The sequence below is a fragment of the Medicago sativa genome, chromosome 3 (assembly GCF_051527215.1).
Source record: "Medicago sativa cultivar Bolivia chromosome 3, Bolivia_mono, whole genome shotgun sequence".
Classification (NCBI taxonomy): domain Eukaryota; kingdom Viridiplantae; phylum Streptophyta; class Magnoliopsida; order Fabales; family Fabaceae; genus Medicago; species Medicago sativa.
In genome coordinates this window covers 93,373,191-93,424,429 of record NC_140751.1, presented here as the reverse complement: position 1 = coordinate 93,424,429, position 51,239 = coordinate 93,373,191, and the positions used below count along the sequence as shown (strand labels likewise).

Genomic DNA, 51,239 nt, shown 5'->3' with positions numbered 1-51,239 from the left:
ACACATTTTTATATAAATGAATCTGAACATAAATCATTTTACACAAGTTTTGTTTCAACGTTAATTAATTTTATATCAATGCATGAGATCTGGTTAACAATGAGACCTGTATCACTATCAGATTACTTGGCCTAAGGAACTTTATATCAAACATGATTGTCTAGGCCAAAAAGGTTCTGCTTTAGTGGAAAATTAGTTGGCACCTTGTATCTCTACTCTCTGTTACATGGAAATATCTATGTATTGACATATGCATTACTATGCATTTATGCATAATATACATCATACATGTTTAATTAATAAGCATAACAAACATTAAGATTCACCGTAAAAAAAAACATTAACATTAAACTTGACAGTTGGAATCAATCAAACATAGCAAATGATTTTTGGATCACAAACATGATTAATAAAACCCAATCTATTTTCGATTCATATGCTTCTTTACATAAAATCGATGCTATGATCAATGTCTGATGAACATGCTGCAGTCATGCATTATTGGCTGGCATATCAGAAATTTAATTTTACCACTTTAAGCAATTAATGGTTTGCACTTTGCAAAGTTATGGACGTGAGAGAAGGTGGGTCTTTCAACTATATGCATGAAATGAAATGATGATGTTGTGGGACCCATAAAGCCAGAAGGAAGAAGGTGCTTCATCATGTCATAAGAATCCCTTGGATTAAGGAGGATATAGAAGCAGCCTTCAAACTGTGGAATATGGAATGTGGATGTGGAATTAACCATTCCTCTTTTTTTTTTTTTGTTGGTTAGTAATCACTCTAATCACCTTTATTTTTTGTTTTTTATATCTTTAGACATTTATCGGCCACAGTATGAAAAGAAGAGAAGTAGAAGGGAGAAAAAGAATGTGATATGCATGTGATCCAACAGACTTTGTGTTCCCCGTTACCTATATAGAGCTATACCTTTCTTCTTCAATTTTCTCAAAAAAATAATAAAACATCCTTAGCTTCTTCAACTAATTCTACTTCACTAGCTATTTCAAAATCAAATTATATTGTTTCGGTTAACAGTCTCATATTTCATGAGATACGGATCTAAAATGCAGGGTTAAATATGTTTTTGCTGCATCTATATTGAAGGTGAGAAAAACACAAGAAGGGGGGTTGAATTGTGTTTTGAAAAATTCTTCGTTTCTCCTAAAAACTGAACACACTGATCAGAAGCTAAGTGAGACAGCTTCTGAAGTGATAATCAGAATCTAAATGCAGCGGAATAAAACAGAGAGAGAGAGAAGAAGAACGACACAAAGCAATTATACTGGTTCCTTCCACAATCCGGAAGTAGTCCAGTCCCCCTTGCACTTCCAAGGAGATTTCACTATGAGTAATATCTGATTACAAATGCTCAAGCACACAAGCAAGAGACTTCCAATGCTCAAGCACACAAGCAAGAGACTTCCTTTGCTCAAGAACACAATCAAGAGACTTCCTGCTCAAGCACAACTGCAAGAGACTTCCTAACTAAACAAAATTACACAGAAAATTGTTTAAGGTTGAACACTTGATATACAATCAGAGGTGCTCACAATACAAATCAGATACAGACTCAATGGACTTAAGAATTTCTAAGATATGACTTTGAGACACAGAAATTCTAAGTGAATGCAGAACAATTTCAGCAGAGGTTTGGTACTTGTGAAAATCTTGTGAGTCTTTCGTTTAGCGTTCTTGCATTACCAAAACTCTAGGTCTTCACTCCTTTATATAGAGGTGTGAAAGAGACGTTGTGAAATTGCCAGCACACCAAAGAGTCGTTAGTTGAAGCTTGATCTTTCACCAATGATCTTTTGCCTGATTTGGTTGTTGTCCTATGAAGAACCAATTTGAAATCCATTCCTTATCCAAAGGAACATATATGCAGGCGAGACCGTATTCTGGAGCTGTTTTCTTGTCTTGAAGCGTGGACACAAAACAGAGTAGTGGAGAACGTGGTTGTACAATTCGTACAAAGTACAATGTCAACGCTTTCGTCCAAAATGCAAGCACAAGCCTTCAAACACCTTTGAAATGACCGTTGCAAAATTCCACTAATCCTTTGTTTGTGTTTTCGAATCCAATGGACAGCTTTTGCATTGATAATTCTTCAATTCTTGAATCTTTTGCAAATCCAGTTGAGATTCAGCTTCTGGTGAAATAGTTTCTGATGAGGCAGCTTCTGATGATGCAGCTTCTGATGATATGACTTCTGCAGCTTCTGATGACGCAGCTTCTGATGATGTGGCTTCTGGACCTCTTGTCTTCAGAAGCACTATTCTTCAGAAGCAGCTTTACTTCAGGAGCGCTATTTCTTCAGGAGCAGCTTGACTTCAGGAGCGCTTTGCCTTCAGAATCATCTAAGCTTCATTTTCTTTTGCTCTTTATTTGCTCATTCAGAACCAATGATGATGTAACTTTATAATTATGGTCCTGTACACTTGAACAAATATTAGCTAGTCCAATTTACAATTTTTAATACCTTGTTATCATCAAAACTCTTTAAGGTTCATTGTTAAACACATTTTGTTCCAACAATCTCCCCCTTTTTGATGATGACAAACAAAAGTATTTAAAATTAATCAATTGTTGTTAATCTAATTAACAAGTTGACTTTGGGGTTCTGAGGTTTGTAAGCTCAGAGTCTGAGGTTTGTAAGCTCAAACTCCCCCTGAGTCTGATAGTATTTAAGGTGAGGTTTGTAAGCTCCCCCTAAGTTCTATCCAGGTTAATTAAATTCATTTTTCGCACAATAAAAAATATCAGAGCTTAAAAACAAAATTGAATCATTGAAAGAATTAACTTATAGATAAGAAGAATGGTTCAATTAATTTTACTTGAATTTTGATACTCCTTCGTTCGTTCATAGCTTATACCAATAAGGTAAAAAAAATGATAGAAGTTTTTCAAAAAATTTCAAATGCCATTAATGGGGCTCAGAGCCTTTAAATACTTGTCACATATACTCCCCCTTTTGTCATTATCAAAAAAAGATAAAAAAAAAAAACATAAAAGACAAAAAGATTTGAGAAAAAAACTCAAACAAAAGAGAGTATACAAGAAATTAATCAGATTAAAAATATATGAACATGAATATCTAAAATATCAGAAGCAGCTAAACAGTCAGAATCAGTAAGCATTCAGAAGCATAGAGAAATAAAACACGATGGTTTCAGAAGCAAGGACTAGGAATTTAAAACAAACAACAAACAAAAAGAAAAACACAAGGGTGTGCAACTAAGGGTTGGTTTGTTGTTGTTTCTTCATCTCCTCCATTTCTTCAATCTTCTTCTGCAACAGTTCTTCAAGCTGTTGTTGCCTCTGGAGAAGAGCCTGTTCCCTTTCCTTAGCTTCTTGCTGCTGCTGTGCCATCTGTTTCTTCAGAAGCTTACACAACCTTGCTTCTCTGGTCAAGTAATCCGTTTCTAAGAAGAAAGGCTGGTTTGCCAGGAGCAGTGTAGAACTTCTTACTCTAAGACTCTGATTCAGATTTTCCATTAGCCTTCTGACTGATGCTTGCTTGACTCTGATGCATTTAGCCTTGATCTCTTCAATAAGCTCAGCTGCCCGGTTCTGAAGAGATGTCCAGGAGTCTTCATATGCATTTGTGAGATCAATTGTCCTTCTTTGATCCACCAGATTATGCAATTTACTAAGGATTGTCAGAAGCTCAGAATTAATATATCCAGATTCCAGGATGTTTGAGGGTGGTTGTTCAAGGATTTCAAGATCAGAATCACTGATTTCCAAATCTTGAACAGGGTTAGGAATTGGAATAGTAAAGTGTGTTTGAGTGTTTGAAGATGAAGGCAGGTCAGAAACAATGTGTGTGGTGGAGGTTGATGTTTGAGTGTTGAGTTGGGGGTCAATGGTAGCTGTTGGTGATTGTGGGGGTGTTGTGGGTTTATGTGGTTCAGGTGTTTGTTGATGGGGGTTTTCTGAAACAACATTTTCAGAAGCAGCTGCTTCTAGAGTTGCTTCAGAGGCCTTTTCTGAAGTAAATTTGTCTATGGGTAACTCACCTGAATAATGGAGAGCAAGATTGTCTAAGACAGAAGTGTCTTCTATTGGTTCAGGTACAGATGGTGAAGAAGGTGAAATGGGGATAGAGGTGACTGGAATCTGAATTACCTGATCTGCAGGGCCAGCTTCAGAAGTGATCTTCTGTGGATCAGCAGCTAGAGGAACTACTTCTGAAGTTCCCTCTTCTTGAGCATTTTCAAAAATGAGCATCATATCATCTTCCTCATTGTCTTCAGTGGGCTTACCAGCAATGGCTCTTACTTCAGCCAATTTATCTTTGTAGAACCTATCACAGTCTTCCAATCCCAAAGCCTTGAGCTTTTCATCTCTTTGATGAGTGTATTGTGCTTTTAGATCCTTTTTGTCTGAAATAAGTTCAGAAGCACGTTCATCTGCCATCCTTTTCCTTATTGGAGTCATCTCAACCATAGGACTCACAAGTTGAAGGGGAGCCTTCTTCTTCTTCAGCTTGGGATCAGCCTCTTCTTTCTCCATTTCTTCAAGAGCTTCCTCCAGCTGCTCTTGAGTGATTACCAAGTCTGCCTTACCTTTTCTTCTCTTCTGAGGAATAGAAGCAGCACCAATCTTCTGCATCTTTCCTTTATCCTTGATAGAAACAGGTTTAGCTTCAGACTTAGCAACTTTAGCAATAGCAGCTTCTGACTCAGTACTGGTTCTGGCCTTCTTTCCTTTAGTAGGAGCAGCATCAGATTCAGAACTAGTTCTGGCCCTTTTCCCTTTAGGTGCATCAGAAACAGCAGCTTCTGACACAGCAACTGCTTTGGCCTTCTTGCCTTTCCCTTTAGCAAGAGCAGCTTCCTCCTGAGACCTCGCATCTTCCTCCAAGACGTACTCAGCTACTAATCTAGCTAAGTGTTCAGGATTACTTTCCTTAACTATGGAAGGAAAGTCCCTGATAATCTCATATTCTTCTGTGGTCAACTCCAACCATTTCTCATCTTTAGGAGCTGTCTTGAAAAAGTGCATTGAATGCAAAGTCTTGCTACTGATAGTCTTCTCTGCAGTAGAAACTTCGAAGCATTTATCAGAAGCATCCCTTGTTCTTCTCAACAAATCCAGCATTTTCCCTTGATAGAAGATCTCAGAGAGCAATCTTCCATAGGGCACTTGTTTCCTTCCTTTGACTGTGCTTTCATTAATAGCCCAGCAGAGATGATCCAATGCATATCTTGGAAAGTTTATCTTTTCCAGATTGGTCATGAAATAGATTGCTAGCTTCTGTTGGTTGTTGGGTTGATCAGACCCACCTGCTCTTTGAAAGAAGCAATCATTGCTGAATTTCACCAACATTCTATTGTGAATCTCCATTTCAGAAGGCTTAGCATCTTTGTTTCCACCCAGAAGAGTATTGTAGTAGTTTTGCAGCAGGACATCATCCTTCTTAACAATTTCTTGAAACCTTCCTTCTGCATCCATTCTACAAGCTTTAGCAACTATCTCCTCTGTGATGATTATGAGAATACCCATCACTTCAGACCTTATCTCAAGGCTACTGAAGGAAGTGGGATTCAACTCAATCTCCTTCTTTCCTTTCTTCGACCCAGCTGGTTTATCTGCTGCCTTCACAGGCTTTCTATTGACAATTTCAGCCCTTAACCAGAAATCTTTGACCAAGTTCACAAAAGTTGGCCCATTTAGCATGTTGAAGTAGCCAGACAGTTTCTGAGTTTCTACGTAGCCTTCCATGTCCACTTCGTACTTCTTGAGTGAAGTGAAGTCCACTGGTGATTCTACTTGGACGATTAAGGATTTCCATGGAATATCCATAGTCTTCTCTTTGTAGATGGACCCAGATACTGATACGCTTTGCTTGTTTGATGTAGATTCTGAAACTTTTGAGCTTGATGATGCCATTTGATGATTGAAGAAGATTTGAAGAAGATGAAGATTTTAGGGTTCTAAGTTTGAGAGAATGCGCTTACTTCGCAAGAGGTTTGAGAGCAAATGTGTTTGTTGTGAGTGAGTAGTGTGTGAATTGTCAAAGTGTTAAAAGTAAAACGATTGCAATTCAAAAGAGACAAACAAACATAACATTAATGACAAAATTGGGGGCGCGTGAAAAGTACTTTCAAAGCTATTAAATCATCATTGCCCTTTTTAGTTATACACCAACACATACAGGCCACGTAAGAAGTTCACAGAGTAACTACCAAATTAGTGGGCCAGAAGTTACTTTAAAAAGTAACTCCCAATGTTTCCACTAATTCAACTATTCAGAAGCAATAAATCCAGCTTCTGGACTTCAGATGCTGACGTCATCAGAAGCGAGTTTTCCTCAGAACCTCAATAAAGAGCTTCTGATGGACTACTGCTTCTGAACTAACTTCAGAACCTAAAATCCTATTCAGGAGCAAGCAAACATCTAATCAGACACGTAATGCATGTTCAAATTTTTCTTTATAAAATCAAATCTTTCAACAGTTAAAGGCTTAGTAAATATATCAGCCCATTGATTTTCAGTATCAATGAATTGTATATCTAAAATTCCTTTTTGAACATAATCTCTGATAAAATGGTGTTTGATTTCAATGTGCTTAGCTCTTGAATGCAAAATTGGATTTTTAGACAAACAAATAGCAGCAGTATTATCACAATAAATGGGAATACTGTTAGCAGTTATCTGATAATCTTCCAACTGATGTTTCACCCAAAGTAGTTGTGTACAACAACTTGCAGCTGAAATGTATTCTGCTTCTGCTGTAGACATAGCAATAGTTGTTTGTCTTTTGCTAGCCCAGGATATAAGATTATCACCCAGAAATTGACAATTGCCACTGGTTGACTTTCTTTCAATCCTATCACCAGCATAATCAGCATCACAGAATCCAATTAGCTTATAATCTAAGGATTTCCTATAAAGGAGTCCAAGATTGGTCGTTCCTTTCAAATACCTGAAGATCCTCTTGACAGCAGTCATATGAGATTCTCTAGGATCTGATTGGAATCTTGCACACAAGCATACACTGAATAAAATATCTGGCCTAGATGCAGTGAGGTATAACAAAGAACCAATCATACCTCTATACAGCTTCTGATCTACTTTAGCTCATTCATCTTCTTTGCTTAAGGTGCAAGTAGGGTGCATTGGAGTGTTCATCACTTTACAATCTTCAAGTTTGAACTTCTTTAGAAGCTCCTTTGTGTACTTTGATTGATGAACATAGACTCCATCTTTGCATTGATTGATTTGAATGCCCAGGAAGAACTTCAGCTCTCCCATCATGCTCATTTCAAATTCATCCTGCATTAACTCAGAAAATTCCTTGCAAAGAGATGCATTAGTAGAACCAAATATTATATCATCAACATATATTTGCACAACAAGAATATCTTTCTCAAGGGTCCTTCTGAAGAGTGTAGTATCAACCTGTCCTCTTTTAAAATCATTTTTGATTAAGAAATTACTTAGTCTATCATACCAAGCTCTGGGAGCTTGTTTCAAGCCATATAGTGATTTCTTCAGTTTAAAAACATGGTCAGGATATTTAATATCCTCAAATCCAGGAGGTTGCTTGACATACACTTCTTCTTCTATGACACCATTTAGAAATGCACTCTTGACATCCATTTGATATAATATTATGCCATGATTAACTGCATAGGAAAGAAGTAACCTGATTGCTTCCAATCTTGCAACTGGAGCAAACGTTTCAGTGTAATCAATGCCTTCTTGTTGACTATACCCTTGTGCAACAAGCCTGGCTTTGTTTCTTGTTACTTCACCTTGCTCATTCAGCTTGTTTCTGAATACCCATTTTGTTCCAATAATGTTCTTGTGCTGAGGTTTGGGTACCAGATCCCACACATCATTTCTTTGAAATTGATTCAACTCTTCTTGCATAGCTAGGATCCATCCATCATCTGAAAGTGCTTCATCAACTGTTGTAGGTTCAATCATTGAGATTAGTTCAATCATTGACTCCTCTTGTCTGAAATGTGATCTTGTTCTTCTTGGACTATCTTTGTTTCCAATGATTAGCTCCTCAGGATGTGAAGACTTGTGTTTGAATGTGTTTCTGGGAGGATCTGCTTGATGTGAGCCATCTTGTGCTTCACCAGAAGCAGCTTCATCTTGTGCTTCTGATGTGGGTTCAGCTTCTGGACTATCTTCAGATTCAGCTATCTGATCAGGTTCTGGAGTAGCTTCAGGAACCTGTATCTCTGCAGAACTTTCACCTTGTTTTGAAGTTTTATCTTCAAGCTCCTTGTCATCAAATTTAACGTGCATAGATTCTTCAACACAAAGTGTTTCTGAATTATACACTCTGTATGCCTTTGACCTTTCAGAGTAACCTAAAAAGATTCCCCTTTGGGCCTTGGCATCAAATTTATTTAGGTAGAGCTTGTTGTTCAGAATGTAACATGTACATCCAAATTGATGAAAGTAAGAGATATTGGGTTTTCTTCCTTTAAAGAGTTCATATGCTGTTTTCTCCAAAATAGGTCTAATATAGATCCTGTTTTGAACATAGCATGCTGTATTCACTGCTTCTGCCCAAAAATGTTTTGGTAAATTGTTTTCATGAATCATGGTTCTGGCCATTTCTTGTAAAGTTCTATTCTTTCTCTCTACAACCCCATTTTGTTGTGGTGTTCTAGGAGAAGAGAACTCATGGAAAATTCCATGTTTTTCACAAAAAGCTTCAAATGGCTCATTTTCAAATTCTCCACCATGATCACTTCTGACTTTCAAAATTTTTGATTCTTTTTCAGATTGAATTTGAGTGCAGAAGCTACTGAATACATCACACGCAACATCTTTACTCTTTATGAATTTCACCCAAGTCCATCTGCTGTAATCATCAACAATGACTAATCCATATCTACTTCCATATAGGGATGCAGTACTCACTGGTCCAAATAAATCAATATGGAGTAATTCTAAAGGTCTTGAGGTTGAAACAATGTCTTTGGTTTTAAAAGATGATTTCACAATTTTCCCTCTCTGACATGCACCACAGAGTGCATCTGAATGATAGTCAATGTCTGGTAGCCCTTTCACAAGTTGTAACTTACTAAGCTTAGAGATTAACCTCCAGTTAGCATGTCCCAACCTTCTGTGCCACATCCATTTCTTATCATTCACTGATAGTAGGCAAACCACCTTCTGATCAGCCAGTTCAGAAAAATTGATTTTATAGACATTGTCAACTCTCTTTCCCTTGAACACAATGGATTTGTCTTTCTTGTTGATTACTGTACAGTTGGGTTTTTCAAAAAGCACATCATAACCATTATCACAAAATTGACTAATGCTCAAAAGGTTATGTTCAAGACCATCTACCAACCATACATTATTAATTGAGGTAGAGGAGTTACCAATAGTTCCTGTACCTATGATCTTGCCTGACTGGTTGCCTCCAAATTTCACATTTCCTCCCTCTTTCATTGTTAGGCTGAGGAACATGGACTTGTCTCCTGTCATGTTTCTTGAGCAACCGCTGTCTAGGTACCATGATCTTTGCTTTGGCACTGCTCTTAGACATACCTGCATCATTGACATTTTTTGATTTAGGTACCCATTGTTCTATGGGTCCTGGAAGGTTAGTACTTAAGGCTTTACTCTTCACTTCTTGTACCTTGTGCTGTGAGTTGGGTTGCTTCTGATTAACCATCACCTTAGGTTTTGGTACTTCAGAAGCAGTAACTATCTTCTTCTGAAACTTAGACTTCAGAACCCCAGATTTTGGTTTCACCAGACTCTGAGGAATAGGTTCTGATCTTTTCAGGATCCTGACCTTTGAAGTCTTGGAACCAGATTTGATCATAGCCTTTGACTTAGAGTTCTTTGGCGTTGAAGTAATCTTAGCCTTAGGACTAGAAGCTTCAGGTTCTGATTGAACAACAGTTTCCAACTTAGCCCCTTCTGGTACAAAGAATGTTTTCAGACCTTCCTTGATGCATTCACAACAAGATTTTAGATTGGTTTTCTCAAGTTTCACTTCTGGAAAACCAATTCCTCTGCCATTGTTCTTGTAAATGCTATAAATCATAGAAGCTACTCTGCTTCTGTCAATGCCAGATATAATAAAATCTTCAAGAGCAATTTCATGGTTACTTAAAGGTTTTTCATTACACTTTTCTTGTAGCTTCTGACATAAGAACCTGAGCTGATCTTCATATGTTTTACACATGAAGTCAAAGCCCCTAAGTCCTTGTTCAGAAGCTTTCAGATCCAATAGAGTTGATTTTTGCTGTTGTACCAAATCAGCATATTTTTCTTTTAAATCCTTCAACTCATTGGTTCTTACTTCAAAATGTGTAAGAAGTTCTTTAAGTGACTCAACAAGTTCATCTCTGGGAATTTTGGAATATACCTCGTTTTCATCTTCTGAGTCTGAATCTGATCCAGCTTCTGAAGTTGCTGTTGCTACCAACCCAACAGCTACCTTTGCATCTTCATCAGCTTCCTCTTTATCAGATCCAGATTCACTACCCAAATCATCCCAGGTTGCCATTAAACTCTGCTTAATCTGCTTCTTGAGTTTGCTTGGTTTGAATGTAGACCTCTTTGACTTGTCCTTTGACTTTTCTCTTTGAAGATCAGGGCATTCAGCAATGAAGTGTCCAGGCTTCTTACAGTTGAAGCATCCCTTCTGATCTTCTTTCTTTGAGCTTCTGGAGTTACCCCTTTTGGAGAGAAACTTTCTGTTCTTCTTGGCCAGATATTGAAGTCTGTTTGAGAGCATGGCCATTTCAGCAGCATCTGGTTCAGAATCTGAACTTGACTGTTCTTCCTCTTCAGATTCAACCACTTTGAGAGCTTTTGATGACTTGCCTTTGGATGGAAGAGCTATTGATTTACTCTTCTTAGTAGACTCATGTTCATTAAGACTTAACTCATGAACTTTGAGAGAACTAACAAGATCTTCGACACTTAAAGTGTTTAAATCTTTAGCTTCCTCAATGGCAGTCACTTTTGGTCTCCATCTGGCAGGTAAGCTTCTGAGTATCTTGCTTACATGATCAGAAGCAACATAGCTCTTCTTTAGAATCTGTAGCCCAGAAACTAAGGTTTGAAACCTTGAGTACATCTCCTCAATAGTTTCATCATCCTTCATCTTGAATAACTCATACTGATGTACAAGCAGGAGAGCCTTTGCTTCTTTGACCTTCTTGCTTCCCTCATAATTTGAACAGAGAGAAGCAAACATAGCTTTAGCAGTGGATTTGTCACTCATCTTCATGTATTCTGCTTTGGGTATGGCAGTGACAAGAGCTCCTCTGATAATATGATGCTTCTTGTAAAGTTTCCTCAGTTCTGGAGTATGTTTCTTTCTATCCACAGCAGCTCCTTCTTCATCAAGGACTAAATCACCAACACCATCTTCCAGAATATCCCATAATTCTTCATCCAGGCTCATGATGTAACTGTAAAAGTTGGTCTTCCACCAAGAGAACTCTTCAGCATCTCCATTGAACTTTGGAACTTTTCCAACACTGGTTTTCTTACTATCACTATAATCATGTGAGACATGTTTATAGCTAGTATCACTAGGACCAGTAGGAGGAGGAGTAGACATGTTTTTCTCAGATCTTTGACTGTTGCACGGTTAAGTGATACACAACAGACCAAGGCTCTAGATACCAATTGAAGGTGAGAAAAACACAAGAAGGGGGGTTGAATTGTGTTTTGAAAAATTCTTCGTTTCTCCTAAAAACTGAACACACTGATCAGAAGCTAAGTGAGACAGCTTCTGAAGTGATAATCAGAATCTAAATGCAGCGGAATAAAACAGAGAGAGAGAAGAAGAACGACACAAAGCAATTATACTGGTTCCTTCCACAATCCGGAAGTAGTCCAGTCCCCCTTGCACTTCCAAGGAGATTTCACTATGAGTAATATCTGATTACAAATGCTCAAGCACATAAGCAAGAGACTTCCAATGCTCAAGCACACAAGCAAGAGACTTCCTTTGCTCAAGAACACCATCAAGAGACTTCCTGCTCAAGCACAACTGCAAGAGACTTCCCAACTAAACAAAATTACACAGAAAATTGTTTAAGGTTGAACACTTGATATACAATCAGAGGTGCTCACAATACAAATCAGATACAGACTCAATGGACTTAAGAATTTCTAAGATATGACTTTGAGACACAGAAATTCTAAGTGAATGCAGAACAATTTCAGCAGAGGTTTGGTACTTGTGAAAATCTTGTGAGTCTTTCGTTTAGCGTTCTTGCATTACCAAAACTCTAGGTCTTCACTCCTTTATATAGAGGTGTGAAAGAGACGTTGTGAAATTGCCAGCACACCAAAGAGTCGTTAGTTGAAGCTTGATCTTTCACCAATGATCTTTTGCCTGATTTGGTTGTTGTCCTATGAAGAACCAATTTGAAATCCATTCCTTATCCAAAGGAACATATATGCAGGCGAGACCGTATTCTGGAGCTGTTTTCTTGTCTTGAAGCGTGGACACAAAACAGAGTAGTGGAGAACGTGGTTGTACAATTCGTACAAAGTACAATGTCAACGCTTTCGTCCAAAATGCAAGCACAAGCCTTCAAACACCTTTGAAATGACCGTTGCAAAATTCCACTAATCCTTTGTTTGTGTTTTCGAATCCAATGGACAGCTTTTGCATTGATAATTCTTCAATTCTTGAATCTTTTGCAAATCCAGTTGAGATTCAGCTTCTGGTGAAATAGCTTCTGATGAGGCAGCTTCTGATGATGCAGCTTCTGATGATATGACTTCTGCAGCTTCTGATGACGCAGCTTCTGATGATGTGGCTTCTGGACCTCTTGTCTTCAGAAGCACTATTCTTCAGGAGCAGCTTTACTTCAGGAGCGCTATTTCTTCAGGAGCAGCTTGACTTCAGGAGCGCTTTGCCTTCAGAATCATCTAAGCTTCATTTTCTTTTGCTCTTTATTTGCTCATTCAGAACCAATGATGATGTAACTTTATAATTATGGTCCTGTACACTTGAACAAATATTAGCTAGTCCAATTTACAATTTTTAATACCTTGTTATCATCAAAACTCTTTAAGGTTCATTGTTAAACACATTTTGTTCCAACATATATAAATCAACTTTTAATTTTGTATCCTCTAAAAATTTCTTTAAATTTTGGTCTCATTAATTCTCTGTTGTCAATTTTAATTTATTTTTTAAAAAGTCTGCGTCACATGTTTATAGTAGTAACTCTTTTATAACATGTCATTATTAAGACCTTAAAATATTATTATTTAATAATTTAAATATTTAATCTTTATTAGTTTATTTATAAATTAAAATTAAAGATCAAATAAATAATTTAATTATTAAAGTGTTGATATTTTAAGGTCTTAACAATAACATGTCAACAAAAAAAAAGTTACTTGGAACATGAAATACAAACTTTTTAAAAAGAAAAAAAAAACATATACTAAAATTGATAACAGAAAATTTACAAAGACCAAAGTTCAAAGAAATTTTTTAAAAGGTCTAAAACTAAAAGATGGGGATCAAAAACATATTTAATCCAAAAATGTATTTATATAATAAGTAAACAGTGTTCACCTAATTCTAAACGTGAGGGGGTGTGTTACGTTTAATATTGAGGGTTTAAATCCGCCAGTAATGCGATTTTGAATTGGTCAGTGATTAAGGGAATTCTTGTAGTGTTAGACTTAATATAAAAACATGATATGATATCAGAGTGTAACAATTGGTTTGTCCACCATTTAAATATACAAAATAAGTACAGAAGTATTGAACACAAGGGTGTATTGAAAAAACTCATGTCTCGGGTAAAATAGAGATAAAGCTATAAATAGTGACACATGATCTCACATTTAAAGTTAGTTTTATAAAAATGAGTTAGGTCATTATAAACTTTCAAACTCGAGTTAATCTAACCTAATGCTTATACTTATGGTTGAATTTAGATTCTTTAAAGTGAGTAAATATGAAGTGATGTAATAAAGAATTGTGAATATAACAAACTAATACTGTTATTAATGTACTTCGGTCTCAAATAAAAGTAAAACAAAGTTTATATATCTAGTTAAAAATATGAACCAAATATTCAATTTTATTTGACGATTTATTCTTATATTCCAGATCGAAAGAAGTACCTGCAATATCTAACTTGCCGATCCCTTATCCCTCTATATTTCTTTATGAACATTCGGTGATTTAGACTTTTATGGTTAATATGTTTAGTTCAAGCATAGACATCTCAAAATTAGTTGTCCTGAAAACATAATTTGGGTCCCACAACTTGACATGCGAGGTCGGCCATGCATGCATGCGAATGCGTTCTTGACCATTCATAAAATTAAAAGCTTAAGTTCTTAGGCCCAGCATCATATCAAGTGAATTGTCTAATACTTCTCTTGCTTTTCTTTTTAATTAATTAATTAAATCACTAAAAGATATGTGATGTTTGGTGTGTGATGAATTGATCCGTTAGGTGGTAGAATATGAATATACTACTTCTATTCTTATTCTATGATACAAGGCAAATTAAAGTATCTCATCATATTCTTATTCTATGATACAAGGCAAATTAAAGTATCTCATCATTTCACATAAATAGAAAGATCTTTAATAATTTCCCATTCACGTCGTAGAAGCCGTATGTATGGAAATAACTTTAAGAAAGATAAAAATAAAGGGATAGGAAAAGGGGGAAAGGAGAAATAAAAAAGGTTGAGTGGTGGGAAAAGACCTCCGTTGTTGTTCAATTCTCTCCTTTTAATGTAACCATAAAGTATCTTAAAAAAAAATTAGAAATTTGTAATGCCATGCATTTGATCATAGAGTAGAGGTCATAATATTTTCTATGAAGAAGCTGCTTTACAATGTCTTTCCCATGACAACTTCACTTTTAACTTTTACATGCAACCCAATCTCCTCCATCTACATACCCTTTATTCTAAATATGTCTTTTATTGTATAACTTTTAATTTCAATTATGCATTCAACTTTTGCATATATTTCTTTTGCTAGTCATATATGTATATATGGTCAATTTCATATATCCTCCATAGTTGAGCCGGCCCATTGAATTAGAAATTGAAAATAAAAAAACTGAAGAGATAATAACATAAAATTAAGAATATATATATAACTTTATGAATAGAAAATGTTTGTTTTTATGGAAATTGAAGAGGGGGTAAAACAGACAAACGAAAGTCCAAAAAGAGACAGAAGAAGAACCTCAGTGGCTTTGTCGTATAGGGAAATACATATTTCTTTAGTCTTTGGCTCTTAGAAGGATTAATGTTTAAAAAAAGGGTGTATCTATGTTTATGATTAACATAATAAGATGTCGTGTAGCTAATCCAACATTTCGAAAAAATTACTATAATAATCGTTCATCCGTATTTGGTGTGTGTTTTGAAGTTGTCTCTCCTTGAAATTCCCATTGCAAGTTTTGTCCAATGATAACAAATATGATTTTATTCCCTCAAAAAAAAAAAAATATGATTTTATTGAAAGGTACCGGCGGTGGTCATGTGATAGGAGGTGGGGTTGTTTCACTTTCACTGTATTTTTAGTTTTAGAAATTAGAATAGAATCTTCTTGGCTCTTCAACGTGTAGAGAAAGTGTGAAGTTAGAGAAGTATGTGATGATGAGTGAGTTTATAATTTGTTTGTTTTTTTTTGGGTGAATTTTGATAGTCATGCATAGTGGTGGGCTCGGTAGGATTTGTCAACTTGTGAGGAAAATCAGCTTTTGTTTTCCATTATTTTCTTACTCGGTAGGGTAGGGGATCTCTAGCGAGGATCCCCTACCACTACTGCATTGTGTAGCGGTTGTAGGAATTGTTAGAGCATCCACAATGGAGACACCTATTTTTGGGTACTTAAATGGGTCTCACACGTACACATCACTCTTTTATCATTTTTTAATAGTAGTACCTAATAAGCACTCAATCCCTCCAACCCAGATCTCACACAAAGTTCTTAAATGGGACCCACTAATCAACTATCAATAACTTTATATCACTACATTTCAATTTTTTAATATTAAAAGCGTGCGGGTCCCGTTTAAAGTTGGGGGTCTTAAATAAGACCCCGGGTCTTAAGAGACCCCCAAAAAAAAATTCCCCAATGGGGGTACCTATTAGGTACGGTGTCTTAATTGGTAAAGACACCACCATTGGGGATGGTCTTAGATTTGAAGATATAATTTTCTCTATCTAGATCTAAAGAGTTTTCACAATTGTTATACATTGCAGCTGTGATAGAGGATCTATATTTGGAACTCTCCCTAATTTATCTCAAGCAAATATACTCATATTCGTTATCTCTTCTTGCAATGCTCATCGTAAACATCCAAATTATGAGAGTTATAAGGCTGTTAAGTGGTATTGATTGAAAGATTTAGCGATTAGATGGCAAGATGTTGATTATATGAAATGTTTCATTGGATGCTCTGCAGTGAAAATCTGAGCCTTTAATTAGCCTTTTAATAATTATAAATGCTTGCAATTAAAAAAATTGAATGGAGAGGATCTCACTGGACTCTCCAGTCACAGGAGAGAATCCCCTCCCCTAGCTCCCGAACACATATAGACATCCAATAGGTTGGAAACTTTAACAATGTTGGACTCCTATACAACTTCAATGGTTTTTATCCCTAACTATTCAAATTAGGAGATACTTTTTTTTTTTTTTTGTGTCCGAGGTTCGGACCCCGGACCTTGCATATACTATGCATTGTCCTTACCAACTGAGCTAAGCTCACGGGAACCAAATTAGGAGATACTAAGGTGTTGTGTTTCAATGCCAACAAAATATTAAACTCTATTGCAACTTTGGTGCTATTATTTTTAGCGTAAATATTTACTGTTTTCTACTTCTATTTTTTTATTTAAAAAATAATAAATATCATTGTGAATTTATTAAACAATTCTTTTTTTTTTTGGTTGGTTAAGGAAAAATCAATTCAAAATTGAAAATAAGTAAATATTTATTAAAAAACATGACATCAAATAATTGGGTATTGAGTATCATATAATATATATCCAACAAAACTCTATAGGATATCAGGTGTTCCCCTATTGAGATGGGATAAAGGCAGTAATAGTTTTTCGATCAAAATCTAAGTTTTGTTTACTCTATGAAAATATTTTATATTTTCATTTGATATTTTATATTTTCATTTTCTAAAATATGTTGTATTAATTTTTTCGTAATAAGAAGATGGAAGATTCTTGAAGGGAAGCGTTCTAACGGGAGAAAATAAAATACTAACTCGTCGGTTAGATTTTTGTATTTCGAACTTTATGTGCTTTGTTTAGGGTTGTGAAGTATCACATGTACTTCCGTCAATTCAATTTTGATTATATATAAAAGAAAAACAAATATTGCGGTGGACATCATTGTTTTTGTCCAAATAACATTTCTTTTGTCGTCGTGAGCTTAACTTAGTTGGTAGGATGCATAAAATATGCAAGGTCCGAGGTTCGAACCCCGGCCACCACAAAAAAAAATAACATTTCTTTTTCTAGAAATAATTAAAACGATTATTTTGACGTATTCATTGTTTCTAAAATACTAGTATTTAGACCCGTGCGATGCACGGGAAGTAAATTATGGCACTGATTAATAAATAAGATATTGTAAATGAAATATTAGTTGTTAATAAGCATGAAATTATGCTTCCAAAACAAAAACAATAAAAACCTAAAGTAATTTAGAATTCTTGATATCACAACAAATAGATAACTAAAAATAACCAAATGCAACTACTAATATATTTTTGCCTTAGGAAATAATATGCACATTTATAGATAATAAAGCTGTATCAACTCTCAACACTTGAATCGGTAAAATTCAGTTTAGTGTCCATGACTTTTGCTAGTTCCAATGAAAAAATTCATCATAAAGATGATGATCAACCTGCCATGAAATAGAATAAATTTGTATGATTAGATATGAATTTTTCTTTTAAATGATAAAAGTTATAAAGAGAAATACAAATTACATCTTCATATAATTTTCATAAAAAAGTATAAGGAAAATGCATAACATGTTGTTAATTTGTAAATCAAATTTAGTTGATAAGTTTTAATTTTTATGGCAACAACCAATTTTAAATAATTATATATATATATATATATATATATATATATATAGTACCAAAGAAATACATTGTTTTAATTAAAAAAAAACCTTTAAAAACAGCTAGATGCACACAACAAAAATGAAATAGAAAATATATACAAATATTGATGTGTAAATTACCTATCTTAAATTCTGAAAGACTTCTTTGTAGACAACATTATAAGTTTGTTGGAGACATGTCCTTCGTCTTTGCAAATCAGCATCTTCATCCCAACACGTGAAGTAACGCGTGAAGGAGCGACATTTAACTATCCATGTGAAAATATGGGTTTTGAAAGATATATTCCAACATTTTTAACAAATTGTCCTTGACTCTTATTGATAGTCATTGTAAATGAGACTACAATAGGAAACTGTTTAAGTTGAAAAGTGAAAGTAAGTTTTGAATTATATGGAGATGGAGTCAATGTCAATCTTTGGAAATAAACATTTTGTCCAATATTGTGTCTTGATTTATCTTTGCCTAAAGTACGAAATTCCCCATTTTGGGTAATTATAAGGCGTGTGCCATTGCATATAATCCTAATGGTTGATCAATATTTCTCAACAACATTATTGGAACTCCAACCTTGAGATTTAACTCATGGTTCGGCGACCCTGAAGATTTGACGGTGTTCATAAATTATGGAGTGAGAATCTCATCAGGACTATTAATATTTTCATCATGTGTAGACGGACTATCAGTACATAAGTATATTTTTTTCTCACCAGGAATCATTGATAAAATGTAATTGTTCAATGAATCAACAATATCATTGGTAGGTGCTAAAATTGCCCTATTTTGAAAAAAAAAAAAGAATGAAAGATCACCAATTAAAGCAACATGGTCACCTAAATTCTCGATCAACATACCATCTATTTCCATTTCAACTTCCTCATAATTGTTTTCTCCGATGTTTCCATCTCCAACATTTAAAATTCAATCTAAGAACTCTTTGACTTCATTGACATCAGAACAGGAAGATCCAGTTTGAAGCCTCATTTTTTCCGTCAATTTTAAGACTCGTCAATATTTCCAAAGGTATGATGAATTAATGCTAGCATGTACAACATCATATCTTGTTCCCTTTGGAATGACCGGAAGAATTTGCCTCAAATCACTTTTTTTTTTTAAAAAAAAGTGATTTTTGTTGGGGTAAAGAAACGAAAATTTAAATAGTATAAATTTTAAGTTAAAAAAAGAAGAACTCTTACCACTTGTGTGCTTATTCAAATGCCTACTCCGTAGAATTAACATCTTCGTAATTGTGTGCATCTCGGTAAGGTTTTTTGTGTGGCTTTTCGCATAAAATTTACTTTGTGCTTATAACAAACTATGAGTAATATGTGGATTTGAGAAAGTAAAATGTCTAAATGCAGATAATTTCAACTTTGTTGCCAAAGAGACACATTATCACCATGAACTCATAAATCATCATAAATATAAGAAATGGAAAATAAAATGGAAATCAAAGAAGAGAAGAGAAGAAATGATAAAAGCCAAAAATTTTAAAGAAGGATAAAAGCTAAGATTATTCATTCAATTTCATTCTGTCTCGTCCACTCCTACAAATTAAAAAAACTTAAAAACTCTATTTTCTCTATTATGAGTATTTTAGATGACATATTATTAGTTTCTACAAAACGTTTACAGCGACGGAAGTCATGAGGATGATGTGTTTCTCTTATTTATTAATACATGAACATGAATTAAAACGTTGATCAAGCTGATACCTATCACATTCTGTAAAAAAAAAAAAAAAAAGATACCAATCACACAAAAATGCAATAATTACTAAAAATCAATATGTGAAAAAATATTAGAGACCATCGAATAATCAAGATGTGATATAGTAGTGTGTCCTACCTGTAGTAGGACATTGTTAAATTTTAAGGCCAAGATCAAAATATTAATTGAGATTACACATGCAGATGGGTTTTTGCCACTTTATATGAAAGGGAATACTGATCATGTTATGAAAGACAATAAATAAAATAAGGTGATTTATTTTGGTCACCAACGCAAGTGATTTTGGTCATCGTCGCATCTCCCAATAGAGCAGTATTGATGTAGACAAAAAACGTAAACATGTTATTTTTCGATATATGACACACATCACCAAAGTATCAAATGTCATAAGAACCAAATTAGCAAATGTCAAAGGAATAAATTTCCAAAACAATTAAGAAAGTACTTATTGAGTAAAAAAAAATCGAAACAAAATAAATCTAAGTAGTCTAGACTAAGAAGTGCTAAAATATCAATCTTCGAGTTCTTGATTAATTTTGACAACTTTTTGCAACTTAGTGGTTGACGTCTGAGTTCTGTAATCAATGTCAATATGTGCTGCATCTCAGTCGCCATTTCTCTTTATCAAAGACTTGGATGGATAAGTATGTTTATGAATAGAATTAGCTTCATCATCAAGAAGCTACACGAATAAAAATTCATAGCAATAGCAATAGTTAATTAAATAAATTTTATGAGTACTATTAAAGTAGATATTAAGTGTATTTAACTACCTTCATGTTATCAACAGTTTGGGGAGTATTAGGACCATTGAAATCAACATCATCTTCCTCACCAGTTTGAGGAGTAACATGACACTTCATGTGATACTTTTTCTTAAACTCATTAATGATTTCACTGTCATCGGACAACTTTTTTGACGGCATATGTATAAAACTTCTGGTCAACATTTTTTATTGATTTTAAGTTTGAAAAGCATATCCTTGTCACGTAAGGTGTCAAGCTCAGTTGGATAATCATACGTGGCCTTTCCTTGTTTGTGATTTGTATTAGTAAACAATTAAGATCAAAGTTTATTGTTTTTATCTTACATAAAAAACGAAAACAAAAAATAATATATTTACGTTCATTACCAATTCCATTAGTTCTTTTGCAGTCTTTCCAAAGTATTGTGAAATAACTATATCAAACAACACAAAGGTAGTTGACCCACTATCATCCATAACATGAATGTGCACCATAAACTTGAAAATGAAAAGTGAATATACATGATAGATCCAATAACATTATTCAACCTACATAGAATTGAGAAAAAATAAATCATATAAAGTTAAACAAAGTTAGAAATATTAATAGAGATATACTTTAATCGTTGATATAAAAGCGAAGTTAGAAATAAAAATAAAAGAGATTCAAAGCAAAAAAAAGAATATGACGTAATTTAATTTGAAGCAAGATGATTTAATCGAAGGATGAAGGGGGTGAAATATGACTTATAAATGTTATTTGATGTTACTTATATAGAGAGAGTTGAGAGAGGATTAGTTTGGCATAAAGTGGCACACAGATGTAGACAGAGTTAGTTACAAAAAACAAACATTAGATGAGGGGTTTTTTTTTCTTTTTATTTTTCTTTTTTTTTGTGGCACAAATTTAATGAGAATTTTTTTTAGCAAAAGTTTGTTCAGGAAAATTTAGTTAACAAAAAAAATTATGGGGATCGTTGTTTATATTTCCAAATAAATAGAGAAAATAGTAGACAAACTATGATGTCCATCAAAAAAATAAAAGATAAGATTATGAAAGAAAAAAGCGAAAAAAACAAACTAAGATTATGGAAGAAAAAAAAATGTATTTAGTAGTTTATGGCACAAACTTAGCAAAAGTTTGTTCAATTGCTTAATATATATTAAATACTAATATGAAAGAAAAACAAAATAAGATTATGAAATTAAAAAAAACGGAAAAAAAACAAACTAAGATTATGAAAGAAAAAAAAAACATATTTAGTAGTTTATGACACAAATTTAGCAAAAGTTTGTTCAATTACTTAAATATATACTCCTATTAACTAATAATAATCATTAGATGTCAATATTACAATGACAAAATTAACCTCAAATTTTGGCTCCAAAAAGTAGTTTAAGACAACTTAAGAACTTTTATTAATAAGATAACGCACGCAATTGTTCATTTTATGAACAACTAACATTACCATATATCTAAAAAAACTAAAATTACCACACATTTTTTAAAATAAAAATATAAAATATTCTTACAAAGTAAACGGTACTCTAGTTTGAACAAAAAAAATTAAGGGTACCCTTGCTATTCATTGTTTTGGATCAAATTGTTCCTAGCTAGTTTCTAGACTGAATTGTTTTTTTTTTTCAAGACTAAGTTAAGCTGTTGATAACATGCGTTCTTATATCAAAATTTGTCTTACTAAATTATACTACCATTTTAGTGCAAAAATAAGGGTGGACCCATAGATGGACCCCGTCTAATTTCATCTTCCATTCTTATATATAATCACGTAATTAGGTCTATCAATTCTGTTCCGGTCAAGCAAATCAATCAGTAATTCTAAAAAAAGAAGTTTGAATTTGGATAGATAATATTGAATATTAAAACGTGACGACACAAAAAAGTTTCCATGTCCATGAAATAGTTTAATTAACCTGCTCCTGTTCTAAACATGAGATTCGATTTCGATTGGAAAAACAATAAGAATAGGATAAAAACAAAAAAATTGGGCAGGGTACTCTCTTCCTTCCTATCGTAACTGTGGTCACGTTTATTTTGATATTGGAACAAGAGAGAACAGAGAGGGGTTAGTTCGTCTTGTTGTTAAATTAAGTTAAAAAAAATAAAAAATCTCTACACCCATAAATATGCACGTAACATGAACAAGGGAATAAGGTAGTGGTAATAAATAAGTGTTTTAGAACAGAAAAAAACAAAAAAGGATTCACGAGACTAGTAATACTCACAGATGAATCAGAAAAATATAAAGGACTATAGGTACTGTCACCATGTCAGCCGCTGAAACATTGCAGTAGTAATATTAGAGAGTACTATTATACAGAAAGATAAAGAGTCAGGGGGGTGTGAACTGGGAATTTGAGAATTAAGAAAAGGTTTTAGAAGAACAGAAGAAGAAGAAGCAAAAAGAAATAGAAACAACAAGGGGCATGCATGATTGTTTACAACTTGCCAGATACTTGTCATTTTGGTCCTTTCCTTTCTTCTTCCCCTTCTTCACGTTTCTCATTTGATTATCGGGACTTGAAGCTGCCGGTATTTTTAGATTTATCATTTTTTCAATTCTCAATTTATTTATGGAGTTCATAGTGCACCTTTGAAAAAAAAAATCACAAATATTTACTTGCATGAATATATGAAAAAAAAATATACTTGAAAATTTGATATAATCGCTAGTAAATACTTTTTACTATTGATATATTAGGTTTTGAAGTATTTTACATCTATAAATAATCTAAATTGTCAACGGAAAATGGTCAACAACCGAATTAGGTTTAGTTGAAATCTAGGAAGTCAAATGATGGTTACTCGAACTAAAGGAAACAGAATATGAGCGAGGAACATCTTTCGCAAGTCCAAATTGTCTCATGAAGGTCGTAGGAGTGTTAGATCAATCAAAGACAAGATGAACTTGACAAATTAAGAATGTTATATGTTTTAGCTCCATAAACTAAAACGATCTTTTTTTTCGAACCACAACCAAAACTGGCAATGCCCGCATGGATAGGGAAAACAATAATGCAACGAGATATTGGGAGACCAAGTCAAAGATGGAGTGTCACATACACCTAATAACGGCTAAAAACACGCACAAGCAATGAGAATAGCCAAATAAGACAAGTCAGGGCTAGATTTGACATTTCATTATTTGACAGATACAATAAATCAAACTTATTATGTTTCTCCTAATTTATCATTTATCTTTCTGCTTAGCAATTTACTCATGTTTTCTTTAATTTATTAGCTCACAAAAGAACTCAACTTTATACTTAACACTTTTTGGAGTAGTTAAGGAATTCCCAGTTGAAAGAAAACGTTAATTCTTCAGTGTGATCATTTGAAGTAAAAATAGAATCATACTTAAAAGCTAATAGTTGAATTCTCGACTAACTTTTTAAGTGCGACAACAAAACTAATAGTGATTAAACATTCTCAACTATTTTAGGATGGAGCGAATAGTATATTGTTATAGGGGATGTATAAATGTTAACAACAAGGATCGAACCTTGAATCTCCTTATCAAAACCCCTTCAACTTTTCAACCATTTTACCATTGGGTTACACTTTCGGTGACCATAAACTTTATTATTTATAAATTAATATATACTTGATTGCTAAAACTTTTAATTAAAAAAAAACATTCAAGTTAATGACCACCTACCTAATTGTTATCGAAAATGAGTATTCTACTTACATTATTTATGCAATGTCCTCCGATGAAAAGCCATTTTGGAAAATGTTAACCAGTGTCCCAACCCCGAAACACTGGTTAAGGACTTTAAATGATAAAGAGTGCCTCCGACGAACTTGTTAACATTACCTTTTCTTTTTTAATCCTCTCCTTGTAACATTTTTTTTTTGACAAACTCTCCTTTTAACATGATATCCTTCAAGATACTCTTTTTCTGGCTCACCCTTCTAGTCCAAGATACTTCAATCTTTGCTTCCTTTGAATTGTTTACTAATATGGGGGTAAAATCAATACAAAAATTGAGCTTCTCTCGTAAGCTTAGTTAACTTGGATGTTGAGCAACTTTTAGATATATTATTAATGAGGAAAGCAAAGAAAATTGTAAAGTGAGAAATAATTACTATGTGGGTGGGGAACCAAGACAGTTTAGCTTTGTTTTTCCAATAATGAGAATCATAGGCATTATCAAAATATAATCAGTTGTGATATCTATCCGATATAATTAGTCATCATTCTCCCATTGTTTTGCTTTGGCCCCTCTATCTATCTATCTGCTTCTGCGTCCCTACTCTTTTACTTTCACTTATTATCACAGAATGAATGCACTTCACATTTTAATTATTTGAATCCTCACTGGCCAATTATTATCATCTATGGTTTTCAAGCAACTTTCTTTACCTCCTCTTTTCTTTCAAAATCGTATTATGAATTACCCGTATCTGATTAATGAGGCAATCCAATGAATAGTAAAAACTCATATATTGTCATGGGCGGATCCAGTGTGAAACATGGTGTGGCAGCTGCCACACCAGATTATTTCCTACTAAGTATATATATAGTATAAGTCATCTTTATATCAAAGATTCTTCGATAGCCTAGCGGTTATGTTTGATGGTGGCTTGCAGGTCCCCTGTTCAAATGATGGATTCGTAAAAACTCATATATTGTCATGGGCGGATCCAGTGTGAAACATGGTGTGGCAGCTGCCACACCAGATTATTTCCTACTAAGTATATATATAGTATAAGTCATCTTTATATCAAAGATTCTTCGATAGCCTAGCGGTTATGTTTGATGGTGGCTTGCAGGTCCCCTGTTCAACTCAACTCTTGGCGAGTTGCTGTTTTTGATTTATTTTTTAAGTTATTAATATTAAAAATGGTGTTGCAGGGAGTCGAACCTGTAACACTATGGTATAATGCCCTCGCCCAAACCACTTGGCTGCAGCTTTTAAGCTGTCAAAACTTTTCTCTGTTAATATATATAGTTTCTTTGCAAATTTTGCCACACCAATATCAACGGTCTAGATCCGCCCCTGTATATTGTCAATGTGAAATTGTGAGTAGAATGTATGATTTGTATACAAACATTAGATTTTTCTTAAAATGAATTGATCAGTGTTATATTTTTAAAATTAGGTCTTTAATGTCATGCATGTATTTTTGCTTCTAATATTGCATGCACCTTGAAATTTTGACACATGAGCAACTTATATCATACATAATAGGGCATATGGGTAGTGAATGGGACTGTGTGGTGGATAAAGAAAAAGGGGAAAAGTAAAGAAAATTTATGATTAATTGGGGTTATTTATAATATTTAATATAAAAAAGGAGGTGGAAAAGCTGTAAATATTTGCCCAGGTTCTTAATGGAAACTTTTTTAGGGTCAATAATTAAATCACCTGGACACATCAGCGGGACTAAGCCGAGCCGTAGAAGACCCAAAGTTGGAGGCTCAATGTAAATACTTAAAAGTAAGGAAAAGCTAAACAGGGGTAACTACTACTACTAACTAGAGGAAGCTATATATTGTGAGCTAGCTAGTGACCGAATGGTACTACTAGCGGCCAGAGACAGCATACGACTAAAATGTGGGTGTATATATTATAAGTCATATGAGTACATTGATTGATACTTAAAAATGGTTTATATCACATTTGTACATCATGGATTATAGGAATTATAGGATATATATATATATATATATATATATATATATATATATAGATTCAACATCTCAAAAATTTGGCCATGTGAAATTTCAATATTGTGAGGTTTAAGTCTCAATGATTAATCCCACATTGACATTGAAATGATTAATGTTAAATATATGAAAGATGTTATCCATATATTTAATTTCTTAAGATTTTTTTTTTATGAAGATGTGATGTTTCTTTCTCTTGAGATTTTGGAATAATGACTTGATGTTCCTCCCGACGCACTCCCAAATTTCCCAATAAATACAACTTTAATATTTTCCAATATATATTGTTGTATTGAAGATTGAAATGTGTGTGTTTTTTTTTCAATGGAAAGGAAGGAAGGAAGAAAAGAAAAAGGTGAAGCTATATAGAAATGAGAGAAGCAAGGGATGGAAGAAATGTCGTCACGAAAAACAGTCTTTAATTCATTCCCATCACGTAGTTCGATGCTATAAGCTAGAGTAGAGACGTGCATTAGAAAATGTATGATAGCTAGGGATTCGAAATTAGAGACTGTGTTTGGTTGGTGACAATAAACAACAAAAGGAAAGCTACAAAGTGAAAAAGAAGAAGACACTCGTTTCGTTTGACGTGAAGTGAAACCCACCTTCTTCTTCACATTTGACATTTCTTTTCTCATTTTTATTCCAATAATATTTCAATTCAATCGAGAACAAACAAATGTGATGTCAATATACTACTACTATAGTTCTACTACTAGTACTCCCTCCGGTCACTATTATAAGCAAATATCAACTTTTTAGGTTCACTCATTAAATGATGTATTTGGTTAATAATATAGACTAGATACATCATTTAATGAATGAATCTAAAAAGTTGATTTTTGCTTATAATAGTGACCGGAGGGAGTAGTGTATATATAACCTTTTTGTTTCTCAAAAAATGAGAATTATCTATATCCCGTTTCACGAGATCATTTCCTTTCCTTTACCATTGGAATTGGTAATACCGTGATGGAACAATTATTCCAACAATCTTATGACTAACCACTAATTAGCAAATTATTAGTATAAAACATACATAACCGTTGAGGAAGGGTTTGACCGATTACTAGTAATAGAAATAGAAATAGAAATGGAATGGAATAAAGAACAAGAAGGGTAGTACTATAGTAGAGTTAAGGAAGGGTTGAAGGGTCAATTTGCAATAGAAAGAAGAAGACAACATGGGTCTGCAAGCTTCTAGCTCTTATGCGTGATTTTAAGTGGGTGTGCGCGGGATTAATGTCAGAAATCAGAAACCCCTCTCTCTATCTCTATATGTATCAGAAAAACATACACACACACACATAGAATGAGAGAGAGAAAGAGGGAGTCACGGGTTTGTCTTGAAAGGCCCTTATTTCACAGTCCTAGATAGACAGACAGACACATATTCCCCAACTGGCTACTATATTTGATTCCGAGCTATCGCTTTAAAATAACAAGAACTTTCATCTCTTGGTAACATCAATCTTCATTATTGAAACATGTATTTTTCTTGTCATATTTCTATAAAATAAATGCAATGGTACTTTCATTATTTTATTTGAATTTACCTCCAACTTATTAATATTACATACATCACTTCTAAATTTGTTACTTACTATGTATTTTTGACAAAAGTTGAGACTCGGTAAATATATGTCAAAAATTATTACAACAATCTTGATTACTAAACTTGTTCAAAATTATATACTTGATTAGTAACATTTTTTTCTTAAAATATGTCCAAAAAAAACTTAAAATGACAATCAATATATGTTGGAAGAAATATGTAGTTGTGGAGAGTAATAGTGTGAAATGATAATGAGAAAAAAAAAACTCTTGTTGGATGATAAAAAATAGATATAACTTGTTCAAAAAGTAAATAGATATCTTGATGTTTTAGCAATTAATATAATAAGATAAGATAAAATAAAATAAAATAATATAATATAATGATAAAGTATAAATAGATGTATATATCAAAAATAAATTGTGGATACATGGTCACTAAATGTATACACCATAAAGTTAAAATGTAAAATTTATTATTTTATTAGCAACATCATATCAAATGAAATACTCCTCCATAATGGAATATAAACAAACAAAAAAAATCCTATATTTGAGTTTTGAACTAAATAATATCTTTTTAATATATATATATATATATATATATATATATAATTACTTAATTAAAAAGAGTAATATCTTTTTCTTATATATCGCAATGTATTTGTCTTTGAAGTGTAGCTTAGTTAAGAACTTATCATTGTAATCTTCAAAGACAAGTTTAAATTAAATCTCATTGAAACGGTTAGTGAAATGATAGTTAATTAGTTTAATTAATTAATAATAATTAATGCCCCACCAGACAATATCCTTCCAAGTTTCCACCCCATACATTAGTTAAAATTTAAATTTATCTAAAAACAAATAAAAGAAGAAATGCAAAAAAAACAAAAGGCATTAGTGCATTACACAGTAACAAAAGCTAGTACAAGTACTATTCATTCCACCCCCTCTCTTTTATCCCCGCCTCATTCTCATTCGTTCTCACGCTCTCACTCACACATACTCTCTCTCTCTCTCTCTCTCTCTCTCTGCCTCTCCCTCTCTAAACCAGTGTTGTGTGTGTTATTGAATCATCATCACTGAAAATGGCTCTTCTACTAGACAACTGTGAAGGCATTTTACTCTCACTAGACTCACACAAATCAGTCCCAGCTCCATTCCTCACCAAAACATACCAACTTGTTGATGATCCAACCACAGATCACATCGTCTCTTGGGGTGAAGATGACTCCACCTTCGTTGTTTGGCGTCCTCCAGAATTTGCTAGAGACCTCCTCCCTAACTACTTCAAACACAACAACTTCTCTAGCTTCGTTCGACAACTCAACACCTATGTAAGCAATCATCTCTTCATGATATATAGTCATTATGTTTGTAACTAACTATTATAACTTATCACCTCTTGTCGCTTCGATTCGTTAACTTTTATATCGAATATTCTTGTTATTATTTTCAGCTCTTCTAACTATCTTTATTTTTTCTTTGTTTTTTAGGGTTTTAGAAAGATTGTACCTGACAGATGGGAGTTTGCTAATGAATATTTCAAAAAAGGAGAAAAGCATTTGCTTTGTGAGATTCATAGAAGAAAAACATCACAGCCACAACAAACAGGAATCAACATGAATCATCACCAGCAGCATCACAATGTTCCACCAAGTTTCTTTCCATTTTCAAACACTAGAGTTAGCATTTCTCCATCCAATGAATACTCTGATGAACAAGTCAACAACTGGTGTGACTCTCCACCATTAACTTCATCATTTGTTAATGGAGGAACACCAACAACAGCAACAAACAACTATAACAGTTCTGTTACTGCTCTTTCTGAAGACAATGAAAGACTTAGAAGAAGTAACAACATGTTAATGTCTGAGCTAGCTCACATGAAGAAGCTTTACAATGATATTATCTACTTTGTTCAGAATCATGTTAAACCAGTAGCTCCAAGTAACTCTTACTCTTCATCTTTTCTACTTCCACAAGCTTCAAATCCAACTCCTATGAATGGTGGTGGTAATGTTTCAATGGTGCAAAAGCCAATGAACCAGCTTTCGGGCTATTACAATTCTAACCCTAAACATATGACTCGTCTTCAACCACAAAATCAATCCCATCATGGTATGAATGTGAACTCTCCAACAAACACATCAAGAAGCTCAATAACAATGGTTGAAGGGCTTAACAGTAATAACTGCAGCAAGACTAAGCTTTTTGGAGTATCACTTCAGTCCAAGAAAAGAGTGCACCCTGAATGTGGATCTAATAATCCAAATAGTTTGGAAACAAACAAGGCTCGTTTGGTTTTGGAAAAAGATCATGATTTTGATTTGGGTTTGAATCTCATGCCTCCTTCCACTTGTTAGTTAGTTTTTCTTAAAATGAGAATCCTAAGCTAGTTAGGTTTTTTTTATTTCATTTTAGTTTTTTTTACTTGTTTGTTTTATTTTTATCTTTCTTTTTTTTTTTTTTATTGTTGAAGAATGAAGTTGATTATCAAGTTTTGAGTCACGGAGGAGCTAGGAAGATCATGATGATATTGATGGAAACATGTGTTTTTGCGTGCGTGTGTGATTCTGTGTACATATAACTTAGTGCCAATATTATCTTTGTTCTCAATCTATTGATGTAGGTGGATTTTGGTAGTACTAAGATTAAAGATCAAATTAAATTACCAAACTTTAAATGCACAACTTCAATGTTTTGTTCAACTTCTCTTTTTGGTTGAGTTTTTCTCATTTTCACTGGTGCAATATTTATTACTCCCTAGCATTTTGTGTTGGTTTATTTTTCCTTCCATTTTGTTTGGTTCATTTCATCATCTCTTTTTGCCGATTTTGATATCTGCATGCTTCAGTTACATTAATTAATGCTGCCATATGAAAGCGAGAAAAAGAAAGAAGTTAATGATCATAGAGCTTTCCTTACAATTTTATCCATTGGGTAAAAAGCTGAAAACTTGAGAATGTATGTAACAGCCTGGCTTAATTAATGACACATTTCTAAGACTTTCTTGAATTATTTTCGTACCAAACGTAAAACACAAAGTAATTTGCATCTTAATTCATAACCCGATGAAAGAAGCTGACACAAATGACTGATTCATTCATAAAAAATCACATTGTTGGGAATACAATTTGTGGTTAATTAGCAATCCTAATTATGAACAAGTAATATTTTTTAGGTGTCAAGATAGTATATAGTACAATGATTTATGGAAAAAGAATGTTATCATTGCTTTTTTTCAAGCGAGAGAGTTATAAATCTATACTTTGCCGTATTTATGAATTGTCAGTAATGCAGATGCAGACAAGGAAATTAACCTGTATATCTTTGTAGTTGGAATAAAATATTCATAATAATAATGTTGAGAAAGTTTGATATGAAAAGGAACAAGTGAATTATTCCATGAAAGCGAAATGTAAGGGAAATGTTTCTTCCAAGGCTTCTTCTATATACTTCTAAGGACCAGAAACGTTTGTCTTTCCCTACTTTAAGTATTTAATATTTTCACTACACTCTTCGGATTCCACTTTCACTGGTCTTTGAATTTTTACTCTTGTGACAAGAACATACAAACACTGTGAAAAGAAAAATGAGACCATTGACCGGTTGGTGAACAAACATTGAACAATATATGCATTTTTTCCCCGGAAGTTTATGATTCTTTCTATTTTAATGTTAAGTCTCCTTTTTCTTGTCGCATTGCACTACTCATATATACCTATACGGGAAAAGTGTCTCATAAAGTTTGTCTTTTGCATTATCAGAAAGAGACTATATAGTATACTCCGTATAGTATTAAATTGCTTTCCTTGACTCTCACTACCAAAAAAAATTGCTTTCCTTGACTCTAGTGTTTTTTTAATTTATTTATATTGTGTATTTCTAGTATTTATAATTTCACATATATATATATATATATATATATATTCCTATTAACTGTGTAGTATTAATATCTCAAACAGAGAAACACTGAGACACATCAGAGAAAGCATGATAAGAAATTTCTATATTTGAGTCTATATTAATTTCGTTACATATGAAAGGTGAAAATTGTAAAAATGTTAAAAGACCAAATTAAAGAACAATAACATGTAACCAAGTTTAGACAAGACCATGTTTGGTTGTATACTTTTTAACTAGGTTAAAGGGTCGCACGTGACAGGTTTTTTTGCACGTGTAGAAGGGAATTAGGAGTGGAATGTCAGATAAGGTTAATGGCTATAGAGAAAAAGCAAAGTAGTGAAATGGAGTTTGAGTTTGAAGATGAAAAAAAGTGAGTAGTTGTGAGTGGTAAGTAAAGAAGCTTTCGGTTTGGACTTTTTAATAATGCATTTGAGATTGAGGTGTTGCTAAATTCTAAACAACCGTATCGAATTGGTCGCTAAAGTTTATTTATTTGACCCCAGAAAAAGAGCAAAACTGAAAAAGAACATTTGTGGTTATGGGGGAAAATTAATTTAAATTTTACTAAGCACACGTTGAGTAACACTTTTGCTATGTTGCCTCATAGTGCTTGTGGACCTATTGGCTCATGCTTTTTTTTTTTTAGTTAATGTCTCATGCTTTGGCACTCTAAACATTTTTATTTTATAATAATTATGATACATAAACTTATTAAAATTTCACTTTCAATATTCAATCGATAAGTTTTACTAATTTGAATTTGTACATAACATATATATTTATTGATAAGAAGAATATAGTACCAATTTTTTTTTCCTAGTTAAGAAATATATTAGAAATTGGCATAAATCAAAGCATGGAGTCCTGGACAACAAAACGGGTCCTAGGAACGGCCCCAACATTAAGCCTACTAAGTTGGCCCATCAGTGAAATTCTTTTCCCACCCCTAAGTCTCTACGAGGAATTTTTTTTTAGCAATTTGTAAACGGCATTTTTTAGGACTTGTGCACATTCTAATTCTAGAATTTGAACAACAAAACAGTCATTTTTACAAGTTAGGATTTTAGAATCCAAACACTTCTTTTACATGTTTCGATAGTCTCTTAAAACAACCATAATTTTTTCAATGTTCATGGAAGTTTTCTAATACACCCAACAAAAGCATAGCTCGATGCCAGTTTTGTACCTCAGTGTTTGAGACTCAAACTAGTTTTTTGGTTTCTTTTCATGACTCACAAATTTAATCTCACACACACACACAACTATTTATTAAAAAATTATGTACTTAATATAAAATGTGTTAGTTTCAAAGTAAACTTGTTAGTATTTTTTTTACTTCTTCTACTATTCAAGTTTGCACATTATAAAAGAAACACTATATGATTAACCCAAATTGCTTAATTAATGTGAAATCATGTTCCACTAATATTTTCCTTATCATAGAGGGAAGGAAAATTGTGAAATTTATTTTCTCTGCCTCTTGTTGATTTTATCCCAAACTGCAAACAAACTCTATTACATACATCCACATTCCAGAAGCATACACACAAACTCAGATTTTTCGCTATTCTTTGGAATGCTTATAATTGGACTACTCTTATTATTATAAAGGTTATTGGCACTGAGAAAAAAAGGTTATTGGTTTGGTCCCAAAATAAATTTTTATGCAATACAATTTACCACTTTAGAATCTATGGGATTCACTAATAATTGGACTACTCTTATTATTATAAATTGTATTCAAATCATATCTTCATATGTTCTTCTCAATGGTTTTTCCCTTACTTTTCTTAATCTTTAGAGACTAGGTAAGGAGCCCCTTTGTCTTCATTTATTTTTTTTATTTTCAAGTGTTAAAGTTTTATCTGTCCTTCAAATTAAAAACTCAATGCTTTGTTTAAGGGATTAAAGCTCGATGTTATAGGGTGGTTCATGTTATGGAATTAAATCATGCCCCAGAAATCTTTCACATATTATGACAAATCATTCTTATTTTATATATAGGGCTGAAACATAAGATATATACATGATTATCTTTGAGCAAAAACGTCCCTACAAACAGAAGATGGAATATTGAAAATATATTATAGATCAACATGGTGGACTGCATCAACAAGTATCTTGGTCTTCCCACCAACATTGGAAGATCCAAGAAAACCTCTTTAATAACATCATTAACAAAATCTGGAAAAAATTGAAAGGTTGGAAGAAAAAGCTATTATCACATGCTAGAAGGAGTGTTCTACTTCAATTATTTGTTCAAGCTATACCGACATATGTTAGTTGGTGTTTACTCATCCCCAAAAATGATTATTTTAAACTAGAAAAATAAAAAAGAAAATCTGCTGGAAAACTAAGAAACATGTTTGTGAAAAGAAAGAAGGGGGTGCCAATAGGTTGAGAAACTTTAGAGCTTTCGATGAATCTTTTCTTGCCAAAAAAGGCTGGAGGATTCTAATTCTTTGGAAAATTGATGTTGAACACATTAGTAAAATACCGAAATACCCCTTCGACAGTTAACTGTCGCGGATCTTCAAACCTCATTTTTTTTTAAACTGAAATAAAATGCAAATTAATTTGTTTTCCCTCTCATCTTCTCCATAACAAATAATCAATCAATGAAATTAAATGCAAATTAAGTATAACAAAATTAAATATGATTTTTTGCATATTTGAAATTAATTTGCATTTAATTTCACTTTGAAAAAAATGATTTTTGTTCAAATTAAGTAAGTAAAAACTTTTAAAATACATAGAAACACCCTCGTTCAAACTACTTTTAATATTTTCCTTACAACTACTGAAAAATACATAGAAACACCCTCTTTTTTGTACCAAAAAATAAAATAGAAACAAATCATCAAATTAAAAAAAAAACACTAAATTATCAACAACTTTCTTTTTTAATAAAAAATAAATAAAGGATATCAACAAAAATTTAAATTGATAGAGAATTAGAGAGCATATGTTTGTTTCAGATTTTTTTGTAATTTTTTTTTTAATAAAAATCACTTTTTTTTTAAACTAAGTACTTTTAAAACTACTTAGTTCGTGTTACCAAAAAACTACTTAGTTCTATGTATTTTTAAAAGTAGTTTGAAAAGTAGTTGTAAGGAAAATATTAAAAGTAGTTTGAACGAGGGTGTTTAAAATTTAAATGCAAATTAATTTCAAATATGCAAAAAATCATATTTGATTTTGTTATACTTAATTTGCATTTAATTTCATTGATTGATTATTTGTTATGGAGAAAATGAGAGGGAGAACAAATTAATTTGCATTTAATTTCACTTTGAAAAAAATAAGGTTTGAAGCTCCGCGACAGTTAATTACCGAAGTTTCCGCGGTAGTTAACTGTCGCTGGTTAACTTCAGCGGCAGTTAACTGCCGAAGGGGTATTTCGGTATTTTACTTGTGTGTTTCAGCTTAAACACATTTGTAAACAACAATTTTCAATTCTTTGATGGGTAAAGTTATTCTAGACAATACTTCCCCAACAACACCATTAAGATATGAAATAGATGATTGACTTACATTTCTACTTATAGAAAAAGCTTATGACCTTATTTCTCAAAACAACAAACCCTAAAACAAATACATTATTGACAAAATATTTCTTCCTTATATTCACACTTCAGATGTCCAATCATAGACATGAGGATATGTGTTAAAGAGTCTCACATAGAATAAGAGATGGTATGACAATGTGTTTATAAATTTCGACAATTCTAACTTCACAAATTGGTTTTGTGAGATTTTTTTAGACTCAACCACGATTTTTAAGACAAACCTAATCATCAAAGACATTAATTTTATTTCTTTATCTTTTTCCCTATGCTCTAGCTACTACTAAAACCATGATTGTAGTTTCAAGGATTATGATCGGGCAAAGCAACTATGGTTTTACTCTCATTTGAGAATTCACATTGATATTAGAGTTATATAAGTTTTTTAACCAATAAATATATCAAATTTCATTTTTAATCCCTCTAAAAAATTTACCGTGTTTGATTTATGCTTTTAAGTAAACTATTCCTTTGAAATTTTGAATTATTATTTTCAATCATGTTTAATACATTATAAAAAATCTCTCCTTTAAAAGTTTAATTTTTTTTTAATAAGTGATTAATTAAATATTAATTTTTAAGTTTTTAACGCTTAAAAATTCACATTCTTTTAATTCAAAATTTTTATGGGATAAGTTGTTATGATATTCTAAAAATCTCTATAAAAAACCATTATAAAATAGCAAGGTTATAGATGAGTTGAGTTAAAAACAACAATCAACAAGTCGTGACAAAAAGTATTTGGGGAACGAAAACTTATTGAAAATTTTTAGGACTAAAAACGAAATTTAATGTTATAGGGAGGAAAGACTTCTCTAACCCTATAAAATTGAACCCCTAAAATTGAATCCCTAAGATGTCACATTTTTCAATGGCTAAAAAATATCATTATTCAAGTTCAACCCATCTAGATTGATTTGGTTGTGTGACTTGAGACCTTGGAGTGTCTTTCTTTGAATGTCTCAGACTCGATTCCTTCCTGTACCAATTTTAGGGAGCTAGTCTATAAACTTTGACTTTACATGGGGAACCCACAAATGAATGGAGGGATTGAACCCCTCAAATTAGTACGTTGGGATACCTAAATTTTCAAAAAAAAAAAAAAAAAAAACTCATTGTTACCATCGAATTCTACCTTTTATGGGCCAGAGCAGCTAATTATAAGAAAGAGCTGAAGGTTCTCATCTCTATTGATTCAACTAATGAAAGTCCAAATCGGCCTTCACTCTTGCATGACAACTCTCCAGTTATGAGAGATACCTCTTGGATCCATCGTTCGGGATGTTGCCACTGACTCCAATGGCGTGTGGGGCATGGCAGTGTGTTATTCGTAACTCAAGACTCGATCTAGCATCAATGATCACCTTCTCGATCGCTAAAAGGTCTGAAAGTGATTTTTGCTATAAAAATATAATCGTGAAGAGTGACAACATTGATTTCATTTCTGAGCTTTTGAAGATAGCCAACATTGATTTCGTAGTGTTAACTTGTGCCCTCAGGGCACATGTTAAGAATCTAAAAATGGAATTAAGTAATAAATTTTGTCTTGAAAAGATAAGATTTCAAATTTCAAGAATATTGAATGCACAATTTCCAACAAAATATTTCTATCTTTGGCTTCTTAACTTGTGCCTTGAGGGCACAAGATAACATTTCCCTTCTATTATATATGTTCTAGCATACCAATAGTAATTGCAATCAAAAGGTCCATTTCCTTGCTAAATATGCAACACATAATGAGAATGTATCTGGATTGATTTCTTATTTGCTTATTCAATCTTTTGTATCGGATTTAGCCAATTTGTGTTCTTAGTTTTTTTAATAATAGATGTTTTTATTAAAATAAAATAAAAAAACAATTCTATCCTTGAAATTGTATGATAGTATGAACTTACTCCACAACTTAATAATATTTGAACCTTCGTCATTAAAGGACAATAGTGTTCATAACAGTAACTAAATAAATAATAATTTCTCCCTAACAACAATTAAATTAAATAAAGACGACTTAACACCTAAGAAAGAAAAGATATCCAAATAATTTCTATTCTAGACTAGATCGAATCCCAATCCACATATCCAAGTTCATTAATGAATTCAAGGCTCAAACAGACGCCCAATGCATTTAAAGATCACATACGCCAACCAAAGACGCAAAGTATTGAATAAGACGCTCATAATCAATATGAACCCTCCAAGCAATCGAGTGGATGCCTGACATTTGCACCGTAAGGGTATTACCATCAAACGCACACTCTCTTATACCTCATGGAAATCTATAAATAGAGCAATTTACCCCAAAATCAGGTACATAGTTCTCAATACATGTGAGACCTCACTAACTAAAGCGTCATAATGTCTTTACAAGTACATCATCCCACATCGATGAAGAATAACCAACAATCATTCTCAACAATCCTAGCTGCACTGTAGCACCACCTCCAATTGTCTCTCTTTTGGTCGTGTTTGGAAATGTTATAAATCTTTTTTAGATTAGTGAAGTATTGATGATTTTTAATTGAATAATTTAGGTCGGTATATGACTTTTTTAAAATGCTAAAGAAGAACAAAAATGGAAGATTTTTTTGTAAAAAGAATCACATAAAAACTTTTTCTTTTAAAATGATCAAATTTTCTCTTTTCAATTATTGTCATGGATCAAATTGACTTTTTTTAGTAAAAAAAAAAATTGTCTCTGTTTAATTATTGTTAGGGATAAAATAAGTATGAGGTATGTGGATGACAATCTAAAGTAATAAAATTAGGCATTAACTGTCATTTTAATTTAACCCATATAAAAGGGAGAGAAAAGAAAGTTATTTTATATGAATAAATGATCGATTTAGTCTTTAAATTACCACATCCACTTCAATTAAGTTCTTAACTAAACTATATAAATATAATAAGCGGTCCTTAAAGTATATAAAATTCATTGATTTAGTCCATGTTATTAAGATGTTAAGAACTAAATTGTGAATTTTTATATACTTTAGATACTAAATTGTCAAATTTCTATAGTTTAAATACTGCTTATCATATTTATATAACTTAGGGTCTAAATTAGAGAAAATGTGATAATTTAAGAACTAACTTTAAAAATTATATATATATTTAAAGAATTGTGCTAACAGGTGGTTTAGGTTCATTAGTTAAGAACTTCTTAAAAGTTAGCTCTTTTAATTCTTCAGCTAAAGCTCCAAGAGCACTTCTTAGCATTCTTTGTTAGTTGGTGGGAGTTTAAATAGATAAGTAAAATTGTTTTTAATTCTTCACTAAACAATGTGGAACTTCATGCTTTAAAATTTTGAAGATATAACCAAACAATCAGCATGCTTCAATTTATTGCTCATTTTCAGATTATACTCCGCATATCAGAGCCTGCCATATAGTTTTTTGAGAAATTTTAAATTTTTTCGCCATAATAATCCAATGACTTTGCGTAAGAATCCACATTCATGTGCATACATACACATGTTGGCAGCATTAAGTTTTTGCAGCAGGAGGATATGTTTCTTTGGATTGGTTTTAATTTTTTAATTGAACAATCCAATAATTCAATTTGGACACGTGATGGGGGTGAATTTAACGCAATTGATCCAGTAGCACTCAGGAAAGCAATTCTGATTTCTGGTTTCGTGCGTAGCATAATAAAAATACGAGAAAGAAATAGAAGGGGAAGCAAGATAAGGAACCAGGGGACCACTATTTCCCTCTTTTGTTTTCATGTTTTCACATAATTTTAAAAGGTATGATGGGAACACTAAAGTTACCATTGGTTGTATGGATGAAACAACAATTAAATGATCACTTTCGTACTCAAAGTTGTAAGATAGCAAAGGAGTCCCATAAATAAAGAACCCCTAGGTTAGAAACTTAGGAGTGTTTCATCTCTAAGTCTCGGTTTTAAATCACACAATTCATGTATTAGGTTAATCCATTCTTGGTTTTATTCTGACTTCATGTTGAATTTAGTTAACAGTGAAAATGATCTCCAAATTGTCGACTTTTAGTTTAGAAATAGAGTTCAAAAGGATCCCATAAATAAAGAAAGGAAAATGCTTCTTATCGCGAGAAAATACCATCGAATTTATCCCGACTAGCTATATTCCCACATGCCGGTTACCGTAGCAAAACCCTCTTTTGCATCCCACCATCCGTTTTTTCAGCCTTGGACTAATCTATCGTGGGAAATTCTTTTTGATAAATTCGCTGTGTTGTATGTCTGGACATATAGCACTGCTGATAAAGAAATCAATTCATTCATTCCAATGAAATATATCTTTAATAAAACTCCATAGAAAAATTATGAATGAATAGGATTTACTTACAATTTAACCGGCTAAAAATGGTGATTTACCGAATAAAATAACTCTTCAACTTTTTTATTAAATGTTTTTACAGTAATGAGGCAAGGGAGTTGTTTGAGGAAGGTGCAGCTTTAAGAAGAAAGATGCTGAATGGGGGAATGGGAAATTTCTGGCAACAACGAACTCGTGAGATAAGCATGACACTATGACGCAAACCACCAAATAGACCAATGCACATGCAGCAAATTAAGAGAGCAGCAATATTTAACAACAATAGACTCTGCTCTACCAAACTCACTCTTGTTTTTATTAGGGGCTGCTAATGAGTAAATTAGCATATGATCATTAGTGTTTTTATGAGGTTTTTGGCCATGTCTGATTCCGAGATTGAACTCGTCTAAACTATAAATTTTGATCTCTCAAAGTTAAATAACTTGACACAGTTGATCATGTGTGTCAAAATGCATTTAGACCTGTTACATTTTGATGATGTGACGCTTGATGTGTATCATTCTGTAAATAAGTTATCTTATTCCCCAAATTTATTCAGCCTTCTAGAAAATGAAAAATGTTCAATAATGAAGTTTCTTCCTCACATCCTTATTTAACACCATTTCAAAATTTATGGGAGCATATATATTGGCTGACGTGTGATAATAAAATGGAATCATTGATGAGTTTCAATTGACAAAAAAGTGAATGATGTTTCTTAGTTAAAGCTCATGCTCTTCAAGTGTAGCAAATATTTTTATTTATAGATAGAGAACGCATTTTGAATGTGTCTTTAAGAATAGATTCGTTGTGAACACAATATGAGACAATTTGCTTGCTCATTTCATGAATTCATTTTAGGTTTATTTATCTATCTCCTTGTAAATATGTGTCATTTAAGTTTTCGTCCTTCAACTTACTAATTTTCTAAAACAACCGTTGCAAATATTAATTATTTTAGTTTTAGTCATTAATCTCATTTTCTCGCTGACGTGTCCATAGTGACTACGATAAAAACTTGCTGACATAATCAAAATTGGCTTGAATGGTAAAAAATACCCTTATTGATCCATACAAAGGGAAAAGGACAAAAATAACCTTCTTCTCTCTCACACCTCTAATTAGGGGTGTTCATGTCCAATCCAATCAAATGTAAACCGCAATGACAAAACCGAAAAACAAAAAAACAAACAAAACCAAAAACCAGAAAAAGAAAAAGAAAACCAAACATGAATTCCCTACACCAAATCTTGAGTATTCACTCAATGATTTAGACGACCTACCTAATTAAAGCACTCAACCCCTCTACCACCAAAACAAAAAGGAAAGAAGTTAGACGGTCACCCTATTTGAGCCATTTTTGGATATTAATCTCTTCAGTGGAACATTTATTAATTAGAGAAGATAAATTCTCATAGAAAACATAAGCACAAATTCAAGACCGTCACCTATCGTCTAAACCAAATCTCCCCATCATATAATCCAAAAAAAAACTCCAACTAACAAAGTCATAAGCCTTCCCCAAATCCACCCTAAAGATAAGACAATCTCGTTTTTATTTCTTATCAAAACTACTACAATCCTGTCAGCTAGTTGCCTCCCTTTGATGAAAGCTAATTCGTTGGGACAAATTATCTTACCCATGATAGGTTCCGACATCTCTACCAGAACCTTGGCAACGCGTACAAACACCCCAAAAAGGAAGATCGACCCAAAATCCCCAAGACGAAGAGGATAGTCCATCTTAGGAATTAGGATAACAAAAAATGAAGGGAAGCTACAAGAAGCTTAGCATGAGTGAAAAAATGATTAAAATAACCTCAACATCTTCACTAAGCAGCTGCCAAAATCACTTATTAAGCAAAAAATAAATCACATGTAGCAATATGTGAAATCTGTATAATAAATGCAAATCAAGTTTGTGAAGCGTAAAAAAGTGAAAACAATAGAACTCGCTAGCTTTCCCGCAGAGGGCTAAACCTCAAAATAATGGATAGCACTTGTGTGACATAGAGTTGGGTGACATTAGTCAATCACAATGTTTGTGTTTCTCTCTCTTTCACAAGCATTATGACATTGTGATTGGCCAATGTCATCAATGTCACCCAACTCTATGTCACCTAACTGCTATCCCAAAATAATGCAGGTAGTTTCACTGTTACTGCATGGTAAGTTCGTTAACAATTCCGGCACATAAATAAAGCAGAGGGTTTCCATCAGAGTCTGATCCATATCGAAAAGCGGTTCAATTTTTCTATGAGAGAATTGTAAGATATTTAGGCTGTAGTTGCGGCACACAAAGGATAATAGACTAATCATTGAATACGATAAATGAGTGATACTCTAACCTTTTGCCACGTGTTCAAATCATTTGCATCAGACGGATACCCCCACCTCCAACTAGGACACTATCCAAGTTAGTCATTTAAAAGGGTATGGTAAATTTCTGACACCTGCCACGTGCGTGTGGGGCTTTGGGGTTCTTGAAAAGAAAGAAAGTAATTTTAGGGCAAAGTTAGCACTCTCACAATTCCACTCAATGTATTATTTAACCTAAAATATTTTGCTTTTCTGAGCAAAATCGTTCATGCACCAGAGAATTTATTCTCGCCATTTTTTTCAATTTCTTTGTGCATATGGGTGGAGCCTCTTACATCTCATATCCCAAATTCTCATTATATTTTAAGAACAAATTAAATATATATATATATATATATATATATATATATATATGAGTTAGGATTGTTGACACCTGGTGTCAACGTTCGTTGACACTAAATCTCAATCATTCAATCTAATTAATCTAATGTTTGAAAATATGGAAGCTAAAGATTTATATGTGTGTTTATCATGTGATAATAATGTGTTGATTTAATTAATCCCTGAAATTACTCCAACAAAAACAAAACGCTTAATCCCTGTCTCTGAAAGTCTTCCCTGATGGTCTTTTGTTATTGAGCACACAAGAATGAAGAATGAAGTAAGGAGCAACATTAAGCCGTTGAAACTTAATTTAGTCCCAAATTGAATTTCAATTGTAATTTTGTTTCTTGATACTACATAGGGGGATTTTTTGTTACGATGTATTAGAGTTTCTTGCAAAGGGCAATAAATCCCACATGACATGGTGTAAGCGATTGGAATTAGAAAGCAAAAAAATCAATCATGCGTTGCAGCTTAATTAAGTTTCCAATAGCTTCCCATAAAAGACAATTAGGTGAAGAAAGAGATTCTCCTACACCAAAAGAATTGAAGACTTCTTAGAGCCTTAAATGAGTAATTATGAGTCTTTGATCAAACTTAAATGGAGGGTTGAGATTTGGTGTCAACGAATTCGTTGACACCTGGTGTCAATGGATCATAACTCTCTCTCTATATATATATCCTAATGTACTCTAAAATAATAAGTATATAATGAAATAATATATATTATAATGAATTAAGCACAAGATGTGCTTAGTGCTTACAAAATATGAGCCAAATTCAATGATAGCAAAATACCAGAAGACAAGAACTACATCACTGAGGTCTAAGAGATCGAATTGGCTGGCGCAGCCCAATAACATTTGAATACATGTCAATTTAGATAATGATAATCTTTATAGAAAAATCAATCTATTGTTATTGATATACTCTTTACAATTGAAAAAATATAATAATGAAAAGGGGCTTGACCTACATGGCACGTAGCCAATTCTACTGATCTTTGACATGTTATCATTCAACGGTATCATGTGATGTCTTTTTTAATTTCAAATCAAGATCTTTCCTAAATAGGAAACTTAAACTATTAACCACAAGAATTAAAAGCTCAACAACTTTGTGATGATAGAGGAAAGGATATGATAAGTAAGTAAAGCTTCACCTATTCATATAGTTTTTCTTTGTTTAATTGCTTAGGTGATCTATGTTTTAACCCGTACAATACGTACTAATGTCAATTATTTTGTTCCTCTAATTCAGTCAACTACAAACTATCTCATCACTTAACCATTTGACCATGAAGTTCAATCTTTGGCCATGCAAATAAAAAATAGGTATGGCTAAGAAGTGTTTTTAGGACATTTGTTAAGAATTCTAAAATAGAAATAATTGGTAAGTTTTATGTAGAGAAATTTACTTTTTCAAGTTTTAATGTGTTGAATGTATCAATCTCAAAACAAAATTTCTTCTTTTGACTTCTTAACAAGTGCCTTAACGGCACTTTGTTAGGATTTCCCATAAAAAATATATGTTAGAGAATCGATCAATTCTTTAAAAAAATTGAAGTTACCTCAATGTATTTATCTCTACAATTCTTCAAAAGCAACATATTTTAGACTGACCCAAAGGCCTATAATACGCCACTATCTCAAGTTTCAATCCTCAAAGGCTCTATCGTATGGAACTAAACCACAACCTCGGATCCTCTCTGATTCGTAAAGACTTGACAATAGTAATGTCTCTTATCAACCATCAAATCTAAACATTGACGAGGAATCGTTTGTAACGACAACTCCATCACTCTCCAACGATTGCTCTCTAGTGCCTATAAGAAAACACCATTCATCATAATGCAAGGGATACACTCATTCCACTTGATACCTCTTCCTCTTTGCTCTCATACTGACTTGAGCGTCTCAACATCTATATCGGCAAACGTTGTTCATGCTTGGCCCATCGTTTTTGTTCGATCACGCGTAAAATCATACATGATTATATTGGTTTAAAAAAACACACTAGACCTATGTCAAATCACCTTGACTACAAATAACTTATCAGTATTATAGATAGAATTGAAAAACAAAAATATTATGACATACTATTGCCTCACTGCACAATGTTATATATATGATGAGATGATATGTACAAATTAACATGTAGGGAGTCACCGCCTCAAAAGTGTTACTTTGCTGTTGTCTGTTCCCGATATCACTATTATATTCATTTTTCACCCTGCTTTCTTGCTTCTTTCTCACCAATCTATCTAGCAGAGAGGCCTTCACCTCACTCTCTGATACAACTCTCTCTCCTCGTTTCCATTCCTCTGCTCATCTTCTGTTTTTCTCTGTTTTTTCAGTTACCCTTTAAATACTTGTCCATCTTTTTCTCCTTTCCCTCCATCTTCATCTTTTGTTTCTAGTTTCACTTCTCTTCCTCTTAATTATTAACCCTTTTCTGTCCCTCAAAATGGACTGTAACCAGTTAAAGTCATCTTCATCATCATCAGAGGATCAAATTGACATGATGTTAATGATGATGATGCAACTCCCTGAATTCTCTTCATCTAACGGTAATAACAACAACACCATCAATCAATTTCCACCGTCAGATCAACAATTCTATGGCACTTCAAATGCTTCTAACAATACACGTCCTCTTGCAGATTTAATAGATAACCCTCCTAATCAAATACCATGGTCTTCATCTTCATCATTCACTCACTTACCCTCACAATCCACCACAAACACAAACACAATCTCTTTCACCAATAACAACTCTACACCATTAATGTTCCAACAACAAACAACACCGCTAATGTTTTCAAATTCGAGCAACGAGATTGCTCCGAATGCGAACCATTACGGTACTGCATCGCCATCAGAGAAACGAAACTCGATGGCGACGATGAGGGAGATGATATTCAGAATAGCAGCTATGCAACCAATTTACATAGACCCAGAATCAGTAAAACCACCAAAGAGAAGAAACGTCAAGATTTCAAAAGATCCTCAGAGTATAGCAGCTAGACACAGAAGAGAAAGAATAAGCGAGAAAATAAGAATACTGCAAAGAATGGTACCAGGTGGAACTAAGATGGATACTGCATCAATGTTGGATGAAGCTATTCATTATGTTAAGTTTCTCAAGACACAACTTAAGTCACTGCAGGAACGTGCTTCAGGAGCCAACAGTAACAGGACAGTTGCTGGTTCAGGATTAGGGTTCCCTGTTTCATTGCCTAAGCCTTACCAAGATCGTAATGTTGATCGTTATGGGTGATAAATTTCATTGATTAGGGTTTAATTATCATGTATAAGTGTCATCAATTAATTAAATAGTACTCTATTTCAAGGTTTAGCACTTTAGTCTATCTAGAATATTTGTCTTAATTTTGTGGTACCAATTTTATGTATTTTGTCCTGTTCATCATGCATGGATATCTCGTTAATTAACTATTACCATTCACTTAAATTCTTAATCCATGGATTTGTGTGAAATTCCAGTTGTACTAATATGTTATCAATAAATGGATTAATCTCTAATATTTTTCATTCCTCTTTTGTTAAGTGTAAAAAAAATTGTGGCCAATTTCATATTTATTTATTTTTGGTGAATTGTATTTTGGTACAAATAAAATGTTATTCTTTGTGAATATTTTCTTAATTAAAATATTGGAGCGAGTGTGGGCTTGTCAAAGAAAAATTGTAATTTAAAGACGAAGGAATAGAAGATAACCCTAGTGATATTATATTAATTTTAATGTTGATAGAATAAATAATGGAAGAAATGATTTATATATTTCTTATTGATATAGTATTTAATTATTAAATGTTGTTTTAAATTTTTGTTTCACGTGTTATATTTTAATTAGATAAATACTAGTAGTGCACAATATCATTATACAACACTTGTTATAAATATTCTTAAAAAACTAAAATTGTAATATATCAAATGTTATGTTTCTTAATTAACATACATTTTTGCAGGAGGAGGGAGGCAGGGAGCAGTGTGCTTAACATGGGTACACAAAAAATTTAGGCTCCCGCCGTTGGGTACATATGTACGGCCACTACGGGAATTAAACAAACCGGTCTTGGTTTCTGAGGCTCAAAAAGTTGAGGTGTTTTTAATTTAATTTAACCTAAAAAATTTATCTACAAATTACAATTAATTACTCCCTCCGTTTCAAAATGAGTGTCGCTTTAGCCAAAAAAAATTGTTTCAAAATGAGTGTCGCTTTCATTTTCCAATGCAATAATAACTTTTTCTTTTCAATTGTACCCTCCAATTAATACTCTGCACGCTACTTCCAAAGTATTACTTTTAAAACTAACCAATAGTTAATAAGGATAATTTGGTAAAATAACCATTCTCTTTCTCTTAATCATTGCATTTCTTAATATGTGTGTAAACACCTAAAACGACACTCATTTTGAAACGGAGGGAGTAGTATTTGTGTGGCTTGCCTTTCCAAAAAAAAAAAAGTATTTGTGAGGCCTTTTTTTTAAAAAAAGAAAAAGGAGTATTTGTTAGACTTAAAAATAGTTATAATTACATTAAATATTTGAATAAGTTGATGATAATAATTACTACTAATTGACAATATCATTTTTTTTCAAACTTTTAATTTTTGGTGAGGCTTAGATTACCGACCTTAAAAGATTTTTTTCAAACTTGCAAGTGATGATGCCCAACAGAAATAGTATCTAAAATAAAATTGGAACAAATCATTTTACATTTAATCTGTTCAGAAAATATATTTTAAATGACCCAACTATTTTTCAAAACAATTATCAATTTAGATGTTTTATTTACAAAATATATAGAAAAACCAAAAGTGTGTGTTCAATGAAAAGTTTTTAATTCCAATTGATTAGTGAAACAAACACCCAGGATATTATAAAGTTTGCATTCTATAAAAACCTTTTTAGGTCTAAATCAATATTCTTTAAAATCTTACATTAACAACATCATGGGATTTTTTATATATAATTTGTTCGAATGAGAGCATGATTGGCCACCCCAACTTCCAAGCAAAAGTTGAAACATGAGGTGTCTCTGCACTGGGGAAAGAAAGTGCATAGAGTTGTGTGTAAATTACGTAGCAAGTAGAAATAGAAAAAAGAAATGAGTGTAAGAAAAAATTCAGGGATTAAGGATGCATGAGAAATCCACGTGATAATCTGACAAGATTGCGGTGGTTGCGTTTACGATCGGGCACGGTGATGACGTTTTTACTTGTCAACACCCTGACACGTGATACCCATATGCTTGGTCAACCATAAATCTTACGTGGTTCTCCACGTTGGATATGTTTTACAGCTACAGCATATGTCTAGTCTACTACTTTCACCATTCCGTGAACCTTTTCACCATTTGGCACATAAAAATAAAATAAAATAAAAGGTTTATAATTTAATTCGTTTGATAAAATAATCGAAATTGTAATTTACACTGTGACCAGAATTTAACCTTCGATTTCTTCATTTATATATGTAAGTTTCCATGGTTATTTTTCTAAACAAAATATATAAAAAGAAATGGAAAATAATATTTTAATTTTTTCTAAAATATTTTCATAGTATTTATTTCTTGGAAAAAATATATTTTTCTTATTGGAAAATATAATCATAAAAATATTTTTCTAATTGGAAAATATAATCATAATTTGATTGGAGTCAAATTTGATTTAAAAAAAATGTTTATATTGAACCCCATAGTTAATGAGTCGATTCAAGTTGTTCACGAACCTGAGTCGAGTCAAATTTGATTTAAAAAAAAATGTTTGTATAAAATTTGAATAAGTTTTAAACGGGATACATTCATAAGTTAAGAGATATACTCATTTCTGGTTTTAACTATTTGTATCATATTAACTTCTTTTTTTTTTGAAGAAACTAAAATTAAATGAAATTTCATTACTCACAAAACCTGATAATTCAACCACAAGGAGTATCTGAAAACAGGAAAGTCAAAATAATTACATCAACCGTCTGATAAAAGGAACAAAAGTAAAAGGAAGCTCATTACAAAAAGCTCCCCAAACAATTAAGATGATTAAGATACCATAAATGATAGTTAAAAGCAATGTTGCAGTTTGATTTCAGCCACCAAAAAGTTTGAAGCTTAATTTTGTCAAGCTGTTGTTGTAACGAGGACTCTTTTTGACGAAAAACCCAAGCATTTCTTTCCTTCCAGATTTCCCACGCACAAGAGAGTCAAATGAGATTAAAAATCAAGTGCACACCTTTAGAAAAGCCGCCTAAAGTTTCAAATTGGTAAAAATGATCTGCTACTTGCGATGGTTGAACCATTATGATGCTAAGTCAATGCAAAATTTCGTTCCAAATTTTTCCAAAATAGTCATAAGACAAGAATAAGTGATCAATGTCTTACATCGAACCACACCCACCCACATAAGGTTGAGCGTTATGTTGAAAATGTGTCTCTTTGGTAAGTTGTCCATTGTTGGCAACCGATTCTGAAACAAACGCCAAGCAAACAAGCTGACTTTGAAAGGGACCTCCTTGTTTCAAATTGATTCTGGATGATCCACTTCCCTGACATTGAGCGTCGAAGTCAAGTAATGATAGGCACTTGTAACATTGTACGAGTGGGAAGCATGTAAATGCCAAAACCACCTGTCAGAAATACTAGACTGCAAAATAATATTAGTCAGTAAATCATTGCACTCGTGTGCCTGCTCCTCTTCCCATGCTAATAACATACGCCTTCATCGCCAAGCTTCACCCTCTTCCTCCCATCCAAGAGCATACATTTCAGCCACCGTTGCCATTTTAAACCAAAAAGGCGACTAAAAGCATTTTTCAACACCACACCATTAATCCAAGGATCCCACCAGAAAAGAGTATTATTACCATCACCTATATCTCTACCAATGTTGTCATCAATCCACCTACCCACTCCAACACTAGTCCCTCGTCTAATAGTGGTCAAATTATTCCACCAAACTGAATTAAACATCCCTCCTTCTGTAATACTACCTCCCACCTCTCCATACCTCGCCACTAGAATTTTATACCACAAGGTCCTATTCTCCACTTTCATCCTCCAACAACATTTGCCACGCAAAGCAAAATTAAATCCCCTTAACCTCCAAACCCCTAACCGACCATTCTCTTCTTTAGAACATATAGTGTCCCAATTAATCTAAGATTTTTTCCTAAAGATTCAATAGAGGAAATGATACCTGAGGGAGCCTTGAAAAAGGAAAGAAAGACTTCAGAAGTACTAATCGACCGCCAAAGGATAAATTTTTGCTCTTCCAACCCGACAATCTTAACTTAATGTGGTGAATTAAAGGTTGCCAAAACTTGAGTTTGCGAGAATCACCACCTATATGCAATTCTTTTTGTCTGATTCTTGCATACTTGCTTCTTCTTTTTCTCTGGTCCGGTTTTTTTTTGACAAAAATAAACAATATTCTTTCATTCAAATTGATATAGTACATCGATACAATACAATTCCAAAGCCGCTAAAAACAAAAATGATCAATCTATGAACAAACTCACAACATCCATGTTAATAACATAAAACGGCAAAGTACCTATGCCTACAAATATGACTATATTGAAGTCTCCAGATCTGCAGCATTGACGACGTAAAAGTTATTGATCGGATCTACACTTGCTCAACGCAAATCTTTCAACCTGGATCAAATAAACACCGCACTAAGATGGGAAATCAAAAACACACCGCACAAATTAAAGACGGGAAATCAAAACAAATAGAGTCGTGCAGAGACGACAAAATCACAAAAACAAACGAAAGAAACTGAAAATATGTGAAAATCACTTATTTAATTAGGGTAGAAGGAAAAACAACTCGGAGGTGTGATTTTGGGTCAGATTTTTGTTTATTATTATTATTATTATTATTATTATTATTATTATTATTATTATTATTATTATTATATAATAAGTGAGTGTTAAGTTTATTATTGGTATATTTTTTCCTTCTTATTCCTATTGAATATATATATTTTTTGGTATATAGTTACTATACTTTTGGCAATTAGGAAACAACAATTGTTCTTGTGAAATAACTAGTTTGTTATATATATATATATATATATATATATATATATATATATATATATTAGTGATTAAATGGGGGATTCACAACAAGAAAATAATAGAGGGAAGGGTAAGGACAAAGATGGCTATGTAGCTTGGACCATGGATGAAACTAATGAGTTGTTGTACCTCTTGGTGGATGCTATAAATAGAGGGTTACGTGATGCCAATGGGTCACTTAGTAAACAAAATGTAGAGCGAGTTATCCTTCCTCAGCTCAATGCCAAAACTGAATCACATAAAACTTATAATCATTACTTGAGCCGAATGAAGTGGTTTAGAACTCAATACAACAAGATGTCAACGTTTATGCATAACAACTCTGGTTTTGGATGGGACTCAGTCGCGAAGACTTACACGGCTACTGAAGAAGTATGGAATAATTACTTAAAGGTGAGCTTTCCTAATCGACGCAAATTTAATTAGGTAAATATTTTATGGTGTATTGTGGATTTCCTAATCGACGCAAATATTTAGCTCCATATCGAGGTGTGCGATACCATCTACAAGATTTTGCAGGTCATGGTAATGACCCTGAAAATGAAAAGGAGTTATTCAATCTTCGGCATGCGTTTTTAAGGAATGTGATTGAGAGAATATTTGGCATTTTTAAATCGCGTTTCACAATTTTTAAGTCAGCACCTCCATTTTTGTTTAAGACAGAAGCAGAACTTGTGTTGGCATGTGCAGCACTTCATAACTTTCTACGCAAAGAATGTTGTTCTGATGAATTTCCAGTTGAACCTTCTAACGAGTCTTCATCTTCATCTTCAATGTTACCTATTCATGAAGACAATAATTATGAACTCAATGTTCAAACACAAGAGCA

The 51,239-nt window shown here is 32.9% G+C and overlaps 2 protein-coding genes, 1 long non-coding RNA gene and 1 pseudogene across 3 annotated transcripts; 3 read left to right on the top strand and 1 right to left on the bottom strand.

Annotated features, from left to right (window-relative positions):
- Positions 1-18,233: 18,233 nt before the first annotated feature.
- On the bottom strand, positions 18,234-21,514 carry LOC146942089 (uncharacterized; annotated as a pseudogene).
- Positions 21,515-25,251: 3,737 nt separating this feature from the next.
- Positions 25,252-25,591, top strand: LOC146942088 (uncharacterized). The gene is made up of 2 exons (XR_015033546.1): positions 25,252-25,386; positions 25,469-25,591. It is a non-coding gene; the product is annotated as an uncharacterized LOC146942088 (long non-coding RNA).
- A 3,233-nt stretch (positions 25,592-28,824) lies between these two features.
- On the top strand, positions 28,825-30,461 carry HSFB4 (heat shock transcription factor B4). Its single transcript, XM_085756052.1, has 2 exons — positions 28,825-29,175; positions 29,335-30,461. Exons 1-2 carry the CDS (start codon positions 28,927-28,929, stop codon positions 30,202-30,204), a joined length of 1,119 nt encoding a protein of 372 aa, XP_085612178.1. The 5' UTR covers positions 28,825-28,926; the 3' UTR covers positions 30,205-30,461.
- A 14,289-nt stretch (positions 30,462-44,750) lies between these two features.
- LOC146942086 (uncharacterized) lies at positions 44,751-45,779 on the top strand. The gene has a single exon (XM_085758032.1). The coding sequence runs from the start codon at positions 44,781-44,783 to the stop codon at positions 45,591-45,593; it is 813 nt and encodes a 270-aa protein (XP_085614158.1). The 5' UTR covers positions 44,751-44,780; the 3' UTR covers positions 45,594-45,779.
- The last annotated feature ends 5,460 nt before the right edge of the window (positions 45,780-51,239 follow it).

What these genes read in the sequence shown, in the direction of transcription:
- LOC146942086 (XM_085758032.1), top strand. Translation starts at nt 44,781, where the DNA reads ATGGACTGTAACCAGTTAAAGTCATCTTCATCATCATCAGAGGATCAA.
- HSFB4 (XM_085756052.1), top strand. Translation starts at nt 28,927, where the DNA reads ATGGCTCTTCTACTAGACAACTGTGAAGGCATTTTACTCTCACTAGAC. An exon ending in TTCGACAACTCAACACCTAT is followed by an intron (nt 29,176 to 29,334) that starts GTAAGCAATCAT and finishes TTTGTTTTTTAG; the next exon opens with GGTTTTAGAAAGATTGTACC.